The sequence below is a fragment of the Cebidichthys violaceus genome, unplaced genomic scaffold, assembly GCF_023349555.1.
Source record: "Cebidichthys violaceus isolate CVI_PGR_0920_01 unplaced genomic scaffold, fCebVio1.0.p SCAF_7, whole genome shotgun sequence".
In the NCBI taxonomy this organism is placed as follows: Eukaryota; Metazoa; Chordata; class Actinopteri; order Perciformes; family Stichaeidae; genus Cebidichthys; species Cebidichthys violaceus.
Genome location: NW_027176927.1, coordinates 7,667,458 through 7,739,546, shown reverse-complemented (window position 1 = coordinate 7,739,546; position 72,089 = coordinate 7,667,458). Strand labels below are relative to the sequence as shown.

General features: G+C 41.4%; 2 protein-coding genes across 4 annotated transcripts in view; one reads left to right on the top strand and one right to left on the bottom strand.

The window, feature by feature from the left end:
• Positions 1-21,694: 21,694 nt before the first annotated feature.
• Positions 21,695-67,236, top strand: tgfbr2b (transforming growth factor beta receptor 2b). Of its 3 annotated transcripts, none has more exons than XM_068735332.1 (11): positions 21,855-21,944; positions 23,611-23,860; positions 33,682-33,826; positions 33,938-34,131; positions 46,677-46,972; positions 47,062-47,310; positions 51,525-51,638; positions 51,922-52,059; positions 55,200-55,341; positions 64,762-64,889; positions 66,106-67,236. In XM_068735332.1, exons 3-11 carry the CDS (start codon positions 33,684-33,686, stop codon positions 66,364-66,366), a joined length of 1,665 nt encoding a protein of 554 aa, XP_068591433.1. In that variant the 5' UTR covers positions 21,855-21,944; positions 23,611-23,860; positions 33,682-33,683; the 3' UTR covers positions 66,367-67,236. The 3 variants fall into 3 exon arrangements, with proteins under 3 accessions (XP_068591432.1, XP_068591433.1, XP_068591434.1); XM_068735333.1 differs by lacking the exon at positions 23,611-23,860 and adding an exon at positions 22,033-22,110 and having other exon boundaries at positions 21,860-21,944; XM_068735331.1 differs by lacking the exon at positions 23,611-23,860 and having other exon boundaries at positions 21,695-21,944.
• A 3,730-nt stretch (positions 67,237-70,966) lies between these two features.
• The window catches only part of LOC137891334 (potassium voltage-gated channel subfamily G member 4-like), a 7,568-nt gene continuing 6,445 nt past the window's right edge, over positions 70,967-72,089 (bottom strand). Inside the window, exon 2 of the mRNA XM_068735896.1 lies at positions 70,967-72,089. This exon is cut by the window's right edge and continues 789 nt beyond it. The gene's annotated coding sequence lies outside the window, so the exon portion shown is untranslated.

Genomic DNA, 72,089 nt, shown 5'->3' with positions numbered 1-72,089 from the left:
ACAACTCCATAAAAGACTTGACTAAAAGCGACATTAAACCAGCCCAGAACAGACAAACACAACACGGACCACACAACGAAAATGCACACCGTCTGTTTTGCAGAAACTACAGTGGGAGCATGTGAGGACGTATATATGCACATACCAAAATGTACCGAGGCACAGTACTGGACATGAGAAACAGGATAAAGTAAGCAAAAGACGATATTATTTACGGTTTCTCTTCAAGAAAAGTCTTGACTGTTAACAAATATATCGCCCATTTCCTTCATTAGCATTTTCCAAAGAAGTCCACCCATACCGATCACTGCTGACGACATCACTGCCTCTCTGGATGGACTTTCCAGCTCACTGGGTTTTCACTAGGGAGAGCAGATCCACCCAAAACAAACCCACAGCCACCACTACTATAGCGTCAGTCAGCTAGAGAAATAAATGATCTCCTTCCTGTTGGGAGGGCCCTTCCGCCGCGGCAATCTGGCAGGTCAAGTGTAGAGAAAACATGCAAGGCGAACGAGGGATTGCGATGATATAACAGACAAAATGATATCCCCTTCACTCCCCTTCATTTCTGTGTCGTCCCCCCCCCCCCCCCTTTTGTTTCTCACGTCCCATGCAGGACCTCTGTCACTTCTCTCAGGCTGAATTCTTTCAAGTGCTTCCTCACTTTTCGTGAGAAGTGTAGGGCAATATGCCTCCATGGAGACATCCTTCCACTTTCCCTTTGTTTTTTAATCAATCTCATTGTAAAACAAAAAAAGGTCATAATATAGTTGGGGAGTTTTTACTTATTACTTCAAGGACAATCATTTCTGTTGCCTAACTTTCCCGCTCCCTCAAAAAGAAAGATGTAGGTCGATGGTCATATCTGTGTTTGCTGATCAGCTGTTTCATAACAACAGGCGAAGATGGACAAATTACTTAAGTTACCAAGATTAGAAAGGGAAAAAAGTTAAATCTCATAATATTTATCAATACGCCATTTATACAGCAGTTTTCAACATTGGCAAGCAACTCGTCTGACTTATATAAGTTAATGTAGACCTAAATTTTAATTTTAATAGTTGCCTGATTCGACAGCTGCTTTAAATTATCTCATCATTCTGATAAAATTACATCATTTTTAAAAAGCCTATAATAGAGAGCTGCATGAATGAGTTCTGAAACTCAGAAATGAGTCAGCATGTTTGCACTTCTGGTTACCTCATGTCAAAGTCAATGTTAGATGCCTGAAAAAAGGTCTGTTGTTAACACCAAACACTAGTTTAGCGTTGGTGACATGAAGTCATGTTGCCACTGCATAGTTTGTTTATAGCCTAACGTTAGCTTTTTCCTTCTGTCCATTGCATTCACGCTTCAAAAATCTCTTGCCACAGAGCTTGTTTTCTACAATAATACAAAATCCAACGGCAAAATATCCCACTGTATTTTTGTCAAGTGTGATCCCAACTTCCTGGTTGGCAGACAAAAACATGTCATCTCCGTGCTATTCTATAGGGCTGCTTCTTGCCTGCGTTCAACAATGTTGAAAATCCCCAGTGGGCTCTGTGGTGCACCTCTCCATGACGAACATCAAATCTTGTACTTTATATCTCCTATAGGTGGGAACTTGTTTTTTTTGTAATGTCATCCAGTGTTGGGAGATTCCAGGCGGCAACCTCCGGTTCTGCCAAGTGAAGAACTTGCATTGTCTCTACTGGCCATCAGGGGGCAACTCCTCTGGTTGCAAAAAGTCAGATTGAACAGAAGTCAGATTGAGGTGTCTCTACTTCACTCCTCCACATTCAAAATATGGTAACTTCTGTTCATTGGTTGCCAAAAACACAACATGGCAACACGCTTAATCCAAGATGGCAACGGCCAAATCGACACACTCAAGGCTTCAAAACGGCAGTCCACAAACCAATGGGTGATGTCACGATGACTACGTCATTGTCTTGAGGCGCTGTAAGCATAATCGAAATTTGATTTATGACAGTCGAGAACCGTTGGATCTGACAAAACCATCACTGTTATAGCTACAGTGTGCCCTTGCAGAAAGTGTTGTGAGGACATCTCTTCTGCAGTCAAAGAAATAATTCAGTTTTTGTCAAAACTGCCCAGATAAAAGCGATGTCCTGAGCTCAGAAAGTTTTTCAAATGTTTTTACTTTTAGTCTAAAAGTAGGACCATAGACTGTAAATAAGAAGTGGACGTAGTCAACGAGATGTCGGTTTGTGGACTACAGTTTTTTTAAACTGGCGATTGAGAACCAGAAGAGATGGCCATTAGGAAGAATGGCTCTTTTGTCCTTAAAATAGTGTCCCTAAAATACATTTAGACCCATGTACATCACCTTGTGATTAACCTACAGATCTTTTTGCTGACATGAATCATCAGCTTCTCATTTTTTTATATATCTTTTTGGACATATGACCATGACATCTGATCATATGAGCATGATTCCTGAGCACAAGCTCTTGTTATTAAAAGCCTGTATTTATACTGTATCTACGTCTTGAGTAAACTCTAAAGATCTTAAGCCCCGAATACGGAAGTCGATCATCCTGTTTCGAAAGGCTTTCTTTTCATGTAGGTTCAGAACATAGATTCACCTTGTCTGGGGTTCACTTCCTCTTCCCACTCTCTGACAGTTGGTTATTTCAAGCAACCTCAAACACCTTAAAGATACAACAGGAAACATGTAATCCAATATCACGCCAATACAATCGTGCAGTTAATTATTAGTTACTGCTCGTTCCTATGAGTTAGTGATCCAATAGTACACACAAGACAGGCTAGGGAAGAGACAGACTCATTGTTAGTAATTGTTAGTTTATCATGCGGCCCAGTATCATGTAAATGGTGAAGGGGGCCTGTTATTTGATGGTCGTGTAGCGCTTCTGATTTTCCGTCAAGAGAACCAGAGTTTGGTTTTTCCAAGGTTATTGTATTGTCATTGAACAACAGGTTTGCACAACAAAATGCTCTGCTCTGAAGTCTGGTGGTACGGCAGCTAATACCTCTATATTTCCTTCCAGACGGCATCAGGTTAGCTGACTGTGGCTGGATGCATATTGTCTTTTAATATCCTTTGGGCTCTTTGCAGGCACCTCTTGTCACTAATATGACTGATGCTCAATCAATGATGTTCTGGGCGGTTTGAATCACCCGCTGTAGAACCCTCCTGTCCTGGGCCGTGCACAGGAATTTTTATCTTTTTAAGTTTCCTTAAGAGATACAGCTGTTTATGAGCTTTCTTTTTTACCAGGATGAAGATGTATGAGGACCATGTCAGGTTGTTTGTGATGCTGATTCTCAGGACCTCAAAGCTGTTAACTTGCTCCACCTCAGCTCCATTGATGTAGACAAGAGTGTGTGTCTTCACCTCCCTTTATTCTAAAATCAACAATCAGCTCCTTTGTTTTACTGACGTTGAGTCGGCTGTTCTTTGAGCATTGTTGATTTCCTCTCTATATGAAGTCTCACCGTTGTTTGTATTCCAGAAGATGACGGCAGTGACGTCGTTGACTTGTGCAGATGTTGTGTAAAGAAAGAATTTTAAAAAAGATACTCACTGGATGTACAATAATTTGGGGGTATGCAGAAACATTCTTGTCTGGCAATGGGGTTGTTCCATGGGATTTGTTGACCACAACTCAAATATGAAGTAACACCAGCTTTATCTTTAAAGTCATGTAAATAGTCATGTAAATAACTTATATACTTTTAACTTATAATAAATAAATAATAAAGACAGGTCCGAGGCAAGGCACACGCTAATTCCAGCAAGCTCAATGTGTTTGTGATGAAAATGTATACAGCGACGAGCCACAAGAGATTGTGATTTGATAATAATTTAGATGAAAACACCATAAAATAAGAGAAAAAGAAAACAGGGCAAACCACCAAAAAGACATTGATGGACCCCAAAATAATGTGTTTCATGGACACCTCTTTGAACTATGAAGCCCACCACTTGTAATCTTTAAAAAATATATATTATAATATTATACATTATGTATTATAATTGTCATAGTTGTAATACATTATAATCTTTTTAAAATGCATTTGAATCACTGCTGTAATGAATTACAATGTGATTATTCCAAATGGTCATTGTGTGCTTTGAGCGAGAAAGTAATGAATTTCCTGAGGTTTACAAGCTGGTTATAGTATCGTCATTGTTTGCTCAAGTATAAAAAAGTGATTTAATCGATGCAAAAACAACACAAAACATCGAAACAGTTTTTGGATTAACAGGTCATAACCAAAAAATTGAGTACTCCAGTGATTATAATGCTTTGTAAAAAAGGATTGTTGTAAATAATTTATTACATTATGGGAATTTTATACAACATTATGGGAATTATAATACACTATCATCCAGTGAGTGACCAGAAACCAGGAAGTATTATGACACTTGACCTGAAAGCTCATTATACAATGTTTTATAGTGTGTTATGATTAAGCTTTATGGGGTAATTATGAGTGCTTATAACTGTGATTATACAAGCAGATTATAAGTATGTTTACAATGCATCAAAGACATGTGCGTGTCACTCTTGTTTTGGAGAAACTAAACAGACCTTCCTCTAGAGTATCTGCCAGTGTTTACGTCTGCGTGCTTGTAAGAAAAGCCTGTTAACCGACTGCTGCACGAGCCATCCGCTGCGGCGTAACTCCTCTGAAATGTGGCGCAAAAAATTCTCTGGAAAAAAATTTAAAAAATGGCGGGAAAAAAATTAAAGGCAAACCGAAAACCCTCGTAAATTAAAATAAATGAAAGCCGAATTATGACAATTGAATCCCACCAAATTCGAAGGCAGCGTGATAACTCGTATCCTGCCCCCCCCCCCCCCCCCCTCTCAGGGGCTTTTTGTTCTGGCTGCAGACCTGGTTAGGAAGTAGATTAACAGCGACAGCGGGACAGAGGGAAATCACAGGGCGGCACCGCGCGCAGATCATGTTCTGCTGACTGATGAGCCCCTGCTTCCACCCTTGGACTTTACGGATTGTGCAACATGCGGCCACGTCAGTGCAGTGCGTCACCATAAAAAGCTTCTATTGTGATGTCTCTCTGGTGATTATTCCATACCAGCAACTTCCTATTTTGGCCTCCTTATTCTCCTTAATCCGTCTTTCCTTCCCTTCAGATTTGCACTTTAAGTATCTGGATTTTCTCTCATCCCGTATTTCTTTGAGATCAAACCATCTCTTGGTTTTCACTTAGCGCCGTGTGGAGAGTGTTTGAGCAGATGTCTTTTCTGTCTGTGTGTGTGTGTGTGTGTGTGTGTGTGTGTGTGTGTGTGAGTGATGGTTTTGCCAGCTTCAGCACAGAGCACTCCCGTCCTGCCAGCTTGAGAAATGAGAGGAAGCGTTTTACAAGTGGTGCGGTTGCACTTCCATAACCCTGACTCCCGACGCTGTTCGTCTGAGGCTCTGTACTGAATGCAGCGATTGTACAGCATTCCAAAAAAAAAGTGTCAAAAAATCTCGCCCTCCAAACGCGACCCATCCAGGAAGAGCCGATGATGGTTCTTCCTGGTATGGTCAACAGGTTAATACTTATTTTTTTGCTTCAATCTCCAAGTCTTAATTTTTTAGCTTAAATCTTGAAGTCTGACGATGGATGTGTAAAGTAATTATTTCTAAATGATTGTTTGATGTAAATGACTTATTTTTGACTTAACGAATGACTGTAAATTAGTAGAGGTGAAATGCTGCCCCCTATTTGTTTGAAGCAGGTGGCCGGATCTGACATGTTGCACCTTTAAAAAAAAACTTCTGCCACAAAATTCGACACTTTTCCTTATCGCGTTACACTGGTGTAAAGCATAGGTGTAAATAATAAAATTAAGATTTGTTTTGCTGTTCCTGGCGTTGTTATATCCAAATCCGAATTTGATACGGCTTATGTAAACATCATATTCCGTTTGGATATTCTGAATTAGGCCTTATTCCGAGCATTTTCCTAAAATGGTATCCTGGTTTTAGGAGCATTCTTTGGACATGTATTAAGATTTATTAATGTATTTGAGGGTGCGACTAGCTCACTAGGCTTAGAGGGTTGTCTGGGAACCGGAGGGTCGGCAGTTCGATCCTGGGACGTTAGCTGAGTCGAAGTGTCCTCGAAGTGTCCTTGAGCAAGACACTGTCCCCCTAGCTGCTCCCCGGGCGCCTGTCATGGGCAGCCCACTGCTCCCTGGTACAGGGATGGGTCAAATGCAGAGAAGAATTTCCCCCTCAACGGGATAAATATAGTGTAATAAATAAAAATTAAATTAAACGTTTACGGCGCATTCTGAATATGTGTCTCAATGGGGGGGTTCTTTTAGCACTTTGTGACACGCACTTTGTGGTCTTTCCAGTTTAAGACCAGCTATGTGCGTTGAACACAAACCAACTTGCTAATAGTTTGCAAGGATGGAGTAAAGATGCATGCCCAAAAGAAAAGCTCACATTTCTGGTTGGAAAGAGAAACACACCTTTTATTAAAGAGTGTGAAGGACTTGGATAGCAACAAGTTTTTTGATATGCGCAATTATCGCAACGCCGACCTTTTCAAGAAGGTTGTTGGAGGAATGAAAGGGGGAGGCTGCATTCGCTAGGTCGAACAAGTCCGCCACCGGTGGAAAACTTTGAAAAAACATATTTTGACACAAAGAAGCTAAATTCCTGCCATCTCACGTTTCCATATTTTGACGTGATAAGTGACATGTGAATCAATCCCCTGTCAAACACAGCCGAGAACGAGAATGGCGTTTACTTGGGATCTAGTGGCCCTGGTTATGAGGATGCTGCAAGCTCCTCAAATGGACCAGATGATGCTGGTAAGAGTAGGGGGAAAAGGAAATGAAGTTAATTATAGCGGGACACAGGGTCGTTTTACGTTAATCAGAATATCCACGGCTGCATGTAAACAGGTATATTAGTGGAATATTCATTTTCTTTTGCCATGTAAACAGATTAGTAGGAATACTATCTGTCTTTTCCGGAATGAGGGCAAAAAACAGAATAGTAATGTGAATAGTAACACCTGTGCTTTTACTGCTCTGTCCAGTCAAAATATCTGCTATGTGTATTGATTAGCATTGCCTCCTGTTTATGATCCATTGGTTCCTAAGTGAGCCGAATGCTGGGGGGGGGGTAGCCAAACTAGGACCCGTGGGCCAAATGCTGCCAGGTCCTCTGTGATTTGTCTTTAAAATAAACTAGAACATGGCTATATGAAAACTATGCTTTTGCTATTGTTTGGCCTGTGACTCCTTATATTTTTCCGTACACGACCCACAATCCAAAAAGATTTGCCACCCCCGGCTTAAAGTATATTTACCAGTTATACGACAGTCATGCACTTAACACATTCACACACACAGCGTGACCACAGCGGGACTTTTACTCTGGTGGTAACGTACACACACAGCAGTGCCCACTGCTTACAGCTGCAGGACACATCAGGTTTTTTTAAAGGGATAACTAGAGCCAGGACGATGCTGGTCACACGTGGCCAAAACATTAGATTTTTTCATGCACTGGGCAATTTTGCGATTTTGGGCTATTTTCTATGTCTTCAAAAAAATCAAGAATACACAATTAGTTGTTTATTTTACTACATTGTCTATTTGCGTCTGTAGATTTCTCCAAAATTAGCCAAAAGTTAGCATTACATAAAGCTTCAATTGCATAATTAGAGATAACATTTCAGAAAACAAATGTATAGAAATAAGTACATATTTAAAAAGAGAATGGCTAATTTGCATATTTCAGAAAACTTGTAATACAAAAAATAATTGTCTTAATGCAAGTAATCAACTGGGGAAATTTTCATAGTGATATCTATTATTTAATTTGTATTTTTATTTTTCACATGTGCAAGCATGTTTATTTTCAATGTGAAGCCTGAAGCACTGTGGCCAGTCATGCATTTCCCTCCCATCAGGAGCAGAGGTGAGAGGCCAAACCTCTGAAAGCAAAGCTGAGCCGTGACATCTGATGTCTGAGGTACACCACAGACCCACAGTCAGATAACCGCTACAGTTGGGGAGAAGGAGGAGGTACGAAGAGAGTCAAAAAAGCACACAGCGACCAAACCAAGTCAGGGAGGGTTACAGGAAAGGGCTCCAGAGAGACAGGAGGAGTCCAGGCACCAACACTGACTCTCATTTATCAGACTTGCACAACAACAAAAAAAAGTGATTTTACAGTAATCCCGCCATCATTTCCCCGGCAGTGTCGGAGTTCATTAATGTCTTCTCGGTTGTGTCCTGAAGATCAAACTCAACATCTGGTCGGAGAGACTGTGTCGACACATTCCAGCAAGCTTAATAATCCTGGACTGGAGTTTACAAAATAAAACTAACAACCACAGTCACGAGTGTAATCATTATGAGAATCTCACATGGAGCCCAGACGAGGAATTGCCTAATATTTCAGTTTGACTTTATTGTCAAACATAACTGTCTGCTGGGAAACATTGTATTCTCACTCTCTTGGTGTTGAGAAGCGAAGTCCCGTCCGTTTTGGTTGACCACCATAGGACCTTTTTTTCAGCCAAAAATATGTACAGTACAGGGACGTGCGGTCAGGAGAGGCAGAGCCTCACCTGTTATCATGAAAAGTAAAAAACAAATAATGATGAAATAAATATTAATATGTTTCTACTGATCTGTACTATAAATGTAATTTCTGTATGATTCCAATCATTTCAAGCATTTTTATAATCAAAATCTCTGAATTTGCGCATGTCCTGTTCAAACAGAGAGGAGACACGCGAGGCAGCGACGAGCTGAGCCTCATCTGAGATAGCACAATCCCTCACAAACTGGGTTGAGCGCGTGTCTTTTGCTTTCTCATTGTTGTTCACCACTGTAATATTTGTAGACACTTTTATTATATGTCCTTTCTTTTCATAGACCAGGTAATGTATTTTACGTATGTGTAGAACATATTTAGTCCTGCTGATCTGACAGAAACCGCAGTGAAAAAGCACAGAGGGGAGGCAAACAGTACCTCTGTCTCAATGAAGGGGGCGTGCGAGAGCCCACGGGTCGGGTTTATCGCGTCAAGCTGCACAGAGCAGATCGACCCAGACTGGAAGTCAGACACCAAAAAGGGATAGAGCATCCGGTAATTTTTCAAAATAAAACACTATGTGCAGCCAGATCGCGCGCACACGCTCCCGGTGGAATCAAATATGTACTTTACCTATGTGTGTGTAAAGAATGCTGATATGAAATATGAAAAACAACCAGTAGTCAATGTGCAAGCTGCCAATTGAATGGTGATTTAAACTACTCTATATTGGGTTCATATATTTGTAATCTGACTCTGAAAGAGTCAGTGCCTCACCAGCCACGAACCTCCTCACCAGCCACAAACCTCACCACATGTCACTGGTACAGTAGTGAAGAGTGAGTGAGGATGGGTATCGTTAGGATTTTAGCGATACTAGTACTCTTATCGATACTGATCGGTTCCTTTTGATTATATCGTGAGATTCTTTTCAGTTCTTTTCAATTAATTAAGAAAAGAATTGACATTGCTTAATTACTCTTGTATGTATACAAATAGTCTTTCTTGAGCAGCAATACAAGTTCCAAAATCTCTTTTCCAGCTAAACAATTAGCTAATGATGATTAGATTTCTCTTATCAGCTTATTCTTATTAGCTGCTATTTTCCGAGGAGATCTCACTCCCTAACTTATAAAGTACCAATAGCAGAACCGTTAAATCCAGACCTTACCGATATTTTACTAATTTGGAACCGGTTCCCGCTTAAAACCGAGTTTCGGGGTAAGTGGACAAATCATTTTTTTTGTCCATTTTTGAATTGTGCCTTGAATTACACATATGATGTTTTGTCACATACTTTGCCTCTCACGGACTTTGCCTCTCTACCAGGCGCCAAGGGCCGTGACAAAACATTGGTATTTGACATCCAGCGACTGGCTGGAATACCATATCGCAATCGGGGAAACAAATTTGAATTCATAATTGTGACAACAGTTTGTCAAATCAGACACAGAAAGATTCTGTCTCGGTTTCGATAAATGAGGTCCTCCTTTCCTTTCCTTTCCACAGACCTCTTCTCTCTCACTCCTCACCCTCACCTTCAACCTCCACTCGCCTCTTTCCCTGAAGTGAGCGAAAAAAAATGTTTAAACAAGCCGTGCAAATTTTGCCGCAATTTCATTCCATTACACTTAATGATAATAGCCCTTCCCTTTGCATCCAAACTCCAGCTCCTCTCGCTCCCCATTTGTCACGAGTGATGTAGTGTTTTGGCACTAATTACTCTGAATTGTCCATCCAAAAAAAACGCCCTGCCCTCCCCGCGGCCTTTCCAACAACGCCTCGTGCTGTTGCCGCTGACGTCCATCTTTCCTGCGTCCATGCCATGAAAACCGAGATTGTGTTGAGATGAAGGAGAAGAGGAAACACGGGAAGAGCCGAAAAGAGGAAAGGCCTTATATGATTATTTAAGATAATGCTATTTCTATTACAAGTTTTGCAGTAAAACATGATTTGCTTGTATCACAATTTCCTTTGGTCATTCCCTCCTGTTGTTCAGTAAAAACACACACAAACACACACTTGTTCTAGTTTGTTGAGAGGTGATTTATTAACAACACTGGTTATGAACTTTGCACGCAAGTGTGACCTGTAAATCGCTTTGTGGGTTGTTAATGCGCCGTGTGACAGTAAAGATGTTCATGTGTGTGAGAGAGAGAGAGAGCGAGTCGATGCTATGTGCAGCGCGGCACATTCCTGTCTTGCGGGGGCCGGACGATTCCTTGAAGAATGAAATGCTCGCCTTCGACGCTGACGAGCACGGTCGCAAATGCACATGTGCGCGCTCTGCATGCTCCTCCGCCCACTCTTTATCAGCTGTTGTTTGTTCCCATGCTCTCATTACTCCCAGCCTCCTGCACACGTTACTGAGATAAGGACAGCCTGGCTGCTATTAATCATGTTGGATTCTTTACGTGCCATGTACAGCGCAGTATAAAGGCAATATCTTCGGTGAAAACGCACACCTTTATTTGAATAAAAAGCCAACAACAACAAACCGTGGAAGAAAGGCCTATACATCATCGGATGAAGTTCAGAGCCACAGTTACCAAACCATACTGTAAAATATACACCTACACCAGTTGCCTCGTCACTACGACAGTATGTGATATAATCGGCAAATTTACAAAACATTCAAAGAATTTCATAATCACATTTAGTCCAATACTATAAAAACTAAAAAACTTTTTTTTAAAAGGATAATAATAAATCTTAAGGACAAGGGCCTCCATTACCCACTTCACCCATGCAGTAATTTGTCTTAACCCATGTTGTTTGAGTTCCTTAAAAACCTGTTTAGAGTGCTGATCTGTTACTAAAAGGTCCAGTTACAGGATCAGTGAGGTTTGCATGATACTCGCAGTATGAAAGCTTGTGACATAGCCACAATAGCCACATTATCTAAATTGCTTTATCTTGAGGTGAAATTGAAAGATGAAACTGTGATTGATGTTTACAGAACACAGTTTAGGTCATATTTTTACTGTTCGTCTACATTTTTTTTCTCCAAATAATTTTGGTTAATCTGCGGATTTGTTTAAACTCTGTGTGATTGTTCTCTACGAGGTCGCCATGTTCCTACATCTCAGCAATTAAGTTGCAGAGAATGCTCTTATTATGGATGAGAATGAAAGCTAAAGCAATAAAAAAGATATAATTAAATATCTTTTTCTGGTTGATTCTGTGTGTGTGTGTCTCTAAGAAAACATAAAACAACACTTCCTGATACATCCGCATCAGTTCCTTATATCCGGTAACTGCTGGCTCGCTCTGATCCCACAGAGATCCCAGGAGGAAGACGCAGTGATCCCTGGATTACTGGTGAGGGTTTCTTCAAAGACAGCTGCTGGATTACAGCAAGCAGACGTTTCCCTCTCAAGACAGGCCTCTCAAAGAGAACTGAAATGTATTGTCACTTTGCATAGGCCACGAGTCTACGTTTGCCTCAAATAGCCTCGTTGAAGTGATACAGAACATGTGGAAACTCAAAGGTTCAGGTTTCTTATAATAACACTTCCACTATCAGTGTGTATTTGCTCTTTTTGGCCTTCATCCTCCTCCACCTCCGAGCAGGACAATGGTGTTGTGTAGCAGGGACAGGGTGGTCCTTGTGATAGCGCTGAACCCGATGCACTCCACGTTTCCACTTCCTCTGCTGCTGGAATGACGATGCCTCATTCCTACCGTGTGACAGCTAAACTGTCAGCTCCACACACAGTAGGGACCATTTATGTTTTTTCCTGCCTATTTGGATGTCCGTCTTTCTGGATGTGTACTGTCAGATCCATAGACTGTTTATAATTAGAGGACGTCATTGGATATACAGTCTCTGGTCCAAAATCAGGTTAACATTCTAAATCTGGTCCAATAATCCCAAGACTACCATAAGATTCAACTTTGATATGCATGATCCCCAGAGGATGATTCCTATTGTTGACACACTGACTTTTCTTCTGGCAATGTCATCTGGACAAATCGTCCACCTGCAGGCATAAAATAATATCCAAAATCCCAATGAGCCAAGTGCTCCCCAGCGTGAACATTCTAGACTCTTAAGGGCTTTTACTCTAGCTCCAAAATGTTGACCGTGTACACAATATATCATGATCTAATGATTATATGGGCACGGACGTCTCCAAGCACATTCATTCTTCCAAGGGGATATTTCCTTTAGATTTGAATGACTTCATGACCAGGGATGCTACAAAACAAGGTTGAACAGAACACAATCCCCTTTTATATTCCTTTCGAAGCATTTACAGGGAGAGTCATCTGACTGAACAATGCTCCTTCCTGAGCACTTCTAGGTGGAGAATACCACTGGGTGGGCGAAGAATTAGGGCTGGGGAGGAGGGGTACTTCCCCAGGCATTAAGAACTGCTGAGTGAGGACATGATGAAAAGGGTCTTGAGTTTCTACTGGAGCCACTGTGAAATGCATGACCTCTCCATGATTTCTCGTGGCGAATGGATCGTTGCTGGACTCGAAACAGCGCAGCGAACAATGGACAGAGAAGCAAAAATATGGTGGGGAAAAATGAAATACAGAAAAACGACCAGCCATGACAAATGTCTGGTGAAATTAAGAGTCCATTGTTGGAAGTAATGAGCTTCTACTGTTATCACATACAATTACCACGTCATGTTTTGTCCAGATAGCCACACAGGATGTGGCAGATTGATGGTTACGGTGCATGTGGATAAGCTACTGTCAACAACTTCACCATCTATTCACTCATATCTTTCTTGTTGCCTGGTCTCCTGCTCATTCAACGTACGTTCCAGCCCAGAGCCATGTGCTGCAACATTAGCTTCCCGTCATTCCGCGGGACAACAGGTGGACGGACACACGGACACACACACACACACACACACACACCGTGTGCATTTCAACACGCTGCAAGCGGCTGCTTTCAATTAGCTGTGGGAACAGTATGTGCATGCACGCGAGAGAGACCGGGTAGTTTACGTACTTTCGTAACCCCCCAAGTGTCGTATGCTAATCGCCTCAAGATGTGTCGATTAAAGGGCGACACAATCACGTTTTCGTGTGAGCTGCTGTAGGAAATGGTGGAAAAAGAACCGTGGAGTCTTATTACAAGATCTAAAAGTCAGGATCATGACTTTTCATTTGTTTGGAACTGAGGGGTTTTTTTTCCTTCTTTTTTTTCCTTTGGCAGTTTCTTTCAAAACCCTGCCTGCTTCCTGTCCTGTTCAGAAGGTGAAGACAAACTGCTATAAGACAGCATGGCATGTCTGGACTTGCCTGCAAGAGGGAGAAGATGTGTAAATATGTGGTGAAATTCTGCTACAAAACGGGCCAATATTATTTGTGTTAGAATAACAGTGTCTAGAACATGATCTGGATGCTTCTTCTCATGCATGTTCACAGTAACTCCTCCAAAATGGCCAAATTATTGTAGCGACCCATGGTAAGGAAAGCTACGAGACGTTACTGTACTTGTGGTCTTTTATTAGAGGACAGTACACAGGCTACTGTGGGCCGTAGCCTACGCCAAAACAACAGTCAACACCGTTAAACGTGCACAACCTGCTTAACAATCTGCTCCCGCTCATAGTCTGCTTCTCCACCGGCTAGCAGCACAAAGAACAACATCTACCCAAACTCTCTCTGCCAATCCCAAGTACGCTCATGTGTGCCACCCACCCCCATAGGTAGCTAGGATGATTGACAGGTTTTACAGCTTCACAGGGCATGAGATCTTCACTGACCTCCGTAAATCCACTAACCAAACTTATCTAGAACTTCTTGTAAACACAATAACACTTATAACATAACAGGTTAACATTACATGTCACTCAGTCCGTTACATTATTATCGGAGATTGACAAGACAACTGAAGAGCAGCGTAGACTTTGTCACGTTCTTAGATTCGACTGGTGCATTGGTCTGATTAGCGCTACTCGTACTTTTCTTGTCCGACAAGTTTTCAAGTTCTTTACTATCATATGCACATCAGAAGAGGAAGTCATCTCTGACCTTCTTTCTGATGGCCGTCAGAGTCCATCCATCGTCTTGAATACGGGCGATTGTATAAGCATCAAACACACTTGGTTTTACTGTTCCCACATGAATCAGATCGGTTAATTGATAATGAAGACAAGCTGTCAGTTGCAGCCTCTGCTGGCTAGTTTTTCTATAGCAAGCTATTAAGAAATGTGCAAACCATTTGTCTGTCTTTTCTTCTTGTATTCTGAATTATTATCATCACACTTGCATTGTTAACCTCATAGAACTTGCTGCAGTCACGCCGGCGGAGCAAATTTGAGAAAGAAGAAGACAGAAGGAGTGTTACAATATGACATTATTTGCTTCACGTCCCCAGGACCTTGACAAGAAAAATAGACTTGCAAATAGATGGATCGATGAATGTTTGCTCCCTTTAAATATTTGCACGGACTGAAGTCTGGGTGAGTGTGTGTGTGTGTGTGTGTGTGTGTGAGGTTAGGTTTCTGTGTAAATTCTTTCACTCATGTCCACAGCTGTTCTCAACATTCCATACTGGAGTCTGCTGGACTTCCAGGAGCTGGCACACACACACACACACACACACAAATACACACACACACACACACACAAACGCACACTGCATTATACCTCTGTGCACAAAGGTCAACCGTGGTCTTTGGCAGTTAAAGCACTACCACTGATACTGTGATTTAACATGTCCACACTCAGCTACCCACGGGGGGACTACTGCTACAGCCATCGTTGCATTAGCTGCTAACATGCAGCAATGTGGCTTGAAAACATACATCAGCCCGTCACTTGCTTGTTGAGCAGGTTGTCATGGCGACAAGTGATTGCGACCAATAGGAATGTAAGTGTGTTAATCGAGAGAGAGAGAGAGAAAGAGAGAGAGAGACAGTGGGCGGATCTGACTCAGGGGTTGTGTCTGTGATGTGTGACATATGTGTTGGTCTGTGCTGTTTATAGTGAGTGTAAGTGGGTGGGTTACTGTGTATTCTGCCTAATGAACAGCGCAAAATGAAAAAGGGACTTTACACATAAGACACATGCCGCACGCCAACCAGGTCGTCACCTCCTCACTTCTTTTCTTCAGCACCTCAGAAAAGTGTTCAAAAAAAGCAACACCTGTGCATCAGCCTTGTGGTCTGAAACAAGAGTTTCACTCAGACTACATCCACACTACTCTGTTTCTATTTGAAAACGCATATGTTTTACTACGTTTACACTGAGCGTCCACACTACGCCGAGGACAGATAAGTTTGAAAACTCCGGGTTGCGTATTCGTGTGGACGGTCGTAAACGGATAAGATTAGAAACGATGACGTAGACACCTGCGTTCGCTACTTGATTGGATATTAGCAGTCATGACGTGTCCTTCCCTGATTCGTCACACCCATATCACGTGACTGGAAATCAGAAAACAACAACATTGATTATCGATCGACTACCAGGTTAATTTAACATGGACAACTGATTACAGGCGTTGCTGACCTTGTTGTCTTTACTAGCAGCTGTTGTTCAGTTAAAGTCCTCATGTCTGCGGAGGAAACAGCTGTTATTGGAACGATTAGCAAGCAGCACAACCAGCGGCGTTATCAGACCTACAGAGCGAACGTCTGAAGTCACGGTTAGCGGCTTTGAGGAGAATGGACACAAAACGGAGGACTTTCCTGTCCTTATTAATGCTTATTTTGTTCTGCACAACTATTGTGAAGTTCGCAGGTAAAATGTGAAGGGACAAAAGCAGTAATTGCTCTCCAGTAGGACAGAGACTTCAGCCACCAGCAGAGCTACGAGTGAGAACAGACAACAACGAAACCAAGAGGGAACGAGTGAGAGACTTGTGTTGACCACATTTATAGACCCATAATCTAGTAAACCTTTGTGTGTAAGTGTTGATTTTAAAGTAAATGTGATGGAGAGAGAGAGAGAGAGAGAGAGAGAGAGAGAGAGAGAGAGAGACCGCAGCGCTGTAACTAGCGTTAAGTCTGAAAAATAAAACTTTCCATGAACTGTATCTGTTTGACTTTATAGAGGAAGATTTTAGAGAAGATGTTAAGTACCAAACACGACCTTTCATTATTGAAGACTACTTTATTACTCTGTCGTATTTTTTGTAACTAAGCAACCAATCTACTTCCTGTTTACATTGGCGCATGCCCAGTGCACGTGAAGAGTCATGTGATATTTGTTTTCAGGCGTGTTAGTCTGGACAGAGATTATTTCGAAAACGATGCTGAAACGCCGTGTGGACAGAGATCATTTTGAGTAGTATGGACATGGCGTCAGACAGAAGGGGAAAGTGCAGTTTGATGTCGGTAGTGAACATTTCCTGTATGCCCTGTAACACAACACAGCGTGAAAGAACCAGACACTATGATGATACTCTAATCCGTCTGATCAACTGGAGCATGCTTGCATTAATCACTCCCCAAGTTATCATTGCCTCTCCCTTTCGTTGGGGAATCCCGTCGAACAGCGACTTTGCCTCGGTCAGCAGTTAAGAAGACAGCATCCTGATCATGATGTCACCCGTGAACCCGTGTCATGTGTTGACATTTGGAGGAAAAAAAAGGAGTGTGCTGATAACTGCTCTGAATGCTCTTTTGGCGAGCTCACCCAGAGCTTTTGCGTAATAACCTGATAAAAGGAGAGCATCCATCATTTTACATCGCCTTCAAAGAATTATCTCCATGTTGGAACTCCCCCCTTTGGAATTGATTTGACAGGGAAATAAAAATCATTAAACATACATGGAGCCTAACACATCTGCTAACATCTGTATTATAGGTCCAGTTTAACAACACTAAGCAGACTGAGCACTGGTGAGAAGATGAAGGAAAAAATGCACCTTTAAAATAAGCGACAAGTGTTTTCACTTCATGAAAGTTAATTGTAACTTTTTGGTCGTCAAAAAAAATGGCTTATTTAGAGTTCGGTTGTACGTAGTTCCACCCTCTCTGTCAGTTCTGGTTACAAAAAACAAAATGGCGATGGCCAAAATGCTGAACTCAAGGCTTCAAAGCGACAGTCAACAAACCAATGGGTGACTTCACGGTGACTCTGACCACTTTTTATATACAGAAAAATAGTGTTGTAGATGAAATAGGCTCGTTGATGAAATTGGGGCTGCTTGTGACTGGATTGTTTCACCAGTAGCCAGTGTTCACCAATTAAAGGCTAAATCATTGTCAGATGATAGCTGAATAGGTTCCCACAGACCGCATTTCAGCCGATGTGTTCCGCCTCTTTTGCTCTTCACAAAGCCTGTTCCAACGGGTCAATATTACTCAGACTCCATACGGAAACCAGAAACCATGAACCAAAATCTTGCTCACAGATTCTGAATATCAACACAGATAGTAAAACAGTAAGGTCCCTCAAATCACCAAATCAACCCCTGACAAACACACCCAGGTCAAGGTTACCCACAGTCAGAAACATACCTGAAATACACTTAGTGGAGGTAACTCCTATGTAGGCCAATTAGTCGCCTCTTTTGACAAAAGCACCGGGGTTAAAAAGTATAGTATAGTATTAATTACCAGAGTTATTTGGCAGCAACCTTTCTTAGTTTTATGAATTCGTATCAAGTCCTACAGCGGGGAAATATAGCTCTACTCTGGGGGGAAATTCACACCCAAGTAGCGGGTTACTCACGGTCACACCGGTGAAATACACTCTGGTTCGATTCCGCTTCCAGTTGGCTATCCATTCGTGTTGACTCCAGGGAAATGAAGAACAGTTCCATTTGAAAGTGAATTGCTGAATTGTTGAAACTGCAATTATACAAGCATGTCTTAACTATAGTTACCAGACATTGTGAATGTTATTCAGATACAATATGGACATAGTGATATGGTGTACAAACAAGTAATCCAGCCAAACCATTATGTTTTTCCATCAAAATGTTTTGCTCACAATGAATACTTGCAAATAATAGAATTGGTAGCAGGTTTGAATGTCTATAGTTATTTCAAAATATAAAATCTACACTAAAGACCACAGATATTGTTTATTTCTAAACGTTCAATCCTCTATCTATAACTCATCACAACATAAAAAACATGGTGTATCTGTTAATATGTCTCCTGAGGCCAAAGAAACAAAACAGACAACACGAACCACAAAGAAATGTTCTTTTAATAGCTCTCTCAGCCAACGTGGCAGAAGAAAGTCCATCCCATATGTGTCCAATTGTCCACTATTTGTGAAACTCCCCTGGCAAAGAGCGCCTCACACAATGGTCCAGAGGACTCCAGGATGTGAACCGTCTCACGCAGCAGGGACGTGACAAACATGGACGACTGGTTCCAGAACGTTTCATGAGGTTCAATGAAGCCAGTTGGCAGGTGTTTACCAGCATAGACAGTCCTGTATGGAGCTCATTGGGCTTGTTAAGGACGGACGACTGCTGGTGTTGACAGTTGAAATGATTAATAAAAAAACTACACCCAGCCTACAGACACTGACACGTCCTATGCATCATTCTACCTCTCGGGAATCAACAAAATATCTATTCATTTGGGACTTGAATGTATACGGCAACGGCCGTGATCTCAGTGTGACCCCATCTGATCTACAGTTGGAGGCTTCAGGGAAATAAATTGTTCTGTGGTTTTCAGATACTCCCCTGCATTAGCAGTTAGTCAGCTGTAGGTCCTTGAGACTGGAATGTATGTTTGGAGGCTTCAGTGTACTTGCTGTAGATACAAAGTTGGTGTGACTTAAAGGCTTGCCCAAAAACAGACAGCGTTTATTTATTCAGGAGGACTGATCATTTGAAAGAAACATAGTTTTGGTCTTTGTTTCTCAAATACGGCACAAGAAATCAGACAGATTTGAAACAACTGTCTAAATCACTCTCTTATCTTAACCATTTCAAGAATAAGGCCGGTGATATTTTCTATATTCCATCAGAATCCAGATTGTTGCATTGTAATTGCTGCATAACATAAACATAGTTGAAGAAAATTAAATTACAAATAAAAGAAAGTGCTGAAAAAAGCAAGAAACCTAAATATAGAATAGAATAGAAGACAATTATAATCAAAATATTTAAAAAATTGTCATTCCTATTAGATATCTGAGTTAAAATTAAAAAGATGTGCGGTTTTTGGAAGTGTTAGTTATGTGCAAAATTGTCCAAGGAATGTGCAAATGATCACAGTACGAGGAATAAAGAGATATGTTAATGTAAGGTTAAGAGTCCATGCCAGTGGGGGTCTCTCGTACGCTCAATACTTCCTAAATACGCTAATAGTTAAAACCTTAGCCTACTATCTCAAACACTTCATAGAGCCTGTGCTAGCATGATAATGTTCATACAGAAGTTTTTATTGTAAGTAATAGCATTGTTTAAGCCAAGACGCATGTGTTTGGGACGTAGTAAGCATACGACTGGATAAACTTGGATTATACTGCACGAGTTGTGAGAGTTTGTAAACGGATGTTTTGATAGTTTTTCCCCCACTTTCTTAAATTCATTAAGACTTCTCTATTTTTTTATTCTCCGTTCACCATGGAGGCTAAAAAACTAAGTCTTCCTCAAGAAAGGTAACACGGGGTTACTGATATTCAAATGCTGATTTTGTGGGTTAGGTATTTCTTCGAAGTGAAATAAAATCAGGGGGTCAAGGGGTTAAATGTGTGTGATCACATGTATTTGAGATGGAAGCTGGAATTTGTGCAACCTTCGATCTGAGCAATAAGTGTGGAAGCTATCATAACCAGTATATGGACAACCCTACACAAAGCAGCTCTTATTAAAATGGTGCACACTTTGTGAGTGGTTACCAAGGAACTAAGAATTTCCCTTCTAGTCCCTACTTTTAAAAAAGAATTCACTTTTTTAGACATATAGCTAAACTCAGTTTATTTGTGGTCCCAGGCTGTAAAATACATTGTACTACAGCTGTCATGTGGGACCCAAACACAAACAGAACTGAGCCCTGAGGGAGCTGGACTCGGAGGACTGCTGAGGAGAGGGGTCGACGGGGGCAGTGAGACTCTAGAGAGTGTGTGGCTCGGTTCCAGTGTTGGTAGAAAGCAACATGCCCAGACCTGCTGCCTGATATGAGCAGACAGGCAGACCCAGCTTTAGTATCTTTCTGTCACTGAACTCAGTTTCTGCGCTGCCATTTCAAATACAGCTCAGATCTTGTGACATGTGAAACCTTTATGTGACCTCCATGAGCGAATGAGACTGTCCGCAAGAAGATTGGCCATTTCTGTATAGTTTATTGATTTATGGCATGCAGATTTACCAGAAACTCCATCGGCTCGGACTCAGAACAGGCCCAGATCCGACTTGTCGGACTGCAGTCGGAGATCCGACAAGAGATGGAGAGCTCCGTGCCCGTCAGCGGCGTCTCCTCCTCCAGTCAAGAGCAGAGCTTCGCCCTCGCTACTCCGCCACCCCCCGCTGGGATCCAACACCAAGAGACCTGGAGACCTTTTTAAACAAATGATTAATTGCATGTTTGGTGTATTTCTTCAGCTATCTGGAACTTTCTTCAGATATAGTCTACACTTTCTGAACACCTCCAGAAGCTCTGTGGTATTTCAGAAAGCCATCTGGCAACATGTTATGGCCCTGAGTTTATTTAAATGTATACAGAGCTGTTTACTGTTCCCATTGCCAGTATTTGGATATGTAATCACACACACAGTAGTGTTTCCATCATTTCAGAGGATATTACATTGACTTAAATTAATTTGCAGGAGACTTAACCTAACCTTAAACCAAGTCTTCACCCTAAAATGTAACAATTTAACATTGACTTACAGTCCTAGCCCAACCTTAAACCAAGTCTTAACCATAAATGTAATGCTTTAACATTGACTTACAGTCATTTGCAGGAGACTTAACCTAACCCTTAAACCAAGTCTTCACCCTAAAATGTAATACATTATGGGGACATGCATTCTGTCCCAGAAAAGAAGGCGGGTCCCCACAACGTGACTATGTAAACAAATGTGAGTACCCACAACATGAGTTATACACGCACACAACAAGAAAGGGGGGGGGAGAGAGAGAGAGAGAGAGAGAGAGAGAGAGAGAGAGAGAGAGAGAGAGAGAAAGTCCTCCCTCCCTCCCTCCCTATCTCCCTCGGTTTCCTGTCAGAGACATGTGTGTATGTGTAACCAACACAGTGTGTGTAAGTATGGATGGTTAAGCAGTTGTCTCCAGCTGCTGAGCGGAGTGGAGCGCGCAGCGCAGTGGACGCGTCAAACTCAACCCTCTGCTGTGACTCTCGTGTACTTCCACCTTCCATGTGAATAAGAATCTTTGTTGACCGGAGGACACAGAGACATGGAGGGCCCGCGCCGCACCGTATCTTTACGGGGAGTTGTATCTATCCTTTGCCTCACTGCGCTGCTGGAGCTCGGGGCTGCTGGTGAGTTGCGTGTTTTTCCTAAACTTTAACTCACGCTACGAGCTCGCGAAGCTCCACGCTAACGTCAGACTCGTTCTGTTTGAACCAGACTCGGACTGTACGTTGTAATGAGTCCGGTAAACGGTGCTGCACGTAACGCGGAGCCGCGAGGAGCCAGGCGCAACAGGTGACTCACTCAGCTGCTGAGACACCGCTCAGCTATGTTGTACTTTTGCATGAGCTAGCTGTTAGCCTGCTGTGTGTTTTTACAGCCACATAGTGTACACTAAGATCTTTTCCACTATGAGGTAATAACACCAGCTATAGTACTCTCTTCATGGTTCTAATACAAGTTATAATTCGGTAGAATTGATCATTTATTGACCAGTAATTTAGACACTCTTTCAAAGCTGTTTCTATGAATAATATCACATTTTAATATTCAGAGCAAAATGACTTCCTTGTGAAGATGTTCATGCTGTTATTGGACACTGACTCTTGGGTTTCATATATTGTTCTCCAGCTGAACTTCTTACAAATATGTCAATATGCACTGTGTATTTTCATACAAATGTCAAATATTTGGTATCTTTGAACTTTTTATCACTCCAAAAATCAGAAACAGCTGTAGAAAATCCATTTTCAATATGTTTTCAGTAACAGAATGTTGTAAAAATCAGGCTATGAATGACATATGAACTCTGTAAAAACCTTCAGAATATAGAGAGGAATGAAAGTGGAAAGTTTGGTGGATGTAAGAGCTACTGAAGTGGAGATTTCTGGATCACAGTCTGAGAAAACGGCCTTCAAAGATATGTATTGTACATTTACATGCATTTTGAAGACACTACAGGTGAATGGGGTAAAAAAACAAATGTATATTACCATAAAACACCCACAGTTGATTAGTTACATTGAAACAGTATTTCTTTATATTACAAGTTTGCTGAAAAAATAGCCCAACATCTCAAAGTGCATGAAAGAAGGGGACATTCTGTGCCTGGGGTGTCTCCTCTTTAGTCTCCTGGTAAGTGTGTGCAGACGGTCCCACTTTCCCTCCTATCCACATTGTAATCTCATGTGTTAACAGTGGCTATTTAACAGGTTTAGCCACTTTCCACCTGTCATACCTCCCATTTCAGTTAACCACAGAAATGTCCCCACGCTTTATTTTTAATTTTTTGGTGACAGGTGGGTAGATTGAACACAGCATGAAAATGACAAGTACAACTCTGCCTCGGTTGCTGTGAACACACACATCATCGTTCCCCTCTCCCCTCTTATTCTTCCTCTCTCTCTCTCTCTCTCTCTCTCTCTCTCTCTCTCTCTCTCTCTCTCTCTCTCTCTCTCTCTTCTCTGCTGTTTGTTCCTGCCCTCCTCCCACGGTGCATTGGGCCTATTTTCAACCTGGAAATCCCACATACCAGAAGAGACTGTGTGGTCCTGCTTGCATTGTGTGTCACAAATAGACATCAACACATATACAAAAAGACAAACTTCCACCCACATGCCCCCCATGCTGCCCACCACCACACATTAACACACTCCCTGTTATTGTGACTCCTCCTGAGCACCTCGGCCCCCGCAGGAAGCCGCTCCCCTGGTTACCCCAAGCAGCTTGACATTTTGGTTATCCAAACACCAGGGCCGAACTCTGTTGTTTTTTTGTGTGTTTTTTTTCTTTTAGTGTTTGCTTTCGATTGATGTTGATAACCGTCCGCTCAGTTGGCCGTCGCAGGAAGGTTCCTTCTTCCTTCCTTTCCAGGGAATCTCAGTGTCCGTGCAGAGGCCACCGCCTGCGTGTCCGTTTCCCGATGGTGCCGGGACGCAAGCTATTCTGAAGCCGTCGATCAAAAAGCCCAGGCTGAGAGGGAAACGGGAGGTTGTGTGAGGGAAATGGATCCATGTGTTTTTCTGAGACACAGAGAGATCATCTTGTGGGTGATTCTTTGATTTATATACATGTGCGTTATTGACGATGCAGAACAATTCAGCAGTTTAATAGAGAGAGAGAGCTCTTCTCACTGTGAACTAGTGTTTCATTTAGATGGCAGCTCCAATACCAGTGAAATTCCATGATTCCCTATACCTCAGGTCTCTCGCCAAAAACTAAATTTTAAATGATATCATGATAACGTTACAATTTACCTTTGCCCAATTCTTATTAAATAGAGCTTGAACGCATATAAACGAAAGTCAATGCGACCTCCGTTAACGTTAGCTGTTTGCTCCGTTATCTCTGTTATAAACATTTTGGTGTTGATTTGGCACCAAAGTATCAGTTCTGTCCCGCAAAGCCCCGAGTCCCTCTGTGTTTACACGGATTAGATTGCTCTTCAGTGCGTGGAAGAGGAGAACAGAGAAGGGGTCACCCACTTTAACCTCACTGAAGTGCCTCCCTTTGATTTTTTTTTACCATATTAGTCGACTTCCCCTCGTGCTTTCCCCTCTCAACTTGCTTCGCCGACTCCCGGGGTCAAAGAGAAGAAGGATGGATGGAGGCGGAGGGATGGGAGGGGAACCGGAGAGAGTCAAGGGGAGGGAGATAAAAAGGGGAGGAATGAGAGGATTACGTGCAAGTCGGAGGGAGTCGTGTTAAGAGGGAGTTGCGGAGGTGGGAGGATAAATTTCAGGAGCAGAGGGAGAGAGCTGGGCCGCCTGCTTTGGCAGTTATTTAGCACCGCGCAGCCTCTTGCCAGTTGTCTTCCCTGGATTCATTGACGGGAACAGGCCAAAAAGAAGATTTCTACAGAGGCATTTTCATCGCACTGCTCCAGAGAAGCGTCACCTATCATAGATGGAGGAACTTTAGCTTCACACACACACACACACACACACACACACACACACACACACACACACACACACACACACAGGGATCAAATGTGGACACCACAACTAAATGAATGGTAACAAGGATCATTTCCAATCATGTTTACTTCTGCAGAGACCTCTCCACAATAGTATTAATTTTATTAATTTAGCAACATATAATACTGTATAACATATAGTATTACACACAGCTGACTTTTTGCACTATGACACAACCACTGTGTCAGATTTTTTTTTATATATTGCTAAATCCTTTTCCCAACCAAACCTTGCCCACTTTAAACACTGAAATATAGAAATCTGTCATTTGAAAAATTGCAATCCTTTCCTACAAAAACATAAGTGCTCATGCGTCCCTCTAGTCAGAAGTTTTCAGGACCTTTTAGTGACTCTGCCCTATAGTGGGCTGCGCCTGCCTGGTGTGCAATTTGTCCCTTTTTCCATTCCCATTAGAGCAGTTCGGAGCGGTCCTTTCCTGTATACGGGTGATAAACTGCTGTCAAATTTCCTTTCTGTCCTGCCGTCCACTGTGAGCTCACATCCTCTGTGGATTCCCATACCGCTGAGGATGTGAGGAGAGGGGAGGGGAGAGGGCCTATTCCAGCTGGTGGGTGGAGGTGCTCGGTTTGCTTTTATATGACAGGGAGATCTAAAAACAATGAGCTAAATTCTGTTTCACGTAACCTCCAGAAATTGTTTCAGTAGATAGATGCTGTTGTTGTTTAGATAACATTGGATATGATGGGATTATTATGATGACGGTGTTTTTAGTTGGCTGTCACAGGCAAGGAGGAGGAAATATTTGTACATATAGGAATAGTAAAAAAAAATGCAATGAAAATATGGTTATTCACTTTCTTGCTCTGTGCGAGTAAATTTGAACCTACATGTTTTGTCATTTTTATGCGTTTTTAAGCTAAGCTAACCGCTTCTTGGCTTCATATTTACCATACAGACGTATCATTCTTCTCAACTTACTTGCAGCACATTTCCCAACTCTTCCTTCAAAATGGCACAGAATTGGGTTAATTTGACCTCCTGTCATGTGATAGAGTGCCAACAAATCCTCCAACCCATAGGACCACACAGGTTGTTTGTTCCTCCTCTCTAGTACGACCATACATAGACTGTGTGTAAGAAGTGAACGTAGTCATCTTGACGTCACCCATTGGTTTATGGACTGTCATTTTGAAGCCGCGAGATCGTCGATTTCGCCTTAACCATCTTGGATTACAGCTGTTGCCATATTGTTTTTTTCTGCAACCATTGAACATAATTTACCATATTTGGAATGCGGACAAGTGACGTAGAGACGCCGTATACGACTCTGGTTGCGGCAGAGGCCTGTCAATCACAGTAAGCCCGCCCTAAAGCATACTCTGCTTTATGGTCTATTTGACTCTAAATGGACCATGATTTATTAAATGAACATCATGCTGTATTGAAGAAGACTTGAAACTAGAGATTGAGACCATAAACTCATGTTCACAATGTTTACTGAGGTAATACATTAAGTGAGAAGTAGTCATTTTCTCATAGACTTCTATACAATCTGACTTCTTGTTGCAACCAGAGGAGTCGCCCCCTGCTGGTCAGTAGAGAGAATGCAAGTTTTAAGACACTTAAATATTGGCTTCACTCTGCAGAATCGGAGGTTGCCGCCTGAATTAGAAATACACGGGGGACGTTCCACGTCACATAACGAGCAGGGTTTTTTTTTTGCACACAGTGAAGCTGGCAGGCTACAGAGACTTCTGTAGCCTGCCAGCTTCACTGTGTGCATATTGAGTTTTGCTAAGTGATAGTACCCGTCCATCCACCCTGACCTCGCCATGCGGACTTTGACGCTTTTCATACTACGTCACCAGACTTCCTCCTATGCTCCCGTCATAATAACTGGGGCTGCTAGAGGCAGCCGCCTAACAATACATGTAAAAATGGGTCATAATAATATGTTTTAACAGTATAATTTGTAAAAAAAAAAAGAAAGAAAAAGGCATTTGGCGTTTAGAGTTATGGTTAGGTGCTTTTTGTTATTTTGTTCATCTAGAAATGTATACTGTGAATGTTTGTATCTCTTTCTTTTATCATATTGCTATCAGAAAAATAGCTACAAAATAGGACCCTACTAAAATTTTGCCACATGTATTAATCTATATTGTCATTTTAGGAAACAGCAATTATTGTTCTTTACTGGAGCATCTTCGTCTTAATATTAACACTTTTCTACTTCCTCTGGTGCCAAATAGTGAAACATAGGTAATTATTCATGTTATTCATTGGTCTGACAGCCAGACGGAAGCAGGTCGCAGTAGCACCATTTCCCTCCTGCAGCAACAGGAACACAAAGAAATCTCACATAACAATTACAGCCCCTTCAGGAGCCATCAAGAGCACGGTTAATGACAGTCCACGCTTTCCTGTGACACACTGAGGTCACCGTTGTTTTCACACTATAATTCCTACACATGGAGTAGCAGCAGGGAAAAAGTGCAGCCGTAATAAAAAAGAGAAAGTCAAAGTGCTTTTGCAGCTGGAACAATGACCCACATACCACCACAGACCTTCATGCGCAGTAACACTTTAACTTTCCGCACCAGCACAATCTGGTGGGATTTCAAAGTTAAGGCTATCGAAGTTTAACAGTGCTGTTGTTTCATCATGAATCCTGGTGATTTCCTTTTGTCTTGGTTCTACCGATGACAAAAAATGTATAATATATGTGTGTATATATATGTATATGTGTGTGTGTGTGTGTATATATATATATATATATATATATATATATATATATGTATATATATATATATATATATATATATATATATATATATGTGTATATATATATATATATTATGTATATAACCCTGAACATGCTGTTCGCCATCTATTCATGTACAAATATTTGTGTTGAAAATCTGGAGACAATAAGAAAAATTAATATTACTTTTTTTTTAATGTCATGAAGCTTCCTAAAAATGTACTATAGAAGCAGTGACATGCTAATTGCTGGCATTTCTAAGGTGCCAGAATGATTCAAGACTCTGGCAAGTCACTACGACACCTGCCTCCCCCAAAAACCACTATTTATCATTAAACTGCTTCCAGTCGTATTGAGGGCTGCAACAACGAATCGATAAAATCGATTATTAAAAGCGTTGGCAACGAATTTCATTATCAATTTGTTGTGTCGCGCGATTATTACGCCACTCAATAAGTCGCTGAGATGTTTGAGTAAAAAAAAAAAATTGAGTTGAACGCAGAGCAGAGCGGTGATGATTCAGCACCTAAAACGTAAACATGTTGGAGACCTTGATGAGGAGGAAGGGAGTTCAACAGCAGGTTAAGTCACTACAGAATCCTACTTTTGTTCCGTTTTGAAGTGAGGAACGTAACGTCCCTCCAGTAGCTCTTCTGGTGCTGCTGTTTACTCGTTATCCATCTTGACAAGCATGACAAGTTAGCGTTAGCTCGTTAATAACAGTAGTAAAGCAGGGGTGGTATAGTTTGCAAGACTAAAGACACGTTTTTATTCACTCGCCTTTTCCCCGCCGATTCATCGATTAATCAAAAAAATAATCGACAGATTAATCGATTATTAAAATAATCGTTAGTTGCAGCCCTAGTCGTATTGCTAATCTAGGTTACACACATCCCGGCTCCAGATCTGTATTTAAAGGTTCTCTACAGGTATATGGAGTTCAGAGGACATCTATTGCCTCCAAATGGCAATAGATGTCATGTGCTGAGCCAGCTGCTAGTAGCTAACAGTGCAAACAGCGGCAACGGTGCTGGCAGAGCTAACAGTGGTTATCTGAGGGGGAACCAGAGGGCTTATCAGCTGTATTAGCGCAGAGCAGAGCGGCGGCCATTAGCTAGCCAGTCAACATATCCTACGTATCAAAATAAACTTCCGTCTTCACAGGAAACTCAGTTAAGGTTTAGGCAACAAACCTACTTTGTTAGATATAGGTAAAGATAGATTTAAGCAACAAAATTACTTGGTTACCATTGACTTCTCGTTTCTCATCTCAAGTCAAAAAGTTCAGTTCCTAAAAATGTTGAACTTTAAAAAACTTTAAATCACTTTAACAGACACGTGTTCCCACAGACGGTGAATACAGTAAAGGACAGGAAAGAGTGAAAACCAAGCAACAAACAGTGAAACAAAGTTAATCCTTTACCAGGAAAAACGTCCAACAATCAAAAAGCTAAATTTGCTCTTAATGTGCAACCAGCATTGCACAACAGTACAATAAAGATTAATCAACACCATAAAAGACTTACTGAGCTCACTGGCTGCACGGTGCAACTGTACCCTTGTTCCTCACTCATGTTTTATTCCTTCTCTGTGGCACTTTGCTCCACTAAATCAGCAGCTTTTTATTTGTCTTTGAGGTTGTGCGTGGGTGTCAGCTCCCTGCTATTTCACGCTTCTCGGCCAAGTCCCCAAACTAGACCCTTACCATGTGACGGAATGCGTCTTGAAAGTATATTAACTGTGCTTAATTTACACAAACACACATACGCCCACGTAGACGAACAACTGTGGCAGTGAAGCCTCAAAGGAGAGTGCGTAGAGTTTGATGACACGTGGGAGGCCAACGAGAACTCATGCGAGTCAGACGACTGGTCGGGTTTTTACAGCTCGGGCTCTGCAGACATCGCTGCCATGTCAAATGATTTAGCGATAGCATGGACTGCTCTGCGTGCAGTTGTTTTGATTACGTCTTGGGTTTCAGACAAGTGGGGGCTGCCGTTGCTGTTGTTTGCAAGAAAGGGGGGATGTATGTGCAGACTGGAGTTTGATCATATACTTTATGTAAGAGGTGGACGTAGTCACCGTGACGTCACCCAGTGGGTTTGTGGAAAATGTGAAAGGCTGATCTGCTAAATAGATATTTTATAAGTGTAAGGAGTGTTAGCGATATGATGGATGCTCATGAATGAATTGTTCCAAATCACAGAGCATTCCAATTAGCTAGTTCATTTATTTTAGAAAAATCGGAACCAGATAGCCCACTTTTTTTCAGAAAGACCGAAGAAAAATGAAATCTCTACAAATCATTGTATCGAGCTAAAGCAGCTAGGGGAACAGCTGCAAACTTGGGCGTCAACAGGACTCGCTGCTGTTTATTTCAACCAGAAGAGTAGGAAAAGCTGATGTACATGGTGCAGAGCTGGAAGGAATTAGGCATTCTGCTCGGTGGAGCTGGACCTGAGTTTTTAAACTCAGACCTTGCAGCTGAAGGAGGGATTCTTCTGTACCACAACACCTGTGTAGTATACACAGCTTCTAACCCACCCTGTGAGTCAGCCTTACTTGAACTAAAAAGCCACCCGGAGAAATCTTATTTTCTGCATGTTTAAGCTCTGAAACCTCCAGTCTGACCTGGGTTTCTAACACAGCCTGGCCTACCTAGGCTATCGGTCAGGGGGCTTGCAGTCAGAGTGGGCAGGTCAGAACAGGTCACAGGCACGGTGGCGGCTGTAGGAAAACGACAGGGTTGAGATTGAGCTGATTACACTGCAAGTCCAGATGGCTACCACATGCAATGCCTTCCAACTAGCCCAGGGTGACGGTATCACACAATGTGACTGTACCTCAGAAAATTATGGAACACAAATGCAGATTTTTAGCATGTCAAACATGAAAAGAGCATTCAATAAATGAAAAACGGGGTTGCCATAAGTTTCTGATTAGCCTGTTTAGTAAAAAAAATTCCGGAGACCTTGTGAATCATTTGTTACACGGAATCAACTTCGCAAGCGACAGATTTGTCCACTCATCGCTTACTTCCTGAAAATCTACAGCATTCAGAAAACACTCTTTTCTTTGATTCATGAGTGAATACGATTTATTGCGTCTTTCAGGAAATCTTTGTGCACAGTGTTTTTTTAAAGGCATTTTTTAAAAGTTTGTTTGAGGTTTTGGGGTTTATGTATCCGAAGTGGTTTTGATATAAGAAATTGCTGTAGCTTGGCATAGGCTGCCTATTGATTCAGCTGTGGTTGCCTGTGTTGGTGGTTCAGTATGACCGTGGCCTATTTTGGTATGGCTCAATGGTTTCCTTTGGCCCCATCCAGCACATTTGAGGTGGTTGATATAATCAGTCAGTGCAGCCCGGTGGAGGTGTTTCCCTTGTTGGGGTTGTCTGCATTGACAGTGGTTTACCTGGTTAAATCGCCGTGCATTTTATACCTGGGCCTTCAGTGTTGTCTTGCAGCTGAAACACCACCTAATAACCTCATGATGGCACCACAGCTATGGTTATTTGTTTCTAGGGGTGTAATAATACTCGTATTTGTATTAAACCGTTCGGTACGAGGCTTACGAACAGAACAATACGTTTGAAAAATACTAGTGCATTTGGAAAATGCAGAAGCTTAAATTGTGGGAAATGTAATGTTTTCGGTGGACTGCGCTCATGTATGGGACGACGGGCTTTGTGACCTCTCAACCCGGAACAAAAAAAATCCCAACAAAAAACAGCTGAGAGGCTAGGCTAAACTAGCTTAACAAACAATAACTCCGCGCATGACGGTATGCTTCGTAATTAACGGACAATGCATACAGCCCAAATCTATATAATTAACAGAATGACAAGAACAAACTCACAAGAACCAGTCACATATATTCATATGACAACAGAGCATGACAAATCAATCCAATAACATTGTAGTGGAACACGCATTCTGCTACACACTCAAGGGCACGGGCCATTCAGATATTAGATGTAAAAAACAAACGCAATTGACTTACCATGCTGTTCACTTAAAGACAAACTCCATCCTCCTTTCTTTGTTGACAAAGAGTTTAATCCCACGGTTAAATCCCAACTCAGAAATCTGTTTCTCCTCCTTCAGCCATTGACTGTTAAAAAACAAAGCTAGGTAAAAAAAATGCAAAAAATGTCATAATTTCTTCCATATCTTTCAATTTGAACTCTTACTACTCCGACTAAGCCTCTGATGGCTATTTTAAGTTTTGTTTCACAATAGTCACATGCTCGCCCACTGACCAATCACAGCACACGCTGCACCTCACTGCAGCGCTGCACCTGAAAACTGCGCTGCACATAATGCTGACCATTATGTGCAGCGCCATAATGTGCAGCGCCATTATGTAGGCCAGCTAGAAGGCTCTGGCACGTCAAAGAATACGCCCAAGATGTCAAACTAAAGATCTGATTGGTTGAACACTATGACAATCAACAATACTCGTCTCCATTCACTTAAACTGCAAAGGGATTCACTTGTGAGTCTGCAGGCATTAGGCCTCTCTTCTTACGTAGAGACAGCATAGAGGTGAAATCTGATTGGATAAAAGCTCTACTTAAAACAAGCTGCACTGGAAGCAGAGCAACTGATGAAGACAGTAGCTGTGCAATGAGAAAATAAGATAATGGGAAAAATATTTTTATAAATTATAATACATGTAGTCTATTTAAGAAAAAATATTAAATTATAAAATAGCTATAACTTTGGGATTGTGTTTAGGCCAGCAGAGAAGGCTTTGCTGGCCCTGACGGCCCACCACTGTTAAATCTACACAAAAGAATGATCTCAGTCCATCAGTATTGACCCAAAGCCCAGGTATCGGTATAGAAAAAGTCGGATCAGTGCATTACATTACATTACAGTCAATTAGCAGACGCTTTTATCCAAAGCGACTTACAATTTAGTATTTATACACCGTAGGCACAGCTACGGGAGCGATTTTGGGGTTAAGTGTCTTGCTCAAGGACACATTGACATGAGACTAGCGGAGCTGAAGCTGGGGATCCAACCGACAACCTTCTGATTGAAAGGCAGCCCTGCTCTCCACTTAGCCACGGTCATACGGTCACACGGGCAACCTCCAGTTCTGCTGAGTGAAACCAATGTGTAAATGTCTTAAAATGCATTCTCTCTACTGACCAACCGGAGGCGACTCCTCTGGTTGCAAAAATAAGTCAGATTGTATAGAAGTCTATGAGAAAATGACTCTACTTCTCACTTGATTTATTACCTCAGTAAATGTAGTGGGGCACAGAATGACGTCACACAGGCTCAATCTGGTGTTACACATTTAATGAAAGTGCTCTGCAAAATACAAAAATATGCATTTAGGTGTACAGTCGCTCCACAGCTCTTTCTACTTCTATCCTGTACAGAGATTCTCATCCTCTCGCGTATTCACGCGAGACTTCCCTGTGGCTCTCCGTCACAGACACTGCTCATGTCGCAACACTGACACCTACTGGATCTACTGCCTAAAAATGTAGCTGTGATAAATAACACTGTACTCTAAATTTTAACTACAATGAACACTTCCTCCTCATAAACACATAGAAAACATAATAAACTCTCTTAACTTACATTACACCCAAGCAATTATTGTACTTTCTTACGATATATGACTTGTTGTGCCACATAAACATTGTAAACATTAGTTTATGGTCTCAATCTCTAGTTTCAAGTCTTCTTCAATACAGCATGATGTCCATTTAGTAAATTATGGTCCATTTAGAGTCAAATAAGAGGAGTATGCTTTAGGCTACTGTGATTGACGGGTTGCTGCCGCTACCAGAGACGTATACGCTATCTAAGTTCCTTCAGTCCGCATTCCAAATATGGTAACTCCTGTTTATCGGTTGCAAAAAAATCCAAGATGGCGAGATCCAGAACATCAATAAATATGTTTCCATTGCTATTTGTTGCATAATTCATTCGTTAACCTCAACTTTTTTTCTGCTTCAAGTCAGAGCAAAAATATTGCACCGAAGAAGTGATATTAAAATTGCTGTATTTTTCAGTTTGAGAGTAGCACTTGCCTGAAGCATGAAGCTAACCTGATGACTACTTTCTCTGTGTGTGTGTGTGTGTGTGTGTGTGTGTGTGTGTGTGTGTGTGTGTGCGTTGTGTGTGTGCGTGTGTGCTGCAGGTATGCCCTCTTTCTTCCCGATGAGTCAGCTTTGTAAGTTCTGTGATGTGGAGCCTTCCTCCTGCAGCGGCACAGGCACCTGCATGTCCAACTGCTCCATCACAGCCATCTGCATAGACAGCAACGAGGTCTGTGTCTCCATCTGGTAGGTACCCGAGAGCAGACTGACAAACCCCTCATCCCTGAGATGGGACTTAACCAGATCAAAACTGGATGCAGTTTGAACAATCGCGTCTCTGCTCTGCCCATCTCACAGGAGGAAGAACAGGACCGACTTTTCCATTGAAACCCTGTGCCACGACCCGTCCAAGCCGCTCTACGGTGTAATGCTGGACGACTACAACAGCTCCGTCTGCGTGATGAAGGAGAAGAACACAACGAACGGGATGGCTCACATCTGCTCCTGTAGGAACGAGGACGAGTGTAACGACCAACTCTTATTCACCCCTGGTGAGTGCATGATGAAGCGAACGCTGAAGTTAAAGCTGGACTTATCAGTGTATTTATTTCAACTGTGGATTAAACCAACTATATCTAATATGAACTAAGGCCACTTTTAATGATGAAATCATGGAGAATTATCTCTGCAGTTGCCCTCTGCATTAGCATTAGCATTAGCATTTTAGTATCTTTCAGCTCACTGTTTTGGCCTCACTTCTGGGTCTCACTGCTCGTATCAATTTTGTTTCCAGTCACATTATGCAGCTATTTTCAATGGAGAAATCTCTGATTAATCCACTGTATACCGTTCCCCGCATCGAACAGCGAATAAACAAAGTTAGCGACTAGCTGGCATACATAGTGGAGCGTTTAGCAGCTACATAGCCAAATAGAGAGTTAGTGGAGATGATAAAAGACCTTTAAGGAGAACGAAGGTGGTGGCCGGAAACGTAAAAGGCTAAAAGGATATGGCTGGTATTGCTTTATATTACCAACACATTAGCTGCTAACGCTACCAATTGATACTATTGATGTGATTTCCGTGATATTAATTGGGATGCTAACTTTGTCTAGTGTAAAACATTCTCTTTTGTAATCTACTTATCGGGAAAAAATTAACAGCCGACTCTTTAAGTAGTAGTACTCCTTTTGTGTCTTTTAGTATAAATGAACGCTAACAGACTTCTATACAATCAGACTTCTCTTTGTTACCAAGAGTCGCCCCCTGATGGACATTAGAAATAATGTTTCCACATTGCCTTCACTTTTCAGACCCGGAGGTTGCACCATGGTTTGAACTGGATAGATGGATTTTTTTCTGAAACAGATCAATCTTACTTGTGCTTTAACTGGGTAATCAGAGTTATTGAATTTTCCTCCACTATTAGTTTTGCTTTCTTTTGCTTATCAGTTCATCGTTATTATTCCCCTCTTTGCGGTCGTCCTCTCACCCCTCTCCTTCCTCCTCCTTTATCTCCGACCACCGACGTGTGTACATCAGCGTCTGAAGCTTTTTTCGCATGTGTTCAGAAGTCCTTTCAGGTCTCACTGTGGTTTTGCTACTGTGCTGTGTGAGTTGACTGGATATTGCACCGCCATCACAAACAAGGAAGTGGAAATGCGGTGTTTCACATCACACGTAAACACCGATCAGGGGAATCCTCAAGACAGGCAGCTGCGTGCGTTCTGCGGCGTGTGTTTGGCTGCTGAGAAAAAAAGTTGAGTGTCTGCCTCACCGTGTGTGTGTGTGTGGTGTAGACCAGCCACGCTGGAGAGCTCAGACATATGGTTTCCTGTCTGTGTTTAACTCAAATCAGAAACATCTCCAGCACATGGTGAACTAGACAGCGAACACCTCCGTAGTGACTGACATTTATTTGGTCTCATTTACGAAGTATTTATCATGTGTAAATGTCAATAACACATGCCTAAAACACAGTTGTGATTTATCAAAAGCATATCTCCTATACTTGGTTGTTTTACCAATTCAAGATGATACAAGGTGACGAGGAAATTGCAGTTCATTTTACACACAAATTCGGTCCTGTCACGATTTATATATATATATAAGACCTGTTGGGAATTGGGCCGCGATGGAAAATTAAGTTATGTATTGACGAGGAACTTCCATTCTCACAAAACAAAGAAGTTGTCAGCCAATCAGAGCTTTGTAGGCGGGATTACACATCCAGCAAACTTACCTAATTATATATAAACGGTAGAAGCGGACAAGCAACCAAGCAAATGGTGACAAGCAAGGACGAGATGAACACAGCCAGTCGGGTTTATTCAAGTCAACCTACAGAACTAACCGCTCTTAGCGTGTTTCTTCAATCGTCTCGTAAAAATGTCAACTGTTCCGCTACCAAAAGCTTCTGCAAATGAGGTCAGCTGGATGGATTTGTCAGTCGCTAGTATCCCTACGGTGATCAATAAGCAACAACCATCAAGACGAACGAAGGGGAAGCACTTCATTCTCAAGTTCAGTAGTTCTATTAAATGAGTGGTTTCTGTAAAAAGTAATCTATCTTTGTGTCTGTCAGTGTGCATCTCTTACAGAAACACACACACACACACACAGAGCCCTGAGAGTAAGGGTTGTGGTTCCTTCCTCCCATTCAGGAGACATGCAGCAGGAAGTCCTTGTTTGTTTACTGGACCACTGCACGAATGCCTCATATTGTTCTGCCCCAGCGTTACATTCTTGTGATGTGCTCGTAATAGTGTTTGTGCTTGCGCTTTATGTAAGTGAGGGTGTTTGTGCATTCAAATGCTGCAATTGTCGCCATGAGGGAGTGAATATTGTGATCCCGCAGCAGCAATAGATCGGAGGCGACGTTCACACCTGGCAGTGGACAACTCTACAGGGGTGCAGGGGTACAGGGGTGAATGGACCCGAGAGGCATTGAGGATCCTTTGGGATCCAATTGCTTAGGCCAGGGGTTGGCAACCCGCGGCTCCGGAGCCGCATGCGGCTCTTCAGCCCCTCTGTTGCGGCTCCCTGAGTCTACATCCACACTAATAAAAAAGATTAAAAAAATTTAACAAACAAAAACGATCTCCGTCCACACAGCGTTTCAGCATCGTTTTCGAGAAGATCTCCGTCCATACTAAAACATCTGAAAACGAATATCACGTGACTATTCACGTACACTGGGCACGCGGGTGGGGCCGGTGTAAACAGGAAGTAGATTGGTTGCTCAAAGCCGGTACGTGACTTCAGACGGACGCTCCATAGGTCTGATAACTCCGCTGGACACGCCGCTCACTAATCGCTACAATAACAGCTTCTTCCTCCGCAGAAATGCAGACTTTAACTGGACAACAGCTGCTAGTAAAGACAAGGTCAGCAACACCTGTAACCAGTTGTCCATGTTAAATTAACCTGGTAGTCGATAGATAACCAAGGCTGTTGTTTGTGAATTTCCAGGTAAGGGTCATGTGATAGGGGTGTGACAAATCAGGGAAGGACACGTCGTGACTGCTAAGAACCAATCAAGTAGCGAACGTGGGTGTCTACGTCTACTGTGTCACTGAAAATACAAAATGTTTTAATATTTTGTCAACTAAAATGTGACATCCTATTACGTCGCAGTCAAGCGCCTTTCCCTGCAGGTGGCTAATCATAATTTGCAGACCCCCGCCCTCGGTAAACTATCAATGGATAAATCCAAAAAATCAAAAGTCATCGAGGAGTTTAATTCTGCGTGGACGTATTAATTTGCTTTCCCTGCTAACAATGCCGGCTTACCTGTATGCTTGATATGTGCAAAAAATGTAATGTAGAAAGACATTTCCAGAACAAACACACCGCATTTGCTGAAAAGTATCAAGCTGGAGATGAGTGAAAAAGAGCTATTTCTCAACTGCTGCAGCAAACTCTCCTCTTCATAAGAGTTTAATATTGTTACAGGTAAAATAGCAATACAATTTCAAGAATTGTCTTTATTCTTGTTCTATATTTTCATAAATACAACAAAGTATAGTTTTTGTATATATAATATAATTATATTTAAAACTTTATACACTGTGATATCAAATGGCTTTTGCAGCTCTAGACGAAATTTATTTGGTGGAAAATAGGGCAAAATGGCTCTTTGGATAGTAAAGGTTGCCGACCCCTGGCTTAGACCATATTCAGAGGCGGTCTAGGCCACAACGCCGAACCGCCTACTTAGCTGACGCTTATTGTGCTACTGGAGCGCACATGGAACAATGCTCCGCCACTTTTGCTCTATAAGTGAGGAAATTTACTTTCAGCAATTAACATAATCCAGTTGCTATTCACATATCTTTTTTTGAGCGCTTGAAGATCCAATCATCACTAGAGCGTATGTCACGCAAGAGAGCCAATCAAAACAAATGGAATGGTCAAAGTCACATTGACTTCTAAGGTGTGTCGATTGATTCCCGACAATAACTTGTGCATCGAGTAACGTACAAGAAAACATTCAACCTTAAAAGTTGCCTGTAGCTTTGAGCGGCACAGTGAATTAAATATGTTCTCAGGCTATAGCTAGCAAACTGTTTCATCCGCTCGGCACAAGCAGAGACTGTATGTAGGAAGTGGACGCAGTTGTCGCGACGTCACCCATTAGTTTGTGGGCTTACGCTTTGAAGCCCCAAGTTCTGTGATTTGGCCGTCGTCATGTTGGCTTTTTTGCAACTAATGAAAAATAGTGACCATATATGGAGGAGTTATGTAGAGTAGCGACCTTTCAATCACAAGGTAGCCCTGCCCTAAAGCAGGGGTTCTTAACCTTTTTGACCTCGGGGCCCAACTTTTCAAGTACAAAGTGGCCCGGGGCCCATTCAAATATTAACACTGTATTGGTTTAACTAATTGATCTCATTCTTGGTTTGATTTGTATTCAATAACTAAATCAAATTAACTTACAGTTTAACAAGCAAATTTCCAAAAGGTCCAGATTGAGAAAATCTCCTTGCGCAAAGGAACACTACAATAATATCTGACTTGCACTATTTAGTGCCATATATATATATATATATATATATATATATATATATATATATATATATATATTCAAGAAGTCTAGTAGTAACAACGTCTCTGTGTAGCCAACAACTGTCAAATCAAATAAAGAAAGTACACATCAATTATATTAACAATTATTAGTCTCAGTTTTCAAATTTAACTTGATGGATTATAAATAATACATAGAAATACTTAAATAAATGTTCTTCTCATTTCAAGTAAAATAAGGGCTGGAATAAAGAATAACTGACAGAACAGAAAGCTTTTCGTAAAATAAATCACTTAATTTTAGAAAAATGTATTTCATTGAATTGCTCTGCAGCTTTAAATCCAGTCAATTCAGGTGTGAAGTGATGTCAATCAAACAAATTATATTTTTCTCATCTTCTAACAAGATAAATGTGAGTGCATGGACTTTATCTGTGGTCATTCATGCACTTGTTTCAGCTCTATTCTCTCTGTTAACATTGATATTTGTCAGAGAAATAATGTGTAGTTATGATCATTATGGGCTCTTATGTTTTATTTTCTGTGTCTTCATTGCGTAAGTGAGTGAATACCTTTGCTCCAATTAAGACATACTGTCACAACTGCCAGTGGGAAGCTTTCACCTATACGAATCTGCCAATTTTTGGCCAAAGACTCTGAGTTCAGTTCTCTCTTTTTAGGGATTGTTCTCTGATTTTATTTTCACATTTCAAATATTAATTTAACTGCTCTGCGATCTATTTCCTCGTCTCTCCCTCGTGTGTCACGGTGTGTGTACATTTCACTCAAGTCAGGAAACTTGTCAGAATACCCATATTTGATTGGCTAAACTGCATCACATGACGCATTGGTCGGTGTGTTTCCTGCACCGCTGAACAAGTGCCGTAAATGCTGAAAAAGCTGCGCTGGTTAAAATAGTAGCGGTCCGTCAACATTTTAAAATTCTCAATTATCTATCGGCTTTAGGTCCTGGGTCCGGATAAAATGGCGTCTAGGTCCAGATCCGGAGCGCGGTCCGCCAGTTAGTGACCCCTGACCTATGCGGTCCCGCGGCCCACAGGTGCAAAACTGAACGTTTTTTGCGGCCCTCTAGGTGGCGCTCGCGGCCCAATTGTGGACCGCGGCCCTATGGTTAAGAATCACTGCCCTAAAGCATACTCCGCTCTATGGTCTACTACAGTGATTTTCAACCACTGTGCTGCGGAACACCAGTGTAAAATGTCTAATTTCACTTAATTGATCCAGAAAAATGTATTTAGCTGGCCAAATCCGGTACAATTCGATCCGGCACATGTCGATCATAACTGGCCTGCCAAATGAGCTCCGGGATGAAACGTGGCAATGTTAGCTGGCCTTCTTTTGCGACATAACGAAGCATCTCACTGCGCTAAACCTCCAGCTTCAGGGACGGGGACATATGATCACAGACATGTGTGATCACAGACGTGTGATCTCAGAAATTTAAATTTGAACTGCTCAGCAATCCGTTTGCAGTTGACGTGGAAAGAGCACTTCCAGTATAATGACACACTCAAGGCAAAGTATGACTCTGTGGGCACTGCACAGTTTCCAAGCTTCATCGCCGAAACGATGCCTCAACTCCGCCTACATGCTGCTCAAATGCTCTGCATGTTTGGAAGCACATACCTGTGTGAGCAGCTTTTCTCTGTGATGAAGATGAACAAAAACTCACACAGGAGTCGTCTCACTGATGCACACCTTCACTCCATCTTGAGGGTTTCCACAGTACAGACATCACTACTCCAGACATTAATGAACTGGCAGCCAAGAAAAGATGCCAGACATCTGTTTCTGGTACATATCCATAAAAGAATATAGCATATTTCTTTTTGCACTTTGTCCAATATCCCTTCTATCCTGTTTATTAAATGTTCACCCATTTGGCCCTCAACGTTGTCCCAATTATTAATTTTGGTCCTCTGGGGGAGTTTGACACCCCTAGTATATATGCTGTATTTTACTATAAGGTGTCATTTTGTAAAGTTTTTGGTTGTTGGTGTGCCGCGGGATCTTTTTATTGTTTTATTGAAAAACACTGGTCTACTAAATGAACATCATGCTGTATTGAAGCAGATTTTAAACTCGAGATTGAGAACATAAACTCATGTTTACAATGTTTACTGAGATAATTAATCGAGTGAGAAGGAGAGTCATTTTCTCATAGACTTCTATACAATCAGACTTATTTTTACAACCAGAGGAGTCTCCCCCTGCTGGTCAGTAGATAGAATGCATGTTTAAGGCACTTCTGCATTAGCTTCACTCTGCAGAACCAGAGGTTGTCACCTGAGCAATCGGCATTATCGTCTATCAGTGTGTGCACTTTGATATAGATGGGATCCATGTGCTCTCACTCTGAGAGACCCGGGCCTCTGTGACACGGCAGTTGTTTCTAATTAAGATCCTGTAAAGATGATTCGGAGCAGACCGATCCCTCCTCCCAGCCAGTGTCAGTTACACATGTGTTTCGGAGCTTGTGATCATAGTTTTTGGTGGGAAGGGGAGGCATTGATAGTAAATACTGCCTTGTCACAGTAACATGCTATTTGTTTTAGTGCTGCATTTCCAGCTGTGCTCTCGTCAAAGTCAGCTCTGCATGCTTGGAAGCCTGCTATGTGAGGAATGAGCTCGGAGGTGGAGCCAATTCATTTCCGGCATGGATTCCTTCACTTGTACAGTCCAAGTTCGTGGGCAGACGTCCTTGAAATTACCTAAGTTGTTTCATGTCTTATTTTGGTATCCTTCATGATGAATGAAATCTTCCTCGTGACATTAAGTGGGGATTTTCAACGCCCTGGGATGATGACAAGGAAGAGATCAAAATAAGAAAAGGGAAGAATAAATTAGAAACACTTCTTGGTGCAGCCGACAAAGAGAAAGAGGACAAGATGGAAATGTAGCAATGAAGGAAAAAAATGGCTGTTCCAAGTTTTTTTTTTTCGTCTTCCTATTTTTTTTTACAGTTCCTCCTTAACTCTGGAATCTTGGCTTGCCGTCAGTGAATGCGCCAGTCATTCAGTCACACAGCATACTTGCTTTATAGGGAAGCAGGCCAACTGTTGCTGTTGAAAAAGAGAGACCACTGAGATGGGATGAGGAAGTAGATGGAGAGATGGAGAGATGTTGGAGGGAGGGGATGGTTACCATGACAAGTAAATAGTGAGTGTGATCATCACTTTTAATCGGTGTCATCAGCCTTCCTGTGGCAGGATTCCTCCTCATTGCTCCAACATAATATAATACCAGCCCGGATAAAGGCAGGTTATTTATATACGTTCACAAGAGTAAAAACTCCACAGGGAAAGATGGTAAACAACTTCATATAGTGACATATAACCCAAACATTATGCTAACGTAGCTTAAATTTAGGAGCCCTTTTGTGTGCCGCACAGAGACAAAATGGATTATAACCAGCACCAAATATTCATAGGTCAACTCCGTTGGCGGTGTTGTCCAGGTTTTTAAAAAATAAATGCAGACTCAGCCGCTTGGAAATAACTGAAAGGGGTAGTTCTGATTTTTTGAAGTGGGCCTGTATTCCTGTGTTCTGTGAGGTAAAATTCCCGTTTGTCAATGGAGTTGTGTGGCCGTCCCCATCAGAAAGGGCTGCCTGATGGCAAGGTCAAGCGTCTGTGGACGGGGGCAGCAGAAAAATGTATTTTAGCCACCTAAAAAAGCCACCTGCGAACAAACAAAATGGCGAGGGTAAAAAAACAAGATGGCGACAACTCAAGGCTTCAAAACCTTCGCCAGAAAACCAATGACACTGACTACTTCCACTTCTTATATACAGCCTGTGCTCAAAGCTCTAAATGCTGATGTTCTAATTGAAGAATGTTTTAATTTTCCTCATAGTATGAAGACACGTGTAGCCTCTATTTAGCTGCTATTTGTAGACATCATCATGAAGCTGCTAGAAATGACATCATCCATCTCCATATCACTGTTACAGCTGGTTGATACCAGGAGCAGACCAGGATCAGCGATTCATTACATTTGGAAAAGATGCAAGAAGTCGTCACAACACACGTCAGAAAAAATTGTGGATTATAAGCCACAATGGTTTCGAGTGGGTATATTTAATCAAGTTAACGTGAATAATGAGACTCAAAGCCTCATTGGAGTTGGTTTGCTGGCACAGCAGACTAACTGGCATGGCAAAGTGTGCTTCGACCTCCTCAGTGTTTACGATGGCTTCCATCTATCCACCCATCAACTGTTTCAAAGATGAAATCATGTCTGGATGTGTCGAAAAATTCCTCCTTTTTTATATATTATTATTCACCAAACTGTGAGAGAATCCAAGTAATTAGCAACCGGTTAAAGCATTTAAGAGCGTGAGTCAGAGATGGCATCGTTTGAAATCCCAGCGTTCACATCCTGAAACACACATAGCTTGTGTAATTGCAAGCCGGAGGTGAGGATCTCTCTATTAGTTGGAATGATGTGTCAAACCTCCACAACCACTGCATGAGAACATGTTGGCATACTGATTGGAAAAGGCAACACGAGTCCTATTGCCCGTTTGTATTGGCACCGTCTGATCGGCTGCATTGCTACTACAAATGAACACAGTCGTACACTCTAATCACGGCAGAAAGAAGGCGAGGAAATAAACTTTAAACCTCAAAAACCTCCAAGCGATCTTAAAAAAACCTTAAAGTGTACTCACATGCACAGACACGTGGAATTTGAGAAGAAGTGTCTTGACTGTCTGGCGGTCATATTTCACGACCCACTTTAAAGTCTATCTTCAGCGTTTTTGATTCATTGCATCCGTGGTTTGCCCAAAGCAATTTCAGTGAGATTTACTGCTTTACAATCTCACACACACACACACACACACACACACACACACACACACACACACACACTCAACCACAAGATGAAGATATTCCACTAAATATTTTTAGCTTGTATGATCACACAGCGTACATGAAGGATTCAAAGACAATCACTTCTTTAAAGACAGAGGGATGGTTAAAACATCATTGTGAATCAGACATCCGTTAGCTACGATAATTAAAACTCCCCATACACCTTGCTTATATTATCTTCGTCATCAAGTGCATGTGTCTTCATCAAAGACAACGATGGAAATAGGCCTTAGTCTTAATTGTGGCATTTTTCACATTTTATAGACTTAGTGTCAAATATACCAAACATCAGCTTGATAGCTTTAGTAGCACTAGCTTTCTAGCTAAAATGCTGTGGCTGCTTTTACAATACATTGACACTGTAGCAAGACACTTAACACTGGACTGGACATGTACGAACATGTCCATCTCATTAGTATATGATCATCATGCTGCTTTCACACAGAATCAGGCAGATGGTAGACGGCAAGATGGATATCATGTAGTGGACGAGAGCAGGGTGGTAAAATTAGGTGAGGCTGGCAGAGAATACCGGCAATGGTAACGGTAGACGCCATTGTCGTCCAAGGTCGAAATATTTGCCATCCTCTGCTCCGAAATTTAGACCCAGATGTTATGTAGCTCACTCACTCATTCACGCAAGGAGAAAAGTTGTTTAAGGTTTCTGAGCATATTAAGAGAAATGTTATAGCTACATGCATTACTAGAATACTTACATAAAATAGTAGACTTAATTGATGTATTTCCTTCCATCACCCGTGCGGTCCAGAAAGTGTGAACTGTGTTTGTGTGGCGCCTCTTCCTTCTCTTCCTGCTGCTGCCACTCCCCCACCCCCCCACCCCGTGACACGCCGCATTACAGGATCAAACGTGACAATATCAAAATAAATATTATCGTGTTTTTAAATAAACATATAAGCATGTGAGAACAAACTGCTTTTAACTGCAACTCTTTATTAGCATAACTTCCACATGCACGTATTAACGGTAATCAGCGTTGCATGTGTGTCTGACCAAAATACCAAAAAAGCAAAAAAGAAATGATTCATTTAAATGATTTTTTTTGAGTTTTTAAAGTTTTTTAGTTTGAAATATGTATAATAAGCATATCATTTAGTTATTGCTACTGAGAATTTAACAAACATTTAAAAAAAAGAAAAAAAGATGACGTATAGGTTTGCCGTTTTCAAGGTGTATATTTCATCTATTACACACATGAAAATAAAGTTCTGAACACCGGCTGAATATCTATTATCAGAATCATTATAACTGTATTTTAACTGCTACTGTGTAAAGGGAATACTGCTGTGTTTGCAAACCAAATGTTATCGCATTTTTGTTCATATAGCAGTACGTTTAAAGTAAATACACTACTTTTGAATTCATTATTGAATTTTGCACATAACAATGCGATTAATTGCAGAAAATCATGCGATTAATTGCGAAATGTGTTGTTACCAGCACTAAAAATAACCCTTACTTACTTAAGTAAAAGTATGTAAGTATATAACCAAGAAAATGTACTCGTATAAGTAAAAGTACTCATCATTCAGCCAAATTAGCTCTTCAGTTGTTACATTATTACATATTATAATATTAGATTATTATTATTGATGCAGTAACATACAAGGTGTATTTCAATGTTGTTGCTGTCTGCAACAGAGCTGATTGTATTAATTTGTTTATACTATTGGATGGTATAACAACGCATTGCATTTCATATACTCATCTAAGTTATTAAATTCTTCACCTGCCAAGTAACCAGTAACTTCTTACTCGTCAAATAAATATAGTGACAAAAAAAAGTACAACATTTACCTCTGAGATTTAGTGGCATAGAAGCATAAAGTATCATTAAATTAAAATACTCAAGTAAAGTACTTCAAAATTGCACTTAGTTACAGTGCTTGAGTAAATGTATTTACATACTTTTCACCAATCAAATGGGAATTCAAAATTGGAAATATTTGGTGAGAAAAATAAGAAATGCATGAATTCGATGAGGTAGTGAAAGACGGTCTTATTTATTGATATATTTAATGATACTTGTGACTTGTTTGATTTAAACCATTTGTATGGCTCATTCAAGAGCACTGTGAGGAAAATCTGAACGCAAAATAGCCGCAAGTCAACGGTCAGCAATCGGTCCCGAGTTCCTCATGGCTTGCCAATGTAGCGGCTTGACTCCGGACGGTCATGTTCCCCGGCAGAGACTGAGTGAGAAACCCTTTGAAAAGGAGCCCAGCCAGAGCAGGGCGGGGCCGGGCCAAGCTGAGGCAGACAGGCTCCCGACTGTTTTCTCTCTGTCGCTGGAGTTCCGAGGGTTGGCTGCCGTTTTCGTCCGAGCTGGCAGTCCGAGTCCAAGGAGGTAGTTAATGATATAGCTCATGAAGCTGTCAAGGCTGCTGGCAGTGTCCACAGCAGGCCTATTGACATAGTGCAAAGTCTTCTCCCCGCTGAGGAAACAAAAAATGTTTTTGACCCCAGTCTTCAAGCTGTTTTCCGCTGAATGACGCAGAGGAACTGCATTGCTTGGCGGAATAATACTTTTTTGTTTTTAGCTGATGCGTGATTTTTTTATGAAACCTTACCAGGTGTATGTAGTCACCGTTTTCTAAAAGCAATAAGCCACTTGAGTCTGTTGGTTTACAGTGATGAAGTCGTTATGAACAGATGCACTGTGGTCCGACTGATGTATTTCTGACAAAGTTGCCGCTTCGCGAGTGTTTGCTGTAGTATAAAACCAGACTTTCTGCCAGGGGTCATTAAATCAACCAGGACTGAAATCTGAAGGATTCCAAATGGATTTTGGCTAATATTTGCTGCACACTTAATGGGTTTATCAATGGCCATATGTGTTATTGGAATAGTGTTGTTTTCGTTTCAATTCACACAAAAATGTTAGCACCTGCTGCTATTTTCCCGGTCAGTTGTGTAAAAGTAATTTACCAACAACAATAAAGCACTGAAAAGTTTGAAAAGTAGATTGGGACCATCTTCTCTGGTTAACCCCAACTAAGCCAATCTACCGCTACGCTACTAATGTGCTTTCTTCAATGGAAGGCTTTTACATGGCAGCAGCTGTGTTAACAGTTACTCAAACTCTCCACTTTGTCCCAGTGTTACAAAAACCTCTTACGACCTCTATCTCATCATCTGTCTTGTATTCCCAGTCGTGGATCCAACCCCAGACGATCCCTTGGTGTCGGTGATCCTGGTGAGCCTGCTACCCCTGCTGGTGATGGGGGTGGTGGTTGCTGGAATGTTCTACTGGTACCGAGCCTACCGACGACGGGTGAACCAAGAGTGGGAGAGCAGCATGAAGAAGCGCAAGCCGAAAGCTGGCGGGCTGGACTGCAGTGACGCCTGCGCCATCATGATGGACGACGACGGGTCGGACAGCAGCTCGACGCATGCCAACCACCTGAACCACAACACCGAACCACTGCCCATAGAGCTGGATATGCTGGTAGACCTTGTGGCACTTGAGGGTTGTTCTGCTCTAAACCACCCAAACTTAAATTCTAACCAATGTCATCACTTTTGATCCCGTCCCAGGTGGGAAAGGGTCGCTTCGCCCAGGTGTATAAGGCCAAGCTGAAGCAGACCACCTCAGATCAGTTCGAGACGGTGGCCGTGAAGATCTTCCCCTACGAGGAGTACGCCTCCTGGAAGAACGAGAAGGACATCTTCTCCAATACGGACCTCCGGCACGAGAACATCCTCCACTTCCTGACGGCTGAGGAGAGGAAGGTGGAGAAACAGTACTGGCTCATCACTGCCTTCCACCACAGAGGAAACCTCCAGGTGAGACCGCCATTTTAAGGTAGGGCAGTATTACTTTAGGGCAGTGTTGGGGAAGTATTCAGACCATTTACTTAGAGGGTAACTTCTATATTTATCAACCTAGACCAGGGGTGCCCAATACGTCGATTAAAAAAAAATGAGATGTCCTCATGGCATTTGCCACTTGATTGACTAACATGGCAGCCAGTCTGAGATCATATCTTTTCTAACACACGGGTCACCACGTATGCGCGGTCAACCGCAGAACTCCGGCGAGCTAATTAGTTAGCCTCCCAATGTATTTCTACTACAGAAACTAAAGCTGCAGCGCCGTGATTTGGGGAACTTCCAAAACCTCGCGTCAGAGCTGGAGACGCAACGGAAGCCGTGTGCGCAACTTGACAGTTGTCAACCTACACAGAGCAGATTGACAAGTGTTTGCCAGAGTTTGACAAACACTTTCAAGACTTTGCTTTACTTGAGCCAGTCGCTACATTTATGTGCTGCACATTTAGGGAAGATATTGAGGTTGATCCAAACATTACAACGCTGTTTCACCTGAACTCGTCTGGAGTTGAGGATGAGATTTTGACACTACTGGCTGACATTCAGCTGAAGTCTAGGGCTCATAGACAGTTTTGGAACTTACTCACAGAGGAAAAGTACCCAAACATGAGGAAATGTGCATATATATCACTGCCTTCCACCACAGAGGAAACCTCCAGGTGAGACCGCCATTTTTTATTTATATATATATATATATATATATATATATATATATATATATATATATATATATATATATATTATTATATATTTATTTATTTATATATTTATATATATATATATACGTATATATATATATACGTATATATATATATATACATATATATATATATATATGTATATATATATACATATATATATACGTATATATATACGTATATATATGTATATATATATATATATATACGTATATATATATATACATATATATATATACGTATATATATATATATATATATATACGTATATATATATATATACGTATATATATATATAAATATATAAATGAATAAATAAATAAATATTTAGCATTTTGAATGTAGGTAGATCATTTTGACTTGGTCATTTTAAAAGTTCGCAAGCCGGAAAAGTGTGGGCATCCCTGATGTAGACCCTATTCTCCTATATTTTTGTGTCCAAGTGAGTAATGGGGACATTACATTTTCTGAAATGAATCCAGTATTTAGGGAGAACCCCGGAGACGCCAGCCGCTAAACGGGCTGCAATGTAATGGCTCAGTGCAACTTCTCTCCGTCAATGTACGTCCACTAAAAGAGCTTGTTGTTCCCAAAAGAGCTTGTTGTTCCCACTGATTATGGAAAGAACTCTACAGAGAAATTAAATCTTTGTCTTTACCTTTCGCTTGATCCGGTCTGTACATTGACGGTGAGGAGTTGCCCCTAAGCAGCTACATTCTGCAACGTTCTCCCTCAATACTGGACCAGTTTTAATAAAATGTTGTCCCCATTAGTCACTTGGGAACATGTGGCCCAGGTTGAAAAATACTGAAAGTACCCTTTAAATACATGTACTTAAAAGTAGAAAAATGTCCCCAGTGACTGTTATGTTATTATTATTGCTGGGCAACAATTACAATTTTTAATGACTTTTAAAATGTTTTTTTTGCGATTAATTGCATTGTTATGCGCAAAATTCAATAATGAATTAAAAAGTAGTGTATTACGCTACTTTTATTTTAAAAGTAGTGCTATATGAACAAAAGTGCAATAACATTTGGTTTGCAAACAAATCAGGTTCTTTTTAACAGCAGTATTCTCTTTACACAGTAGTTAAAATACAGTTATGATTCTGATAATAGATATTCAGCTGGTGTTCACAACTTTATTTTCTGTGTAATAGATGCAATTTGAAATATACACCTTGAAAACTGCAAACCTATCTACTTTTTTTTTTTGTCTCAGTATTGATAACTAAATGATAGGCTTATTATTTATCCAAACAAAAAAACTTTAAAAACTTTGTGATAAGAAGCTGTACAAGGAGGGAATTAGGACCCACGGGAATGTAGGTGAAGCATGGAATGTGGCGGGAGTCTGTACCTGCATGTGGAGTTATGCTAATAAAGAGTTGCAGTTAAGAGCTGTTTGTTCTTATGTGCTTATATGTTAATTTAAAAACACGACAAATATACACTGCCTGGCCAAAAAAAAAGTCCCCACCTGGATTTAACCAAGCAAATAGGTACGAGCCTCCTATTGGATAATTACTGCATGGGCGATTATCTTTCAGCTGGCAACAAGTTATTTAACTCCAACTGGTGCAATGAGTTGCTTCTCATTTCTTAAACAACCATGTCGAAAGACACATCCCGTGGTCGTGGAAAAGATGTTAGTCTGTTTGAGAAGGGTCAAATCATTGGCATGCATCAAGCAGAGAAAACATCTGAGGAGATTGCAGAAACTACTAAAATTTGGTTAAGAACTGTCCAACGCATTATTAAAAACTGGAAGGATAGTGGGGACCCATCGTCTTCGAGGAAGAAAGGTGGCCGGAAAAAAATCCTGATTGATCGTGATCGGCGATCACTTAAACGTTTGGTGAAATCAAATCGAAGAAAAACAACAGTAGAACTCAGGGCTATGTTTAATAGTGAAAGTAAGAGCATTTCCACACGCACAATGCGAAGGGAACTCAAGGGATTGGGACTGAACAGCTGTGTAGCCTTAAGAAAACCACTAATCAGTGAGGCTTACCAGAAAAAAAGGCTTCAATTTGCTAGGGAGCATAAAGATTGGACTCTGGAGCAATGGAAGAAGGTCATGTGGTCTGATGAGTCCAGATTTACCCTGTTCCAGAGTGATGGGCGCATCAGGGTAAGAAGAGAGGCAGATGAAGTGATGCACCCATCATGCCTAGTGCCTACTGTACAAGCCTGTGGGGGCAGTGCTATGATCTGGGGTTGCTGCAGTTGGTCAGGTCTAGGTTCAGCAACAGTATGTGCTCAAAGAATGAGGTCAGCTGACTACCTGAATATACTGAATGACCAGGTTATTCCATCAATGGATTTTTTCTTCCCTGATGGCACGGGCATATTCCAAGATGACAATGCTAGGATTCATCGGGCTCAAATTGTGAAAGAGTGGTTCAGGGAGCATGAGACATAATTTTCACACATGGATTGGCCACCACAGAGTCCAGACCTTAACCCCATTGAGAATCTTTGGGATGTGCTGGAGATGGCTTTGCGTAGCGGTCAGACTCTACCATCATCAATACAAGATCTTGGTGAGAAATGAATGCAACACTGGATGGAAATAAATCTTGTGACATTGCAGAAGCTTATCGAAACAATGCCACAGCGAATGCGTGCCGTAATCAAAGCTAAAGGCGGTCCAACGAAATATTAGAGTGTGTGACCTTTTTTTTTTGGTGGCAACTTTTTTTTTGGCCAGGCAGTGTATATTTTGATATTGTCACGTTTGATCCTGTAACGAGATGATCGTGCGCGTGTGTGTGAGACGGGAGGGGCAGCAGCAGCAGGAAGAGACGCCACACAAACACACACACACACACACACACACACACACACACACACACACACACACAAACAGCTGTCCACCGCTTGCTGCCCGGTTCTTGTGTTAAAAATGTCTGCTTAATAATACAAGATATATATATAATTGTCGGTGTTAATTCATTAATGAGTTAACGCGATATTAACGCTTTAACTTGCCCAGCTCTAATTATTATATTTTGTTTCATAAGATTATTATTATTATTGCAGGATTTTACTGTTTTGTGGTTTGAGGTGGTCCTCGTTATTTCCATTATGGATTAATATGCTGATTATTTTCTTTATTAATCGATTGATTGTTTGGTTTGTAGAAATAGTGAAAAAAGTGAGAAATGCCCGTCACAATTAGTCAAAGTGACACCTTCACCATGTTTGTTTTGTCCAAATGTCAACATTATTACGAATACATTACAATTGTTAACATTACTAAAAGACCAAGCAGCAGCTAGACCCACGAAATGTTTTACATGTTCTCAACTCACCTGTACTTTTACATCGTCATATTTTCTGTGTGCAAAAATCATAATTTGTAAAGTAACTAATAACTAAAGCTGTCAGATAAATGTAGTGAAGTAAAGTTCTTTTCATTCATAAGTTACAATCTTAACCTGTTATAAATTCCTCTGTCCTCCAGGAGCACCTGACACGTCACGTAATCAGCTGGGAAGAGCTGCAGGTGCTAGGCATGTGTCTGGCCCGGGGTGTCGCCCACCTGCACAGTGACCGCCTCCTCTGTGGACGCCCTAAGGTCGGACAGAGCGAAAAAATCTTCACTAATCATAATAACTGACACACTGTCAAAATAGGAACAGCAAACAACACATCTGCCCAGTCTTTATTATATGTCCTAATGATGATCAAATTATACAGAAAGTCTAAATTCTTACTGGCTATCCCCTAAAGTGTAATAAATGCCAGCAGTGTTAATGTGAAATGTCTTTATATATATAATGTATTGTGTTTTTAATTATTTAAAAACTAAACTAAATTTAAAGTACTTTTGTCCCCCATCCTTCTATGGTACCCTAAAGGTGCCCATAGTCCATCGAGACCTGAAGAGCTCCAACATCCTGGTGAAGAACGACCTGACGTTGTGCTTGTGTGACTTTGGGCTGGGACTCCGTTTGGACAGCACTCTGACTGTGGATGACCTGGCCAACAGTGGACAGGTCAGATAAAAAGTCTCTTTGAATCACTTTTCTTCTTTATTTTGTGACTTGAGTAAGGTACTGAACTTACCTGCAGTCCTCCAAATGATCTAAAGTGTCAACTGCAACCTGTCCATAGTCATCATATACAAGTATGACCAGTGGTAGAAGAAGTACTCAACTCCTTTACTTAAACTTGGATAGGTAACACCAGCAAGAGCATGTTAGATTTTTAGAATGTACCCAACCAAAAACGTTGCATTCTTTCTAATGACCATCAGGGAGCAACTCCTCTGGTTGCATAAAGAAGTCTATGAGAAAATGAACCTACTATTTATTACCTCAGTAAACATTATAAACATGGACGTATGTGTTTTCTTAATCTGAAAAGTGACTAGTACTAGTTTTGACACCTCTCTCTGTATGCATTCAATTAGCTTTGTTTTTTTTTGGTGAGATATGAGCTGGCTGTGTTTGTTTTGATTCCCCCTCTTTACTGTAAGTCCCTCTGGGTGTTTTGATAAGACACACCTTGTTTGCTGACAGAAGACATCTGACAGAGACAGACAGGCAATTGAGGGATGAACGAAGACGTAGAGGCTTTGTTGTGACATGCAAGCTCCTCAGGGCAGCTCAATCTCTTTCTCACCCCGTCAGTGGGACTTTGTCCTCTGCTTGTATATGATTCACCGGCTGGAAATGGAGCAGGGACAGGTGAGAGAGAGTGGACTAAATTATTGCAAAATAAATAAACAAATAAAAATAAATAAATAAATTAAACCAACACTTGTGACCCTAATAGACCATAAAAAGAGGAGAGAGGTAGCGTAGAGGAAGCATAGCTCCCACCCTACGGTTCCCCACTGTTAGCTTTGTCGGCACTGCTGCCGTTGTTTGCACTGTTAGCACCGTTAGCATCATTAACTGCTAGCCACCGGCCAGATGTTTGGTCATGATGTCATAAAATATGACATGCTTCATTCGAAAACCTCAAAAGAAGCTTAGAAAGTAAAGTCATTTACATTTGGACAACCCTTCAGTACATGCAAACACAGAAAGAACCTGGCCATGGCCACCAGGTTCTTTACATTTGTTCCTGTGCTCTCCGTGATATCGTTTTATCCATTCAAATGTTAAAATGATGATCCGTGGCTGTCACATGGCGTTCCATTCACAACTGGAAATTCCCAGCTGGTAGGTTGTAATCATAACCTCTGTGTGTGTCCAGATCGGAAAAACCTGTGAAGAAAATTGGGCAGCCGCACAATGTTCTTTGTCTAAAAAAAATGGGCAAACATATCCTGCCAGCGAGCTCGTTCGACTTTGTAACTTTAACCACAAAGGTACTAAACTTGAAGCTAGAGTGGGTAAGGTATTTTATAAAACTTTTTTGATATAATTGTAGAAATTCTCTGAAGCAATCAATGAATCAAATGCTCTTGCAAAGGAAGACATCTGTGGCTGTCGCGGGACTGTAATAAGTCCGTCCAATCATTTCATTCAGCCCGAATAAAAACAAAAATTAATTTCCTTTTCCTTTTCAAACGCATCATCAAAATGCCAATGGGTTGACAGATTGTGAATTGTAATTGCTGTCACCACAATTTTTTAACTGTATTTTCTTGAGGTGCTCAGGTATCATGTATATAGAATATGTGCATATACAATTATAATATTTTTATAACCTTTAGAGGGGTGGAACAAAAGCCACTAGCTGGAGGGGCGTGACTTGAAACTTACTGGATTTGAGTTTGGACATGACTTTTGTTGGTCTTAAATTGGGACTTGACTTTGTTCATCTTGTCTTGGAACTTATTGATCTTGACTTGGGACTTAATAGCAAAGACTTGAGACTTACTAGTCACTTGCAAAACAATGACTTTTTCCTTTCTCTGGTTGTGTAGAAATCCCACCAAGATTTTAAAACGAACTACTCCGCGGGGTTCAGAAACACTGCAACGCAACAACAGAAACTTTCACAGTGTCATTTTAGATGTAAGGCCAACTGTACTGAATGCAGTCACTGATGCGTGTCCTCAGATAACACACATCAAACATGTGTAATCTTGTATCTCATCCAATCGTGAATGAAGACAGTTGGTGAGTCAGGTTTATTGTCACTAAGCCAAATGGTTGATTGTTGCAAGAGAAACAGATCACCAGCCAGACAAGAGTGTAAACATCATGCTCCTGCCAATCAGTTCGGTGTACGAGTCTATACCATTTTGATTTCATACAAACCGTCTGATCCGATTAGTCTTTATGACATGTTCTTGCATATCAAAAATTAGCCTACATCAGCAACCTGTGTTGACGGCGCTAAATCCAACTTGTATTGCAGTAGTAATAATTAATATGACAAGGTGATTATCATAATATTGTACTTATTTACAAACGGCATTTGTTATTTTAGCGACTTTGCCAAGCTATCCGAGCTATGAAGGAGCCCATACTGTCACTAACTGCACTCCCTGCATAAATATCTTAATTATCTTTCCAAAAATTAAAAAGCTATTTCATAAAGGAAAAGACAGAAGGGTCTACAATATGTGTTTGAAGGATATATCCAGGATGTCAAACTGATTCAGCTGTTAACACAGGTTAAACAGATAAAGATAGAAGCTAAACAGATCACAGTGTTTGAGTGAACCACCACGTCATCACAATGAAATAAAAGAACACAGTTCCTGTAAAGCCTGGTGGCTCTTTATTTACTGTTACAATAATTAAAAAGCAAAAGCAGCATGTGTACACCTTCAGTATACCTTCAGTAGCTAGTGTAGCATATAAATGCTAACGCTAGTTAATGATGTGCTAGCATAATCTGCCAATGTTAGCTCCACAGGTTTTAATTTAGAAACGTAACATTTTAGAAACATACTTACAACCTCTCTGGGTAACATGTATCACTATTACAGTAAGGGGGTCAACATATTGACCGTATATGACACGACACCTGCAACATGAAGGAGATCAAATCTCAGTGGTGGGAGAGGCGCACGTTCAGTCCGTTTAGTAGAAAGTCCATGTTTTTTTTGAGGTGATGAAACAAGGGTTTCCAGACACCCAATGTATTGCAAGTTTTACTTTTTTTTTTTGACACCGGCGCGACCCCAGTGTGTACTAGCGTGTTAACCCCTGTTGGTGTCTCTGTGCCGCAGGTGGGCACAGCACGATACATGGCTCCGGAGGTGCTGGAGGCCCGACTCAACCTGGAGAACATTGAGTCCTTTAAACAGACTGACATCTACTCCATGGCCCTTGTGCTTTGGGAGATGACGTCCAGGTGTGAAGCCGTCGGAGGTCAGTGCACGCACACACACACACACACACACACACACATACTCATTAATAACATGTTTCAAGCTGTGGGAAGTATGATGTCATGTAACACACATGCACACACTTAGAGAAGAAAACAGATCCTGCTGAGGTGAAGTGTCAACCACTGAGATAACTCAATAGGAACAACTGGCGTCATACGTTTCGGGGTTATCGCAACAAGTTCAGCGGGCGATTTGATTGGCCGGTAGCGATGTCAGCGGTACTGGCATATAGCAGTGGAGGCAGCATGTGCTTCTGTTGGTAATTAACTCCCGTTTACTCCGGTGCACGAAACATCTAAAGGAAATGTTTATCGCTGTACACAACTAGAAACTGGATATTATCACCTTTATAATGTTGTTATAGCAAACAATTGCCTATTTACACATCCGGATATTGGGTTATCATCTTTTACATAACACATATACGTCATATAAAAATATGGATTAGTGCAGCTTTCATAATGTCCTAAATGCACCTAATGTTGTTTTACAGTTACACAGATGAGACAAAAATAAAGATAAACACTTCATATATACGGTGGCATACTTCACCCACCTTGGCCACCATTATTTTTTATTTTTTTATTTTATTTTATACACTATATTCATCCCGGAAGGGGACATTTTTCTCTGCATTTGACCCATCCCTGTATATAGGGAGCAGTGGGCTGCCCATGACAGGCGCCCGGGGAGCAGTTAGGGGTTCAGTGTCTGGCTCAGGGACACTTCGACACAGGACACGTACCAGCCAAGGATCGAACCGCTGACCTTGCGGTTACCAGACGACCCTTTTAACCCAGTGAGCCTTTTTTGAGTTAAAAAAAAAATCAAATTGGGATTTGATGAAACTGATGATAAAGGTCTTTAGTATTCTAAAAAGTGAAGCCGGTGTGAAAGTGTCTTTCTTGAACTTGTATTCTCTCGACTGACCAGCAGGGGGCGATTCCTCTGGTTGCAAAAAGAAGTCAATGAGAAAATGACTCTACTTCTCTCTTGATTTATTACCTCAGTAAACATTGTAAACATGAGTTTATGGTCTCAATCTCTAGTTTCACGTCTTCTTCAATACAGCGTGATGTTCATTTAGTAAATTATGGTCCATTTAGAGTCAAATGGACCATAAAGAGAAGTATGCTTTGGGGCGGGCTTACTGTGATTGACAGATCACTACCACAGCGTTGTCTGGTTTGGGAGTTGTTTGTGTTTTCGGCTTAGAGCTTTAACCCTTTGTTTCCACTTCATGGAAGTTGATTTGAACTATTTGGTCACCTAAAAATGTCTTAATCAGCGTTCGATTGTATTTAGCGCCACCCACTTGTGTTACTTCTGGTTGCAAAAAGCCAAGGTGGCGACATCCAAAATGTCGAGGCCACAAAGCCATAATCCACAAACCGACGTCACTGTGACTTAGTCCACTTCTTATATACGGTCTATGGTTGGAGTGTAAGACATCAGTCAGTATTTTACACAGAAATCTATTTGGCATGTCCATTGCTCTGAAAAGAAAAAAACAATAACCTTTTGAGGAATCTTGCTAGTGTTGTAGTTATGATGAACACGATAAACACTATAAGCATGGGTAATATAGGCATCCAATCTGCATGGCTGGAATAGACTATAGACAGGTCTGTATGCAAAACATAGAAATACTGTATATACAGGTTGCATTAGTTATGCAACTTTTCTTAGACAAGATCATTTCCGTAGACCTCTGATGACACCAGACTGTCTGCAAGAAAACCTTTTTTCTCTGCCACAAATTTTGAGATGCACTTTCATCCATTTCATAAGAAAAAGTGGATGACTTATCATCAAATTGCACATGATTGTGCATACAGTAATCTGAGAGTCCATATATACAACTGCCTACCGTACGTCTATGTGTGACCTACATAGAGCAGACAGGAGGTTGAGGCTACTGTTTCCTGTTTTTTGCGGTGGCTGGGTTTGCCGGTCACGTCTGTCGGACTGCACCTCGACCTCAGCTCCAGGTCTGCAGCGGGAATCTTAGGAATGTCTGATATGTGAGGGAGACGATCTGAACTCCGCTCTTGCCCTTCTTTGGGCAGGAAATCAGGGAGAGAGAGAGCGGGAGTGGATACTGTACCTGTTTCAGCTGGCAAATTGGCTGAGGGGGTTGAAAGGCATGCTTTCTTTTTTTTTTTTCTAAATCACCGTCAATCAGAGTTTATCGTAGCCAGAAACTGTAAAAACATCGCCTCAGAAAAAAACCAAGCATATTTAAGCTTAAAATTGTGATATTGTATCAAAATCACTTCATTCTACATGTCTAATCAAAAATAAAACGTTTGCACGAACCAAATCCTGTCAAAAACAATAAATTCTGCGTGCCTCAGCGCAACGAGCAAGCCTACGAACTGGAGCCTCAATTTATTTTTCACAATATTGGCAACAATCGTGGGCACAAAATGTTGGATATGTAGATCCCATTGTTTTCCCTTTTTTGTAAAATAAATTATCAAAGATATTTAACTTTTCTCTGTTTGTTATGATTTATGGCGTTATAACTGTGTTCTACTGCACTAAAGACATTTTTGAGTTCTCTCTACTTTTAGCCATGATTGTGCTGTTTCCATAGAGGTGCAGATATCTGTTGCAGTGAAAAACAAGGCCGCAGAGAATAAAACATAAAGGGAGCAAAAAAAACCTAAAAAGAAACACCCTGAAACAGCTTGGGTTTCCAGAAGGTTAAATGTTCTCATAAGATGGGGAAGATAGGGAACGGATTGTTTCAGTTTCAGGGATGCTACGGTGTGGACATTTCTCCAACACTTAATAAACTTGTGACAACACAAGTGTTCAAGACTACACAGGACATTTTACAAGAACAGACATTGGCTGATGCTCAGTCTCTGTAAGCACTAAATCTTTAACGATGGATGGCTGTGTGTCTGCGGCAGCCTCAACATCGGCCGGCTCGTGCCAGAGCTCCGTACAAAAATTCTAGTGAATCCCACCTACCTTTTATCTGCGTTTCAACTAAGAAGCACCTGGTAGATTAAATTGCGGGACTACTTTTCGAGAAACTGAAAGGTTCCTGCAGGTTTCATAGCGTTTTCTTCACGGCGGTGAGAGCTGCTGGTGGTCACAGGGTTAAACTCTTTGCAGCCTGCAGTGTAGCCCGTTTCAGCTAAAAAACACATCCCTCTCACTGCTGTATGGAGCAGACTCCTCCAGTCTTAAATCAGAAGTTTTTATTTGATGAACGTGGGCACTGATAAATTAACTAAATTAGTTTTATTGCTATAAAAAAACAAGGAAAAACGACAGAGAAAGTAATGTAATCGATGTGTCATCAGTGTATGGACAAACTTTACACTTGCTCCTTGTATGGAGAGGGGGAATGAATCCCAACCTATCTTTCAAATCTAAAAAACAAGTCTTGACCCTCAAACAACCATTTGAACAAGAAGAACAAGAAGGTTTCGTGTTGAAGTACACACACGAAAAATAAAACACGTTTGTGTTTCCTCCCGTCTGCTCTCCTGGGAGTAGAGAGGGACTCTCTCTCCGGTCCACCTCCCTCCCTCCGCCTAGTTGGGCTTTTTTCTAGACAGTCTGAAACATTTAGAACCAGACAGTCACATTTCAACACGCGTGTGTTTGTCTGCACGTGTGTGTTTATTTCAGATGCAGAAACGTAGAAGCAGAAGTCGAGAGAGAGGGAGGTGCCGCGCAAGTGCCCTCATCTTGCCCCGTTTAGGGCTCAATCTGTGTGTGTGTGTGTGTGTGTGTGTGTGTGTGTGTGGAAGTGTGTGTGGAAGTGTGTGTGGAAGTGTGTGTGGAAGTGTGGTTGTGTGTGTGTGTGTGTGTGTGTGTGTGTGTGTGTGTGTGTGTGTGTGTGTGTGTGTGTGTGTGTGTGTGCGTGCGTCCTCTGCCTCCACCCCGACAACAGGGGACAGAATGGTGGATAGAAATACTACCACTGAACCGGCATTGTTGTTGTGGTTAGTTATAGCACATTCTCTGTGTGTGTCTGTGTAGCATTTCATTTAGGTGTCCTGAATTAGCCTGCAGGGCGCGGCAGTGCCCGCGTGTTCCGTCGGGAGGGCGGAGGGTTACACGGGGTAACGGAGCGTGGCGAAGAGTTTTGCGCCGTGCCAAGCGAAAAAAAAGGCTTGCGGTGCATGAAGGGAGGCAGCCTTTTTGGCAAAAGACCGGTGAAAGGGGGTGATCGGGGCGACTCTGATGGGGCGAGGGCTGAGGGACAGAGGACGTTTCAGAGGACAAAGAAGGCTTTGATGTTTTGACAAATTCACTTTCTTGCCGTGAGGGGGGGGGATATTTGATCCTGCTCTCTTTTTTGTGTGTGAAGCCAGGAGGCACTTAGCTTAGCAGGAGGAAATAGCTGGTGGGCTTATTAAAGTTACTATGAGGAACTTCTAACTGGTCTCGATTTCATACGGATGCCTCTATATGACCTTCATAAATAGACGAGACCATCAGTGTGAAGGTTGACTATTCCTATGTAGTTGTTCTTGATGCTTGTCACTGATTCTGAGCAAAATCAGACGAAATCATGCAGGTTTGCCAGAATCTCCTTAAGCTCAGACTCCGGCAGCAACCAGTCCGCCGTTAACGGACCCAGATCCGGCTCCGCTGCTGCCTCCGACCTGCTGTCGGAAACTCCGGCGGTAGAAGGAGAGCTCTGCTCCCATCAGCAGTGTCTCCTCCTCCAGGCCAGGAGCATCGTTGTTCCTCCAGTCCCCCGCTGGGAGTCAACACCACGCTACTGGAGACCAAGACCATACTGCTGGGCCCGCTGGAGGGAAGGGAGGCACGGTGGAAGACTGTCAGACCCCTGCTGCAGTAAAATGGGAGGTTTTCCACCGGGACCACCAAAATCCCCCAAAAAAGTTCTTGATAATCACTCAAATTGTAAATAAATAGTATTTGTTACATTTCTGTTTAAATGCAAACGTCACACAACTTCTTAATTTGACAACAGCTGACGTGTCAGTGGTCGTATTTTTGCGCTTTGTAGCGAGCCAAGCTTTCTCCACCACTTCCAGTCTTTATGCTAAGCTAAGCTAACTGCCTCGTGGCACCGGCATTGTGCCTCACGCTACCAAGAATGAACGATAACTGAGTGCTCATCACCCAAATTTCAGGGTTATGACACTTCTCTAACCAGCAACTGTGATTCATTTTCAGGACTGTACACAGATAGAACTAGATTAACCTGTTACTAGAGAAGGCCCCCCCATCTTGCTTTTAGCCTCCCAAAGTCCCATCAAACACGGACGTTAAACTTTAACAGCACCCCAATGTGCTCGCTACAAACTTGCCACAGAAATTCAGCCCACAACTATCTCTGGACATTGGCCAATGCTTGGTTTGGACGGAGAAAAGACATTTGACCAGAGGGTGTGGTTCATTAGCTAAACGCACGTTCACTTCTGCTTCTCATGATGTCGTTCATCCGGTATCAATGTGGGATTAGACTCATGCTGAGACGCCCGTTGAGAGTTTTGGGTCTCTTGAGCGCCAAAACTTTGGAGCTGTGCTTTATTTCAAGATAGCAAATCCCAGACAGCGTTTCCAGCCACAGAGGTTCTTGCTAACCTCCAGGCCACAAAAGGTCTCAGACAGATAATCTGCAAAGGAAACTGTCATAAACCGCTTTCCGCCCCCTCAGATTGGATATACCCGGCCTTTAAACCGAGGGCCCCTAGACAGTGAAAGGGGGTCAGTGAGACTGAGTCTGTGGTTGCAGTCTCTTAAGAAATATGTTCTCAAACCAAAGATGGGAATTCTTCTCATAGCTTTTTAAATGTCCAGAGCTGCTGAAGGGAAGCAGGGGGCACTTCTCTCGTATGGACCGTGTTCGTCCACGTCTCTGTGTCCCAGATGCTGCTCAGAAATACAAGGACAAGTACAGGCTTTAAGAGACAAATTGACCATCAGAGCATGAAATTGGATCCTTTTCCGCTACAGTCTTGATGTTTAGAAACACTCCACCTCTTTTTATTTCTGTTTCCAGCTTTCTCAATTTTAGGTCAGCTCGCTCTACGCTTCTGTGTTTTTCAGCTGTATCCAGTCCAGGAAAATGTGTGGTATTTATTCCAGCTCCGCAGCAGGAGATCTAAACAGCAGAGAAGCTGGCATAAATAACCTCCAGGGGAACGGGGTCCGTCCCGGCCCAGCTGGGTCCGCTTTTAAAATGCTAAAAACAGTTGGGGAAGTTCCACATGTCAAAAACAGGAAGTGTGGCCCTGTAGAGTCAGCTTCTCTGCACACAGTCTCGATCCCAGACCTCCAATTTCCTGTCCGGGGGTTCCACTCCAACCTTCCCACTTCCTGTATTTGAGGACACAGCGGCAGAGACCACTTTAATGAAACTGTTGCGGCTTTTCCTAAATTCCATCAAACTATTCCGCTAATTAGCACAGTACACATGTTATTCAAAATTGATTGATCAGATTATGGCCAGCCAGAAGAAAGTAATCTCACCACAAAGTGGAATTTAGCAGCCGCAACTGAGCTACGTCTATCTAGCTTTACATTCTGAGTCCTTGATTTCAGACGGAGCTTGCAAAAAAAAGCTACTCATGTAGCAGACTGTTGATTTTGCTGAAACGACTTTGACGCTTGCAGCTTTGATCAGCCAAAGCCAGCTGGCTAATTAAGCTTAAACGTTTTCTCTGTGAGTTGTTGGATAAAAAACGCCTCATTTTGAAAGAATTTTATAAGGGGTCTTAAATGCATGCATACATGATATGCTAAAGCTACACATCCCAGTTAAAATAGAGCAATCCATAGACTGTATGTAATTTGTGTACGAAGTCGTCGTGACATCACACATCGGTTTGTAGACTGTCGTTTTGAAGTTTCAAATTTGGCATTTTGGCTTTCGCCATCTTGGCTTTTTGTGATTAGTGACAAAGTGACGCTGTATATGATTCTGGCAGCGGTAGCAACTTGTCAATCACAAGGTAGCCCCGACTTAAAGCATACCCTGCTTTATGGTCTATTTGACTCTAAATGGACCATCATTTACTAAATCCTACTTGAAATACCGAGAATACTTTGTGTCTGTAGCTAATCAGAGCTGACTAAAATGACTTGTGGTGTTCCCCAAGGTTCAATACTGAGGCCTCTTCTGTTCAACACCTACATGCTTCCACTAGCTCAGATTATGGAAAACAACAAAGTGTGTTATCATAATTAGACACACAAATCTACATAAGTATATCACCAGGGGACTATAATCCCATACAAGGGCTGGGTAAATGCATTGAACAAATCAACAACTGGATGTGCCAGAATTTAAAATTAAACAAAGATAAAACGGAAGTAATTGTTTTTTGTACCAAGGACGAACGATTGAAAGTCAGCGCTCAGCTTCAGTCACTGATGTTAAAAACCACAAACCAAGCCAGAAATCTGGGTGTAGTTATGGACTCAGACCTCAACCTGAACAGCTATATCAAGACAATTACAAAATCAGCCTACTATCACCTGAAGAATATATCAAGGATTAGAGGACTTATGTCTCAACAGGATTTGGAAAAACTTGTCCATGCATTTATCTTCAGTAGACTCGACTACTGTAAAGGTGTGTTTACAGGTCTCTGTAAAAAGTCAATCAGAAAGCTGCAGTTGATTCAGAGCGCTGCAGCTCGAGTCCTCACTAAGACCAAGAAAGTGGATCACATCAATCCAGTTCTGAGGTCTTTGCACTGGCTTCCTGTCCAACAAAGAATTGACTTTAAAATCCTGCTGTTGGTTTATAAAGCACTGAATGGTTTAGGGCCGAAATACATCTCTGATCTGCTGCTACCTTATGAACCATCCCAACCCCTTAGGTCGTCTGGGACCGGTCTACTTTCTGTTCCCAGAGTCAGAACTAAACATGGAGAAGCAGCGTTCAGTTTTTCTGCTCCACATATCTGGAACAAAGTCCCAGAAAGCTGCAGGTCTGCTGAGACCCTCAGCTCCTTTAAATCAAGATTTAAGACTTTTCTGTTTGCTGCTGCCTTTAATTGAAGCAGATTCAAGGATATTAATCAATTTCTGCATTTTACTACTACTGTATTTTATTTCTTAAACTGCACTGCAACTATTATTCTGTTTTTAGCTTTTTAGTGTTTTAATGACTGTTTTTAATGTTTCATTGAATGTTCTTAATTGTTTTTAAATCTCCATTTCTTTTGCATTGTGTTTTGATGCTTTTAATGGTTTTATGTGAAGCACTTTGAATTGCCTTGTTGTTGAAATGAATAAATTTGCCTTGCCTAAATGAATATCATGCTGTATTGAAGAAGACTTGAAACTAGAGATTGAGCCCATAAACTCATGTTTACAATGTTTACTTGGGTATTAAATCAAGTGAGAAGTAGAGTCATTTTCTCATTGTCGTTGCCGCCTAAGTAGGATTCATAATAACGCAAACACGTTTTTTTATTGTGCGGGCATGGCCAGCACAATCAAATGAGCGGGGACATCAGCCGCTGTCCACTTCATCCCCGGCTCTAAAGTCTCAAACGACAACTTGAGCGAGCTCTGAGCGAGCGATCACAAGCGTGTTTGGCAAACGTAACGCTGCCTCATGAGTTTGGGGTTACTTCCCAAAATCCAGCAAAAGTCGTATTTGCTTGTTGAAGGACTTTACTGTTTACTGTCTTGTCGTCCTGCAGTGAACATTAAATTCATTTTAATTAACATGCCCAGAGAAAAGCAGGTGCTGCAAATACATCAACACCTAAAACACATCAGTTAATAATCCTCAGTTTTTGACAGCTTGTGAAATACAGGGCATAAAAATGTATGAACTGTAAGAACAAGAGAAGGGCACACAGAACATGACCCTTACACTGTTTGTTAGATATTTGCCTATCGTTTTCATGAACGACCGTGCAGCAGCTAGTGTCTCGTTTCACGGCAACTGTGAGGATTCAGAGAGCCCTTCTCTTCGGGGGGCTGAAGACAGACTGCAGCTGTTGTGAGCTCGGTTTCATGAGGTCTGGACCTAATCCCGGAACTTTGTTTTGAATTTTTCATGGTTTTCCACATCATGCTCTCTCTCTCTCTCTCTCTCTCTCTCTCTCTCTCTCTCTCTCTCTCTCTCTCTCTCTCTCTCTCTCTCTCTCTCTCTATTTTTCCTTCTTGTTCCTCGACATGAAATAGTCAAAACAAAATCGAGGGATTGTTATGTCGGAGCTCTGTACAGTCTGAGGTTTTAGACTAATTGCTTGTTAGCGGTAGCTGATTTGTCGTTTTCAGAAAAAGATGATCGTTTTTCCTCCCATAGAGACATCATGATACTATTTATTTCTTTATTACACTTTCTATTCACCCGTTTAGGTCTTCCTCTTTTTGCATTTCTGTTTTCATCTAAAAATCAAATATTTGGTTGTGTTTGTTGTTTCCGCAGAGGTGAAGGACTACGAGCCAGCGTACGGCTCCAAGGTGCGAGAGCACCCCTGTGTGGAGAGCATGAAGGACAACGTGCTGAGGGACAGAGGACGCCCTGAGATACCTGACACCTGGCTCAGGCACCAGGTCAGACCGAGCTGCCGCATCACACAGACACTAACCAAAGCGGGAATACCAACCATTATTGATCACTTATCTAGGAATTCCCTTTTTCATATTATTTATTTTTTTACATGGACGAAAGCGCATTCATCAACATTATTATGACGGATACTGTCGTCACCTTGGGACCTTTTTTTGTAGAATATGAACCATCAACACTGCATACAGTCTGCTGCTAATGTGTGTTTTTTAGAATAAACATCAACCAAAAAGTTAGTTTCTTACATGATTTTATGTCATGCAGCATCATTATTCTGACGGCATGAAAGGGTCACTTTTCATACCGGGACCCTTTGTCAACTAAAAGTGCTTGTTTTTACCACTGACGGGGTCAGATTATTATTATCAGTGTCTGACAGCATTATGGAAAGAATTATAAAAATGTTCTTTACTTTTCGCTCAATCCAATCCGTCTGTATGCTCAGAGTCAAAGTCTCGTCCTGAAATCTCGCGTCAAATCCACATTGTGGAAATCAGCAAAATATTCAACCGTGACATAGAAGATCTCTTAGATTAACACTAAGCTGCACTCTCTGTACTCCAACTCTCACTCAACAGTTCCACCGTTGTCTTGGCAACAGGTTACATGACACAATAACAAACGGACCAGATGGAGCAAAAAGTCAAGAAAAATGTTTTATGTACCGTAGGGTTTAGTGGACGCAGCATTTTCCCTCGAAAAACTGTATCCCCATTAGTCACTTTGACTTTTTTTTTTAATTGAAAAATTCAACTCCATGCTGATTATTTGACCCTGTCTCTGACACTGTTGCTGTATATTCATACTTATTTGTCATCTACCTACATAGAAATAAGCTTATGAACATCTGCATGTATTTCATTTCACGATTCATGTCATGTTAAATTTAAAATATTTTCATTAATTTTATTAATTTTATTAATTTTATTAATTTTATTAATTTTATTTTATTGCAACATGACCACCGATGTTCAGTATATTGGCAAATGTGTTACATTAGCAGGAAGGAAACACACACACTCCCAGGATGCTCTGGTGTTGTTGTAGTAGTAGTAGTAGTAGTAGTAGTATAATGTATAATTAGTATAGTATAATAGTATAATTATGTGTATTTGTTCACGTTGCATTAAAACAACTTGATGTTCACCCAAACACTTGGTAAATCTCACCTCCCCTGCTCTCTCCTCCTCTCCTCGACAGGGCGTGGCAGTGATCTGCGCCACCATCACAGAGTGCTGGGACCATGACCCCGAGGCCCGGCTCACCGCCCACTGCGTTGCCGAGCGCATCTCGGAGTTGGAGGACGAGATGGACAAGCTGTCCAGCCGCAGCTCCTCGGCGGAGAAGATCCCCGCTGAGCTGAAGATCCCCATGGAGGTAGGGATCCCCGGGGAGGAGGTGAAAATCTCCCAAATACAGGACGTCACCGTTGCGGACCGCTCGGTGAGCGACGAGAAGTGAGAAGGGGGGACCGGACTTTTTTAGTTTTTTTGATTCCCCAACAAGGGCACTTATTCTGGAGTCAGGAGTTGAGCTCCTGGACGTCATATCTTATTCTACCCCAGGAAAAAAACTAAACACAAGAGACTGTGGGTGAGGCTTTAGGACTTCACTGATTTTAAACATGTAACAACTTGCTTTAATCAGCTGAAAAGCTAAAGAGCCAATAAAAAGAAAAGAAAGCCAAAGTTAACAAGAAGCTTCCAAAGATGCACAGAGAAAGTTGTTTTTTTGTTGTTTTTTATACAGGCTTCTCTCTGAGCAAAAAGGTCACTCTCTTAACGAGAAACAAACAGGGTGAGAATTGTTAAACCAAAGACATTTCATGTGCACTTTACCGTGAGACACGTCTGTGTCCAAAAGTGTCTTTGACTTTGAGCCAAAGTGTCAGCGGAGATGTGACCTTAACACTAACGATGCTGTGGACTCCATTCGCAACCAGCAAGGAATCCAAAGGAATGTGTGCGTGAATGTGTGTGTGTGTGTGTGTGTGTGTGTGTGTGTGTGTGTGTGTGTGTGTGTGTGTGTGTGTGTTTACCCAGCTATACTTAAAACCTTGTTTGCCACAAAAAACAAGCACAATGTAAATAGAGACAGTTACTGTACATAAGACACAAATCAAGCCCAAACAAAAGGGAAACGTAATCCTACGACTTCTATTTGAATGAGGAGATTAACAGACTTCATAGAGATGTATTTTTAAAAAAAAACTTTTGTGTTGTTTCTATATCAACGGGTTTGCTGAAATCTGTTGCTTTTTCTTAATGTGTGGCATTTGTAAAATATTTGTTAATCTTTTTATGAAATTAAAGATATTTCTGTATACTGAGATTTGTCTCTCACTCGTTCTGTGATTCGGCCGGCAAAGATACAAACTACTGAGCACTGTGGATTTTCTTTATCATTTTGTCTCTGTCGCTCTCATTACTCTGCTCACATGCCCGCTCTTTAAAATATATTTTATCTCTGCCACCTATCTCTTGTATGCTATTTCGTTTTTCAAGGGCTGACACAGCAGTCTCATGAAAAACTAGGAGACATTGGGTTACATGTAGGGATGCACCGTCTTTTTACAGACCAAGTATTACACTTGGCTACTTGCCGACACAGAGTACCCATATGAGTACTTAATAGTACCATTACAGTGCTAACAATGACTTTGTTGAAAACATGTTTTATTTTTTACCAGATGTTCCTCACTGTCCGACTGTAACAAACTAACTAAACTGACATTTTAATGTTCTGTTACAAGTACATAATCGGACCGATACCGTATACTGATGTGGATTGGCATCCATGGTTAAGCTTGGACTTTCAACAACACGTTCTTATCTCAACTCACATACTATCGCACTGGGTACACGGGTCGCAGTAAACACGCGGTTAACTTTTTTTAAATTCAAAAACAAAAACACTTTCTTCAGTTTAGGAAGAACACCATGGTTGGGCTTAATAAAGGGAACATTAACAAGCTGACTTCATCGCTGAAGTAACTTCACAATAACTCACACGAAGGAAACTACTTGCTATTTTGTCGTGTTTTAATTTTTTTTTTAGCTGAAACGCTAACATATTATTATGTTTCACATTTGAAAAGCTGTTAATTTCTGACGAAAGTCCGAAATTTGTTTGTCCTCCTCTCCCTTTTCTTCCTATGTGTTTTTTTTTGGTCTTTATCAGGTGACAACCTCCGGTTCTGCCGAGTGAAGCTATTGCAGAAGTGTCTTAAAACATACATTCTCTCTACTGACCAGCAGGGGGCGACGACTCAGTTTGCAAAAAGAAGTCAGATTGTATAGAAGTGAAAATGACTCTACTTCTCACTTGATTTATTACCTCAGTAAACATTGTAAACATGAGTTTATGGTCTCAATCTCTAGTTTCAAGTATTCTTCAATACAGCATGATGTTCTTTTAGTAAATGATGGTCCATTTAGAGTCAAACAGACCAAAAAGCAAAGTATGCTTTAGGGCGGGCTTACTGTGATTGACAGGTCGCTGCTGCTACCAGAGACGTATACTGTGTCTCTACATCACTCCTCCACATTCCAAATATGGTCACTTCTGTTCAATGGTTGCGGAAATTAAAACATTGCAGCGGCTGTAATTCAAGATGGCGACAGCGGAATCGCTGAATTTGAGGCTTCAAAACAACAGTCCACAAACCAGTGGGTGACGTCATGATGACTACGTCCACTACTTATATACACTCTATGGTCTTTATACTATATCATCACACTCCTGGAGCATTATTTTTGTATGTGAGTTCATGTTGCAGTTACTTGAAAGCTTGGTGAGTCTCATACAGTTGACACCTTGTGACTTTAAAGGTGCAATGTGTGAGATGTAGCTCCAAACACATAGGAGGCCGCATTTCACCTCTACTACTGAGCCCATATAGTCTAAATTCAACAATCATCAGTTATTCAAAAACGGTACGGCCCGTGTATACTTTGATAACCTTTTTTTATTGGATTAAATCCAAAGTGGTAGAAACTACAAAAATGACCCACTTTGACCAAAGGCTTAGTCTTGTTCTGCCACTAATCTTACTTTTACTTCTGCTGCATCGTCCAGTTCCTCATCTGTCTCACATTAGTTTTGTCCAAAGTCTGCTCATTCCTCAGCTCATTTCACTTCTCCCTCATTATTTTTATTCTCTGCTTCAGTCTCTCTTCCCTCCTTTTTTTTTTTTCTTAGCTTCCTTTCTATTTTTCTTCATCTCACTCCAACTAGCTTTTTCTGTAGGAATGCCATAGGAAGTGCACCACCCCGGCCATGTTGTCCACACACAGTAAGCGATGCCAGAATCATTCACTGTTAAGAAAAGAAAACGTTATTTTTGAAACACTGTGCAGGGTTGAGGTCACGGTGAAGACGGAGTGCAACACTCAGGCTTAAGACGTTTTTTTTTTACTCAAGGAGAATAGACCATGGACTCATGTTTACAATGTTTACTGAGGTAATAAATCAAGCGAGAAGTAGTCATTTTTCTCATAGACTTCTATACAATCAGACTTCTTTTGCAACCAGAGGAGTTGCCCTCTGCTGGTCAGAAGAGAGAATGCATGTTTGAAAACACTTCAGCGTGTCAGTTTTTAGCAAAGTTAAGGGGCAAAAAACGCAGACAAGCAGCCCCTAGAAATTATTGTGAATCTGCCATATTTCATGTTCTGAAATTTCCACCATACACACAAGGGCCAGGCCAGAGAGCATGCGATGATCAAGGAGGATCAGGATCAATTGAGCAAATAAGCTTTTATTTGGGGAAACGTTTGTAGTGGAATGGTCAGAGAGAGAGAGAGAGAGAGAGAGAGAGAGAGAGAGAGAGAGAGAGAGAGAGAGAGAGAGAGAGAGAGAGAGAGAGAGAGAGAGAGAGAGAGAGAGAGAGTGTGTGTGTGTGTGTGTGTGTGTGTGTGTGTGTGTGTGTGTGTGTGTGTTGTGCAGACATTCCTCTGCAGACCAGAGTTTGTTCCATTGAAATGTAATGACAGGGCCCTTCTGGGCCCACGAACCAGCTCTGGTACAGGGAACAGAAGGCACCACATCACATGCCGCTACCCCCCCCCCCCCCCCCCCCCCCCCCCCCCCTTCTCTCTGGCTCTCTCTTGTTCTTTCCATCTTAAAGCCCCCGGCTCTCCTCACGGCCGTCTTTGCTGGTGTGTTCCTGGCATCGTCGGCTCTCCTCGGAGGCAAACATCCTGTGAGTCCAGAATTAACTCCGGGACTCTCTTCCATTATTTTACTGCTTTATGTTTTCCATCAAGTGCTTTTGCAAATGTAACACATGGAAGCAAAACTTAATGTAAGGGCAAGTTGGATTTGTACGCCTGCCCTCAGGGTGTAATCACCGCGGTATTATTGTACTGCAGACTGCAGGGAAACGTGTGTTCTCCATTCTTTAATGACTTCCAATCGTTTAACAATGGTGCATGGCTGCTGTATTGGATGAAAGCGCACGTCTGCCTTCTAGTGGACAGAAACACAGACAACAGTCAGACGTGATGGATTTGACTGAGTTTCACTGCTGCCCAGTCATTTTTGCTTCAAAAGTTAATTTTTTTCAGAATCCAAATCACATTTATTGGCCAAGTATGCGTGCATATATAAAGAATTTTTATGCATCTCTCGACATACTTCAACAGAAATAAAAATAACATCTAGAAACAAGGACAACAAAGCTGAAAATATAAAGGTAAATAATAGACCGGACTGTACACAGGTAGTGAAAAAATGTACGTATACATAAATATTTAAGATATATATATTAAATATTGATGTATAAATAAAAATTTTCACTATCTATATTTATATATACATAAATATTAAATAAATACATAGTACATATTAAATATATACATAAATATAATATATATATATATATATATATATATATATATATATATATTTATATATATATATATATATATATATTTATATATATATATATATATATATATATATATATATATATTTATATATATATATATATATATATTTATATATATATATATATATATATTTATATATATATATATATAAAGCACCAGTTTTTGTTTGTTTTTTGCAACAAATATTCAGCGTGCAGCAATTTGAAACACAGGCAAGTGCTATTGTTTGGATAGTCATTGTACACATGAAGGTGTGACGTGATCTCCTTAGGTGCCTGACAAATCTTCAGGTGATGTGTTTGTCTTAAAAATTCCATCCAAAAACCATCAGCATTGAACTGCTGCAACAGTTAGTGAATAATGCTATTCATTACTTAAGACACAAAAAATACAGCTGTATAACTTCTCACACGTGACAACAGAATTGTGTCTACTCTCTCTAGGTCTGCAAAACAAACCTGCCAAGATGAAGGTTCCCTTCCAAAAACACAACTTAAAAGGGGATCATTATCATGGAAAACTCACTGTTTCAGAACTTGTGCGCATACATTTGAGTCTCTCTGGTGCCTACCAACCCACAAACTGAAATAAGACAGCACAGTCAAAGCTTATCAGAGCAGACTGAGTGCTTTTTTTCACAAGCAGCTCTTAAAAAGACAGGCGCCAAAACAGAGCACTTCAGACAAAGGGTGAATACAGGTATGTTCAGAAAGACGATAGGAGAAAAATAATGTTTCTTGAGCTTTTAAGTGTGTTAACATGTTCTAGTAGAAACCCAAGCTACAAGTATGAACCTGAAAAAGAGCATGATATGTCCCCTTTAAAAGGTCCCATAGTAGAAAGTGAGATTACCATGTCTTTTTGGATTTTAACACAGGCTTCATAAATACTACAAAAGTAGCAAAAAGCTCAATCCACAGAAAAGCACATAGCCCATATTCAGAAACAGTATGAGAAAAATTAAATATTTTTTAAACATTTAAGTATGTAAACATGTTGTAGTAGAGGCTCCAAATACAGGTGTGAAACTGAAAATGAGGACGTCATGTTTCCTGTAACAGCCAGTTTGCAAGATTGAAGCTCAATATCCACAACCACTCATGCCGCCATAAAAGACTTCACTCTTCTGGGAAGACTTTCTACAGCATTTTTAAGCATATCTCTGGAGGACATTGCTCCGACTCAGCAGCCACAAGAGTAATATAGCGTGTTTCTGTGGACTCAACAGGTCACTGGAGACTTACTCCGAGCCAGCACTTTAATGTCTTGCATGAAAAGGTAATAAGGATCATC

What these genes read in the sequence shown, in the direction of transcription:
- tgfbr2b (XM_068735331.1), top strand. Translation starts at nt 21,860, where the DNA reads ATGGAGGGCCCGCGCCGCACCGTATCTTTACGGGGAGTTGTATCTATC. An exon ending in GAGGTCTGTGTCTCCATCTG is followed by an intron (nt 33,827 to 33,937) that starts GTAGGTACCCGA and finishes CCCATCTCACAG; the next exon opens with GAGGAAGAACAGGACCGACT. An exon ending in CCAACTCTTATTCACCCCTG is followed by an intron (nt 34,132 to 46,676) that starts GTGAGTGCATGA and finishes TTGTATTCCCAG; the next exon opens with TCGTGGATCCAACCCCAGAC.